Here is a 72,089-nt window from a genome sequence, read left to right as displayed (position 1 = left end):
AAGATCCTTATTTTTAAGCAAAATTTCGAAAAAAAGTAGGCCTTTAATTAGCGCAAAATCCGGTCAAAACTCTGTCCGTTTGTCAAGTCAAAATTCGGGCCACAAGCCCATTTCAAAACCTCACTTCGAGTCCACTCCTACAACTACACTACAGTTGACTAGGAACACATTTTCAAAGACCTTGTCTTTCTTCAAAACTCACTCAACACAAGTGGCACACACCCACTTCACGAGTCAAAGCTTTTCCTCTTTTAGCAAGTGTGATAGAATGGTCGATCGTGTTTTGATTCGTCGCCGATCTCTTATCCAGTTTCCAAGATGCCTGGGTCAAGTGATGAAACGAACCTCCAGCAAATTCAAGAAAGTAATGATCGAATCCTGACCGCGATAACCCAAATGCAAATCACTCAAGAACAAACCTATGACCGCCTTGAGCTTATCGAAGGCCGTATCTTTGATGTAGAGGGAAAGCTACCTCCCCCTAAAGGTGGAGTGCTACAATTTTCCGATGACGAGTCTAAAGATGAGAATCCTGTCCTAGGAACAACCGCAGCTGAGAAAAGACTCCAATACCTAGAGGAGCAATTGATGTACCTTAAGGGGGATGACATTTACAAGGAGAACAATCGTAAGTATGAAGCCGTCAATTCCAAATTGCCCACTAACTTTAGCATGACGGATATCCCTAAGTTTAAAGGACATGAGAACCCTTTGAACCACATCCGCGCCTTCAAGGACTACATGTCTATCAAAGGCATCAAACCCGAGATGTTCTTAAGGATCTTTCCTTCATCTCTTGACACCATCCCAAAGCAATGGTTCTACACTTTAGATCACAAAAAGGTCGCTACTTGGGAGGACGCCGCAATCGAGTTCTCGAAACAATACGCGGATAATGCCGAGATCCAAGTCAACATGCGCACTCTAGAGGTTCTTACCTAAAATGACAAAGAAGGATTCACCGACTTTCTAAGTAGGTGGAGGAAGACTAGTACCCAACTAGTTGAACGCCCGGATGAGGCTACTCTTGTGGAAAAGTTTGTGGACAATCTCAAGCCCATATATGCCAACCATTTGAGATATCAAAACATCAAGACCTTCAAGGACTTAACTGTACTAGGGACACGAATTGAAGACGACATCCGTAAAGGACTCTTGTCCAAAACGGTAGGTCGAGGATATCAAGGGTCCACGAGTCGTTCATACGGCTCTACTAGCAAGACCGACGAAGTTAACCTTCTCGAGCCATCCAAGAAAACTAGCCCACCAAGGAAGTTCACAAACCTTGGGGATACGTACTCCAACGCTCTAAAAAGACTAATGAAGCAAGGTAAACTCCAACCCATTGGGCCTACTCCCGAACCTGAAAGGAAGTCCAAATTCTGGGATGAAAACTCCTACCGTGAATACCATAGGGGCAAGGGGCATGACACGTAAAAATGCTACAAGTTAAAACACGTGCTTCAGGATATGATTGAAGATGGTCGACTTCCAATTCCACCAGGAGGTAAGCCCAACAACACTCAGAATCCTCTTGGAGTTCTAGTGATTACAAGTGACGAATCTACCTTAGATTGCTCACATCTCATTTCTCCCACCGAAAATGAAATTCATGCAATTGAGAAAGAAAGACTCTACTCTACCATCTCCCCTACCATCTCCGACTTCATCGCATGGGCAAGGAGCGTAGATAGACAAGTGTGGGAACTAGAAAACATGGTAACGACCTTACGCGATCCCAATGCAACGCCTAAAAAACGTGTACCATTGACCTTCTCTCAAAATGCCACTATGCAAGAAGTAGTCGCCGTGGTCGATAAGCTAGTCGATCAAATCATACAACTAGAAAGTGACATCATGAGGATGAAGGAACTAGCTGCAATCAATGGAGTTTGGGCCGATGACGATGAAGACGAATATCTCATTGAAAACTCCTTGGTCAAGGAAATAGTCCAAAATGGTGAAGACCAAGATGTGGATCACCTAACTCGTTCGGGTCGCCCATACCAAAGCACCACTCAAAACGGTCCAACCAATGTCATCACACCAAATGACAACGAAGACGACCCCACTGATCATTTGCTCAAGCAATTACGAAAACCAAGGCTGATCTTTCACCGCAACTAGTGGCAAGCTCATTTCCGCATCGCCAAGCTTTACTGCAAGCTTTGGCCAAATTGAATGTAGCGCATAACTCTACTCCCGAAGATGTAGTCAACTTGGTCTTCTAAGAATCACCGAAGCTAAGTAATCCTATTACTTTCTCAGATGAAGACTTGCCACCTTTTGGCGCTAGTCACAACCTTGCTCTATACATCACCGTCATTTGTCTAAAGAAGAATGTGCCAATGACTTTGGTAGATGATGGCTCCGCGGTCAACGTCATACCCCTCAAAACGGCATATAAACTAGGCCTGAAAGAGTCGGATTGGACTCCCACCAATCAAGGTGTACGTGCATATGACGGTACACGACGAAAAGTGGTTGGACTTGCTAGCCTAACCATAGCCACAGGACCAATCGAGCGAAAAGTCAACTTCCAAATAGTGGACATCGAAGCTTCATTCAACATACTTCTGGGAAGGCCTTGGATTCACGCTTCCAAAGCGGTAACATCCACCCTTCACCAAAAGATCAAGATCCCACTCAATGGCAAAGTTGTGACGATCACTTCGTCACCTATCAAGGCAATAATTGAGAAGCAATCAAACAATCAAGTCCTTGCGGATCCCATATACGAACTTGGGGGCTTCCAAAGTGTGAACGTTATAGAAAGTGAGTTGGCACCCTTGTACTATAATCCCTACTCCAACTTGGTGGTCAACCACATGCTCAAGAATCAGGGATACTTCCCTGGAATGCCTTTAAACCCAGTTCGGAAGAACACCTTTGCACCATACAAGAAAGGCAACTCGACAAGGATACCACTTGGGCTAGGATACAAACCCACAAACAAGAAGTTCTCGAAATGCTCGCTCAAGTCCAAAATCGCAAGTACGTAGGAGTCCAAATGAGGCCATATCTCCCCACCTTAAATGGATACTTCGTTCAAGAAGGAAGTTCAGAACTCTTTCATGGGTTTCCCGAACCTTGGCATTATCTTGAGAGGAAGTTAGCCGGAATCGAGATCTTTCACGATTGCTACTTCATTCCTCCCGAAACGGTTCCTACCGTCAAAACCCGTCAAGCACCTTGCTTCGACGAACAAGCCGTTAGTCTATTATTTGGAGAGGACCGATTCATTAGGGCCGCGCAGATGAGATCATTACTATGATACTTCAGACGATCGCTTCAACCCCACCGCATTGATCACGTAAATCGACACAAAGCGGCGAAAAGGATGGAGAAAATCTATCAAGTGGACCAACAACCAAGGAAGGCTCTTCAAGCTCACTACTCGGAGAAGGAGAGATGTTCAAAGGAGAACCAAGACGACGAGTTCGAGTCGGAGTCGGAATCGAGTCGAGTCGAGTCTAGAGAAGTCATTAGAGAGTCTACTCCCGTTGTCATCCCCACTCCCTTCGTTTCTCCTAGCCTAGCATCGAGTAGTCACGGTAGTTCGGGGAATGCCCCACCATTCTTGTTCCTTTACCGCCACCGACCATGGATCGGTTGGCTTCTTTGTTTCAACTTTACTCAAATCTTAATATGAATAAATCGGTTCTCCGCTTACTCTCTGTGTTCTTTCGAGTGCAATTCTGTTTATGATGATACTGAGGATGACCAAGACCCAGACTTGACCGAAATACCTCCCTACGTAGCCAAAGAAATATTACAGGAAGGGGAAGGGGGACCAGTAATAGAGGATACCGAACCCATCAACGTAGGAACCGAATTAGAACCCAAAGAACTTAGGATAGGGACTACCTTGAGCTCTACCGAAAGGGCCGATTTCATAGACCTCCTAAATGAATTCAAAGACGTTTTCGCTTGGTCCTACAAAGACATGCCAGGGATCGACAGGGATATCGCCGAACATAGGATTCCGATTAAGCCGGGTTTCAAACCTGTGAAACAGAAGCTTCAACGAATGAGAACAGAATGGGCTCTAAAGATTAAGGAAGAAGTTGATAAGCAATTCAAAGCCGGGTTCATCAAAGTTTCCGAGTACTCTGACTGGGTAGCTAACATAGTACCTGTGCCCAAAAAGGATGGGAGAATCCGTGTTTGTGTTGACTTCAGGGACTTAAACAAAGCAAGTCCGAAAGATGACTTCCCTCTACCTCACATTGACATATTGGTGGACAATACTGCAGACCACGCATTACTATCCTTCATGGATGGGTATGCGGGCTATAACCAAATCAAGATGGCCATGGAAGATATGCACAAGACCGCTTTCGTCACCCAATGGGGAACCTATTGCTATACAGTAATGCCATTCGGATTGATCAACGCCGGAGCTACATACCAACGCACCGCAACTACACTCCTACATGACATGATGCACAAAGAAGTTGAGGTATATGTAGATGATATGATCGTCAAATCCAAGGAAAGAGAGGGACACATTGCGAACCTTCGCAAGTTCTTCGCAAGGCTACGAAAGTACAACATGAGACTCAATCCTCAGAAATGCACATTTGGGGTAACATCCGGAAAACTCTTAGGATATGTCGTTAGCCAACGCGGTATAGAAATAGATCCCTCAAAAATCAAAGCTCTGATCGAAATGCCACAACCTCAAACAGAAAAAGAAGTCAGAGGATTCCTGGGAAAGGTACAATATATAAGTCGATTCATATCGAAACTTACCATGATTTGCGAGCCTATCTTCAAGAAACTCAAGAAAACAGACCACACCATGTGGGATGATGATTGTCAAAAGGCGTTTGACCGAATCAAGGAGATATTAGCTAAACCACCAGTGCTCATGCCGCCACAACGAGATCAACCTCTTGGTTTATATCTCACAAGAATCGAAACGCCATGGGTGCTATCTTTGGCTCAAACCGTAGGAAGTGAAGAAAGAGCTATTTACTATCTAAGTAAGAAGTTCTTGGAATATGAGTGCAAGTACTCGCAACTCGAAAAGACATGCCTCGCTCTTGTGTGGGCAACGAAGAAGCTACGTCACTACATGCTTAGCTACTCGATCAAGATATATTCCAAAATGGATCCAATCAAATACCTCTTCGAGAAACCCGTCCTCAACGGACGTCTTGCAAGGTGGACTCGATGCTCTCGAATTTGACCTTAAATATGTGCCACCGAAAGTCATAAAGGTCGCGCCGTCGCCGAATTCTTCGCAGAAAATCCTATCAACGACGCGCAAACCATAGACACTTGGTCATTTCCCGACGAGGATATACTCCAAACAGACGTAGACTCGTGGGATCTATACTTTGATGGAGCATCAAATTTAAGAGGATTCGGAATAGGAGTATTGCTCATTTCTCCCGAAGGTGAGCATACACCAATCGCTTGTCAAAACTCGACTTCGAGGTGACAAACAACGCCGCAGCAGTATGAGGCTTGTCTCATTGGACTTCAAGCAGCAGTAAGCTTAGGCATCAAAAACCTCCGGGTACATGGGGATTCATCACTGATCATAAATCAAGTTACAGGATCCTGGAAAATCCGAAGCGAGAGCCTCGCACCCTATCAAGCCAGGATAGACCAAGTGGCTCAATTCTTTGACCACGTAACCTACCTACACCTACCTCGGGAGGAAAATCAATTTGCAGACGCTCTTGCGAAACTCGCATCTTTGATAAATATGCCGGACCACATGGTAGAAATGCCTTTGTGTATTGAACGACGATCGAACCGCTTATGTCCATCAAATCACCGATGAAGAAGAAATCGCACAGGAACCCTGGTTCCAAGCGATCCTGAATTTCAAGCTTAACGGTACCTATCCACCAGATATGGACAAAAGGGGACAACGTGCTATACGCCTACTAGCTTCCCAATACATCCTAATGCAAGGAGAGTTATACAAAAGAACACCTCTTGGTGTAGTCCTACGTTGCCTTGATCATTCACAGGCACGAAAGGTGATGGAAGAAGTCCACGACGGAGAATGCGGTCCTCACATGAGTGGGCCCATGATGGCAAAGAAAATCACACGCTTAGGGTATTATTGGAGCACAATGGAATCTGATTGCATCAAATACGTGAGACACTGCCACAATTGCCAAATCTTCGGGAACGTACAACACGTCCCTCCTTCGTTGCTATACACGATGACATCTCCTTGGCCATTCTCCGCATGGGGAATTGACATAATCGGAAAGATAACCCCAGCCGAACAGAGGCCACTGTTTCATCCTAGTAGCAATTGACTATTTCACCAAGTGGGTAGAAGCGGCTTCCTACACTGCTCTTACGGCTAAAAATGTGGCAAAATTCATACAAAACAACATCATCTGTCGATATGGTTGCCCACATGAGATCATCAGCGATAATGGGTCACACTTCCAAGGTGAAACCGAGCAATTGCTAGCCAAATACAAGATTAAGCATCACCACTCTTCGCCCTACAGACCACAGACTAACGGCGCGGTAGAGGCGGCAAACAAAAACGTTGTCACAATTCTCAAGAAAATGACTGACAACTATAGAGATTGGCCAAGCAAGATACCCCTTGCTTTATGGGGGTATCGTACGTCAGTTAGGACGCCCACTGGGGCTACTCCTTTCTATTTGACCTACGGCATGGAGGCCGTACAACCAGTCGAGCTAGAAATACCGTCCTTGCGCATTCTACTCGAAAGTCAAATCCCTGAAGCCGATTGGAAAAGGGATAGATATGAAGAACTCATCCTCCTGGATGAACGTAGGCTACGCGCCTTGCATAATGTCCAAACATATCAAGCACGTATCAAACGAGCTTTCAACAAAAGAGTTAGGCCAAGAAACATCAAAGAAGGAGACTTAGTACTCAAATCGGTTAGAGCTCTTTTACCTGTCGACCCAAGGGGAAAATTCAAACCTAATTGGGCCGGACCATACCTAGTCAAATCCATACTCCCAGGCGGTGCGGTTAGAATCACAGACCTAGATGGGAATGAGTTTTCGAACCCCACAAACCTTGACCAACTGAAACGATACTATGCCTAGAATAGGACAAAAACGCGCCTCGCGTAAACCCATGTGTCGCTCTTGTGGCACTAAATAAACGGCCCCTGGCCAAGCTGAAATAAGCTAAGTGTCACTATGCTCTTGCATCTTGACAAGACTGTCATCCTCATATCACCAAATAAACTGAATTCGCACCTTGAGAACAAAAGCTCATGCTTATTTTCTATGTTCATTACAAGCTCTTGCTTCGAACAATTATTCTTTTACATTTACTCGAACTACGCGCAAGGGTTTGATTTCGCTTTTTAAGTGAATACGTAGGCAATCCTTCACCGGATTCAACCCAATATACCTAAAATGTAAATAGAAGGACATTTGCATTGCATTTGAAATTCGACAAGAATAATAAAAGAAAATCACAGCGGTTTCTTAACCATTCAACCTTTTTTATTCCATTCATTTTCTAATAATAATAATACGTTACATAATAAAAAATAGAATAGGCTAGGATTCTAAAAATCCCTCCTTTTTATTACAACAAATAATAATAATAATCAAATAATAAGTAAGGACTCGGGCTATTCCTCCATCTTCCCCTTGCCCTTGTCAGTCTTGTCATACTTCTTGTCACGACCTCGAGCTGGGCGCTCTTGCACCACTTCAGACCTAATCACCAACGGTCTTTCTCGAGGCCTGACTCTTCCATTCTTGCCAACCACCATTTCCGCAACAGAGTAGTCTTTGATTTCTTCAAGGATGAATGACCAAATCCAGCTTCTTCTTCTCCTTCGTCGATGCTTCTCCTTCTCTTTCTCTCCCTCGCGTACCTTGTAGTCGATGTGCTCGCGTTTCCTCGCCTCTCTCGCGTTCTTCCGAAGTTGCGCCTTTCTCCACCTCGATAGGAATCGACACCCACAAAGCATTGGCGGAGAAGCTCAAGAACCACGTGTTCCTTTGGGCCCATTTGATGGCCCACTCTCTTCGGCTCTCGGTGGTAAGCGCTACGGCGAGTCTGCGGAACGGTATCAAGCCTCGGATAGTCCGCTTCAGCCCAACCCGCCTCATCAATCTCTCCCGGAAAGATGCATACCATGAACTCTAATCCCGGAATGCGCACGGACCTAGTGGGATCCAAAGAAGACACTCCAGTAACAGACTTGAGATGCCACCACGGTACGACCCACCTAATCAACGGGCCATCATCATTCTTCAGCTTGTTCTCCCAATAGTCACAGACCCGGGTGAAGTCCACCATGTACAACCGCGTCCTCATCGCAATCATACGGGAATGATAGGAAAGTGCATGAACTGGGGGCTCGAGCAGTCGGAGCCGTTCCATAAGCCAAACCTACCAAGAGCAGGTATTAGACACCCAAAAAAAAAAAAAAAAAAAAAAAAAAAAAAAAAAAAAAAAAAAAAAAAAAAACGAAAAAGGAAAAAAAAAAGAAAGGAAAAAAAAGAAGAAGAAAAAAAAAAAAAAAAGGGTGTCTTTTACCTGTAAGATAACGGGACTCCCCAGAAATGGAAGATCGCGGTTGGATTTCCTATTATCCAAACCCAGGATAATCTCCCCTAAGCACAAGCAAGCTGGGCTCCTGCGCAGCTCCATTTGCTCGATAAGACCCAAAAGACGGGGATCACCTCGCAAATCTTCATCAACGTGTCCATGAAAGACATACACATGTAGCAAACAGAAGCCAAATGCTCTCCTCCTAGCAACATAAGAAACTGTGGGGTCACTCGTTGATGAATCGGTCTACAAAATCCAAAGATTCTCACGCCTTTCGGGGTAACCAAGCGATCCACCTCGAGTCTAGTCAATCCGAGCAAGTCTCTGAATTTGGTCTTATACCCTTGTGAAGTGGAAGGAATAGCGGGTAAGTGCTCGGGATCCCACCCACCAATAGCAGCAATTTCCTCCGGAAAAGGACAAATATCACCACCTGGGAACGCGAAAACATGACAATTTGGGTCCCAGTAGTCAAGGCAAGCATCCAAGAACGGTTTTACCACCTTAATGAGTTTCAAACTCAATAGAGACCCAAGGTTATGAGCACCCATATCGTGCTTCTCAACACTCGAAAATTCATTAGTCCATTCCTTCAAACGGATCTCCAAAGTATTCATGATGACAAATTTTCTCTTGAAAATTTATTTTGGGAGTTTTTATGAGATTAACGGAGAAAAGACGGAAGAATTATATGATTTAAAGCTTCGTCGACGCTTCTATTTATACTAATTGTTGTTTCCAAAAATCCGCCAGAAGAGACAAGCTTGGGAACAAAGTGCGCGCTCTCCGTGCCGCGCCTATTCAAAGGTACGCACTCATGCTTTGCGCCTCTTCCCCGACTAGATTTCTGTGATTTCCGTGTTTGGATCTTTCCTAATCCTATAACGAATAATTTCCTATTCCTACGGGATTTTATTTTGGTAAATATGAGCCGTTTACCATGTTTCATGTTTCCTAACTTCGCGGGCACGCATTTCGAGGCGACGTCGACACATTCGCCATTTTTATCACATTTAACTTTTCTTTTATTATTATTTTAATTTATTTATTTATTCTTAGGAAATAAATTTCATTTTAATTTCGTTTTTAGGAAATAATTTTCTTTTATTTTCATTTTTTCTAACAAATTTCAACATTTTCACTTCTACACTTACAGGTTTCTATTTTTTCTTTTTTTAGGGGGTAACCCTCCCTACCGTCCGGTCATTTCCGACAAAATTTTCGCTTTTTACATTTTTGCGTCCGTCCGGTCATTTCCGACAAAATTTTCGCTTTTTACATTTTTGCGTTTTTTTTTTTTTTGTCCTTTTGAGTCTTTTTTGCGCTAATTAAGACCATATGTGTATAAAATGCGTGATTTCCATGTAAATTTCGGCAGCATGACGGCGTAAACCGTTGTCTACCAAACCTGTTCAAGAACTAACCTGCAGGTACAAGCAACACAACCCAGCAGCAAAGACACTCAGGCCATCATATATACAAATGTACAAGCAAACTGGGGGCTTGCGCCCCAAACCAAATCCAAAGTCCAAGCAAACTGGGGGCTTGCGCCCCAAACAAGTCCAAAAACGTTCAAAATCAGATGTACAAGTCTACAAAACTATGCCGAACTACTGATGGACACCCTCCAACTCGGCGACCCTCGCCGTAAGAGCAGCAATCTCGGCGTCCCGAAACTCGAGCTCCCTCGACAAGCGAGCCGTCTCCTCCCGAGACTGGGCCAACTCTCGCTCCAGCTCGCGGTCGCCCTGTAAACAACAAATTGGCTCATGTCAATCAACTCAAACAAAACTGAAAATCAAAATCAATCAAAAGAAATCGAACGAGGTTCATACCTGACGACCTCGACCACCGACAAGTGCCTCGATGGCGGTAGCTCGTAGCCGGTTGGCCACCCTCCATAGTGCCACAAACCGGGATGGCGCGACCTGCATTTCAAAAGAAATTCTCAGTAAAGTGAACAAGGTCAATCAAATGTGTTCTTACACGAAAGGTATATAAGCTGGAGGCTCACCCTCCGAATTAGATGCTTGCCAATCTAGGCCAAAGATCCGTCACGCTACGTCAAAGTCACGCAACTCGGAGATCGTCGTCCTCCCGGTCGCGTCGGTGTACTCAAGAGTCTCGGGGTACACTGGGGGCTCGACGCCCGCCGCCTCGACCTCCTGCAAAGACAAATAGCTCTCATTAATCGATGATCTTTCATCATAACTCTCGAAATCAAATCAAGAAAAGTAAAGGATACTCACTACTACTGGCCAGTACGCCAACCTCCCGTAAAGGAATGCTGAGTAGTCCTCGCCAGGCAGAAGAAGGTCGTCGCCACGGCACCGCCCAGTCCGCCTCCCTCTCGCCTCGCAGGGCTCCCCGAACATCGTCCTCGGAGGGTCAATGGGAACCGTCAACGCGCCCGAGAGCACCGACGAGCCAAACGCTCGCCCGGATACCACACAGACCCATCGACGTCCACAACAGCAGCCGACTCGGGCTCCTAGGTCGAAGGACCTCAGCGACAAAAGGAGGCGCTCCAGCGTACTCCGCCCAAGGTCTGGGCACCCACTGCGACGATATAAAGGCAAAGATCATTCCTATGATCAAATAGAAGCAAAGTACAAGAGATGTACATACAAGTGGGATACTCACGCTGCTCAGCTGAAGGGCGTTCACATCCCGCCGATAGACATTGTGAGAAGAGCGCTTGCTCTTCGTCCTGCACATCACCCAATCCCTCACCACGGGATAGGCCTTCTCCAACGGCTCTGTCCTCTTGGGCGCGAAGCTCGGGAAGTAAGAATACACCCATGCCTATAAAACGAGATAATCAATAACGATCTTTCGTGATTCGATAAAGAAAAGAATTTATTTTGGTCTAAAGGAAGGTTCATACCTCCAACAGTAGTCCAGGTCCGACAGCGCCAGGAGAAGTCCCCTTCTCCATCAACTCCGGACGAACCATGGCCCTCATGAAGCGGATGAGGACCGCAAAACCAGCAGATGACCCGGTCCCAACGTCCTAGGGAACTCGGTCGAAAGGAAGGGAAGAAGCTTCGTCGATAGCCTCTCGCCCTTGTCTCCGAGGTAAATCGAAGACAAGAACCACCAAAGCCACGACGAGCTCTGCTCTCCAGACAGGAGGAGGAGCATCTCCCTCCCATCGATCGTCACCACTCCGGGTCTTCCCCGCAAAGTAGTCTCGGACGTAGGTACTGGGTACCAAGCCCGGCACTGCAACAGCCTTCGGCGATAAGTTCCAGCCGATCAACCTCCTCGCCTCGACCGAATCCACCCTCATAGCAGTCTCCGGCCACACCACCTCCTCGGTCCCCACACCTGACACTGAAATCATGCCGTAATCCTCCAGAGTAACTCCCACCTCGCCGAAAGGCAGGTGAAACGTGGAAGTCGTATCCCGGAATCGATCCAAGAAAGCGCGGACCAGGCTAAGGTTAGCCCGCAACTTCCTCTTCACGATATCCCTCCAGACCTGAACCAGAGGACCAAACGCTCCACGCTCGATCATGGCCCTCTCCTCCGCCGACAGCCGCTCGTAGTGCTCCGTCGCCGTCGTATAACCCGAGAACGACCTGATGTTCCCGGCCTCCTATTATGATTTGAAACAAAGCTATCTTTAGTTTTGAATGAAATTTGCAAGAAGTTTGGACAAAAAAAAAAAATGAAAGAGAATAGGTAATGAGTAGTGAATTCTTATTTACCAAACTCTTCACCGTCCTGTAGGACAGGTGACCCTCTGCAGCCCACACGAGGTGCCTACTCTCCCGTGTCTCGGCCACGCAGGGCTCCCACTCGGTGACGACCTCCGTGCTCGACGTTGGCCCGTCTCCTCGGCCTCCTCCTCCTCCTCGACGGCCTCCTCCTCGTGAGCCTCGCCTCCAGTGGCCATCACCGCATCGGTGAAAGCCTGCTCTAAAGCCTCCTCAACAACAGCAGCGTCTATCTCCATGGGAGTCCTCCCAGAAGTAGAAGCCTCATCACCTGCAACATTAAAGTAAATTTAGGCCGCGTCACTTGACGACGAGCCTTTGTTAAGGAGTTTTCGAGCCTCCGGAGCCCTGAAAACTGTCCTTTCTGGCCATCCTTGGCCATATTCCCGCCAACCCAGTCACTCGTGTGATAAATTGGGTCAAGTCAAGTCCAAGTCAAAGCCTAGTCCCGGTTCAAGTCAAAAATTCGGCAAAGATTTCGTTATAACAGCGATTATGCCCTAGAAAGGTGCCCTGAAAAAGTTGTCACAAACCAAAATTTCGAGATGACAAGAAATTTACCCATCATCTAGGGATCCCAAATATCAAATGTCGTCGCCAATGGACAATCCTAAGGCTATTTTCGAAGCAATTTACGGTTCAGCTGTAAAACCGTCTCAAAATTCGCTCAAGGGCTCAAAACTCGATGAAAATTCAAAGTAAATATATGGTTATGTTCCTAACATTGCCTACTATCCATTTATAGCATCAATTTGGCAAAGCAAATTCATTTGGGGGAAAAGCCCCAAATTTTCGATCAAAAGGGTCGAAAACCCTAATTCTCGCGGCTCAAAATTCGACAAATACGGATGATTAATGCAAGATTAAGACACATACCTCGATTAGTCATATTTAAAGCAAGCTTTTGAATCCAACCTCGACGGAAATGGTGAAGATTTGAGAGAGAAATTGAAGGAAATGAGTTTCGAAATAATGAAGAATAAACCTTCCGATTTCGCGTTTTTACGCGAAATTGCCAAATTGGGGAAAAGACGCAAAGCAGGCGCCGCCTTTTCCAAGAGACGCAGCTCTTGCTGCGCCTCTTCCTGGTGTTCCCTCCATACGAATTTTCAAAAATTCGTTATGAGTTCGTTATTAGTGGGCCCATCTTTGAGTGCGCCTCTTCTTCAACGCTATTATATTCTTTTGGTCCGTTTCGACGATTTTCTTTCGCTTCGGTCCGCATTTTTATCCAGCGCAGCAGTATTTTGCAGTATCGCTCAACTCATTCTACCCGGCGCAGTAGTATTTTGCAGTGCTGCTTACTCAAGATTTCTTTCACGACGATCAAGATGTTCCTAGTCGTCTGTCCCCGCGTTGAGTATTTTGCGATCGCTCACTCGAGATTCCTCTCACGACGATCAAGATGTTCCTAGTCGTCAATATTTCCCCAGCAAGAGTTCGCTTGAGACCAACGCAAGCGGGTTCCCCAGCCAGCTTTCTACCGACGTCCCGCCGCTTTCAATATTTCTTGTTTCCCCGCGAGTCCGACAGGTGTCGTTCTCCGTTTCCTATACCCCAAACCTTAATTACCTCTAGGTTGAACTCACATTTGACCTCCTTCCCGTCAATGCTTTCCTTTAGGGTCCCACACCCTAGCACCAATCCTTATATCTCTTTTAGGTCTTACCCTTAGCTCCCAAGCTCAAACCTTAGCTCCTATGCAAACTCCGGAAGCATCTCGAGAAGAAGTCTCAGGTATGGTCTCTTCTTATGGCTGGCGAGCCTCCTTACGTAGTCTAATGGACTTTAAACGACCCTCCCCGGAAGTCGACAGACTCTAAAATGTTCCCGACGATAGGTCCTTGGCTCAGACCCCTTGAACCGCCTCGCGTCGCCATAGTCGTCAGGTTGTAATCTTCGATTGACCTGATGGCTATACTTTGACTTTCGCCTTGTCCAAGCCTCGGTCAAAGTGGGGGCTCAGAGACACCTCGTTTCGCACCTCCCGCAAACCACCCGGTGATGATTGGGCCGCATGTTTGATTCGCGGAACGATTTGTGACAATTCGTAAGATTATCGTCAGGTGATTGCTCAAATATTAATGTCTACCTCTTAGTTGTCATCTACGTCCGGATACGGTCGTTTTGCGATAATTAATTAGAGTACATTCGAGTCCGGTCAAAAACCGTCTCCATTTTCTCGATAGCCGTTAAATCCCGAGTCGAATGTTCGAATGTTCCGATATTTCTATTCCATATTTCATAAATTTTATCTTTTGGCAAATAATATCCCGTAATATTCACAAGATAATCGAATTATTTCCGTCCTACCATAACTCAAACGCGGAAATCTTTCTTCAAAGGAGGAAACCTCCTCGGGAACAGACGCAGACAGTCTTTGCGCCTCTTCCAAGGGACGCAGTGGGCTCGCTGCGCCTCTTCCCAGGCCCTTCTTTGCATGATTTACGTATCTTTTTTATATCTTTCCGAGATTCACTTCCAAAGAGTCTCCGAAACCCTATTCCTTCACGTGATTAGTATAAATAGGAGCCTTCGCTCCTCATATTTCTCACGCGAGTGTCCGCCCTTCTCTTCTCCCTTTGCATTCTAGACTTCGTTCTTACTAATTGGCGCCTACGTGCTTGGACTTCCGACCACGTAAGCTCGGATCTTTCCGGGTACCAGCCTCTCCGTTGCATGACCGACCAATTTGACCAACTACACAATAATCAATCTTAATTAATCAATCGTTTTCCTCTTACGAGGGCACTCTCTTTGCATTCGCGTCGAGCATTCACTAATCGATATTCTTAGTTCATCTCGTTCCGTCAACATGTAAGTCTGAGGGTGTAATAATTCTCTTTATTTATTGTATTTTTATTTATCGTATCATCATTGTAAGGTTTATGTCGAAAACACCGTTAAAACCGATTTCTAAAACCGTGCTTTAAAACCTGTTTTTGCGGATTTCCAGTAGACCGACGTCGAGAAAAGACGCAAAGAATCGCTGCGCTCTTGAAGGAGCGCAGCCTGCTGCGCCTCTTCGTGAGGCTGCCGCAGTTCCTGCTTCTTTTCTTCTTCTTCGTCCTCTGTAATTCGTCTTTCTTATTTGTTTCCGTATGTTTCTCTTTAATTCGTTCATACAATCATCGTCAATAATTCACATGTATATAAATTCATCAGGTATTAATATGTTTTAATTGTCATAAATCCGACTTAAATCCCAAATAATCAATATTTACGGGTTTTCGTTATTAATATTCAAACCCGGATTTTAGAGATTCAATTTGTTCATATTGAGTTTCTGAGATTCGTCATCGATACATTTGCGTCCATATTCATTGTTAATTCGTCATGTTTAGTTTGTTCTATTCACCGATGTCACTAATTAATTATTCATTAACATCGCCCCTTCACATAATTAATCCGTTTGCATCCGCCTCATTCATGTTCTACTGTTTTTATGACTAATTCATATGCTAAATAATCTGTTAATCACTTTCATCCGAGTAAATATTTCAATCCATCATTAAATTCATCAATTCAAATTAACGATTTGCAGTTCCGGCTTCACAACCAGAACTCACCCTTGGAGCAACGACGCAAAGAATCGCTGCGCTCTTCCGAGGGCGCAGTCTCTGCTGCGCCTGTTCCAGGATGATTTCTGCCTCTGAACTCCTTTTCTGCCTTGACATAGTTTAATTAGTCTACGTATTAATTAACTAATATCCGTAATATCACCTTCTGATTTGTTCGTGATTTATTTCTTTTATTCCTTTTTCTCAAATCATCCGTTTTAAAGGTATTTTCGACATAAATCGCCTGTTCCTTTGTAATCAATGTAATTTTCATTGTTGTAGTTCATATTTATTGTATTCCCATTTATTGTTTGTATGCTTTCACATGTAAATGAGCATTAAATTCCAACTTCGACCCAATTGTATGCTAACTAATTGTCAACCGACCTAGTTAAATCTTCACATGCTAGGATTAAAACTTGGATGTTGCATTGCATGCATATAGCCTACGATATATCGAGTATAAATAACTTCCCTAATCATTAGTAGAGGCCGCTATCGAGGCGGGCGGGATTAGGTGTTCAATCAAAAGAGCTTCCTAATACGTACCCTCACCCCTTACTCCAGATCTCTGTGAGCACCCGTGTTCATTGGCATCCACGAGAGTCATTCTAGACATAGAATGCTAAGGGTAACGATTGCTTAGTGTTCATGTCACTACTTTGTGTCTTGACATGACACGAGGTATTCGAACGGTTCCAATTTCCCATAAAATTGGTGGCGACTCCATACAAAATGCAAACGCTTGTCTCCCGTTTCTCACCAAGCGCCCCCGTGGGCGGCCCGCTGTCCACACTTACCCTAATATAAGTTGTCTTTCACGAAAAGGTACGCTCGAGTTTGACTGTGCGAAAAGGTACGTAACCCATTATATATATTTTGGAAGTTAAAAGAATACAATTATCATCCCGACAAAAAAAAAACACAAAAAACATACGTATTGTAAAAGCAAAAGGGTTGATGTATCACTTTTATATACAGTTTTATGACTCCTTTCACGTTAGTTTTGATAAGGTTTTCGTGCTTATTATGTCATTTATATGCCTTTTATATTAGAATGTCGATACTGCCGCTACTTTATGTTTAAATGCAGAAATAACGCATTTACGAGGTGAAACAAGTGAAGATGAGCACTGCAGATATGGCATAGCGGGATACATGAGGCATTGCACGGGAAACGAGGAGAATTGAAGATAAGAAGTGAAGTTTAGTCAAAGACAAGCTGAGGAAGACTGAATCCTCGATCGAGTAGCATCAGGCTCGATCGAGGATCTTTTATATTATGCGCTTTTCCGAATTTTCCTAAAACACGTCTTATATGTATTATATATTCTAAACTCGTGAGAATTATTAGGTTACGCTTTTAGTATATTCTGAACTCGAAAACACTCTTAGTTTAGTCGGCTAGCATACATTGAGATTTACAATCTTTCCTCATTAATTGTTAAGGTACTTTAATCGTTCTTCGTTAATTATTAATCAAGTTTATGCTATTATTCCTTTGTTCTTGTTTTATGTCTCTAATTATGCTTTCATCAATGTTTATTGTTGTTAATCCTATTAGTATGAGTAGCTAAACCTTTCATCTAGGGTAAATGGATCTAGGTTGATTAGAATGGGGATTATGAATTGATTGTTAGTAATATAGTATAAACTATCGCTTGATTATTATTCTTATTCTAGTTATTTGATTTAAGGCCAGAATCGATAAATAGTGTAGCGAATTAATACTTTCACCGACTGGGTTAGGATTAATATAGGCTGCGATAATCAAATAGGTTGTGTTTAATTATAGCAATTGCTTGTTAAACTTAATCTAAAGGGCATAATAGAATTAATCAATCTTGTGACCTTAGATAGTTTGATTGACCTAATTGTTGATTAAGATACACCCCTGTATAATTGACCTAGTGAACCGGCGCCCTAGACTTCTTAATATTATTGTTTACAACCTTTATTTTACTTGCAATTAGTTGTTAGCAAACAAACAAAACCAAACCCCCAAGAAAATCGGTTACCTTTTAGACGATCTAAATATTAGCAAACTGAATATTACCGCCTCCTTGTGGATTCGATACTTGTCTTACCACTAGCTATTTTGTTAGTGCTGAGATAGGATTTCTTTGATTAAGGTGATACGACTTTAGCCTTATCAAGGGTGAAAGGCAGTTTCTTCCTCCATCATCAAGAAACATCAAAGGAAAAGGTTAAGGAAGAGAATCAATCGTCTTATACTTCCTATTATTGTATTGAGTGCGTCTGTAAGACATGGACCAAGGTTAATCCTTTATTCCATCTATTTATTGTGTTAGGTTTGAATTAATTCAAGTCTATAATGATTCTTGGGACTGATTTCATTATCGATTTCATAAAGTTTATCTTACAAGTCAATCATGTGAGTTGATTTTTCCTAGGAATTTTCATTGTTCATGTCAACCAAACAAGTACCAAGTATTCGTACTTAGATGTTAGGGATACCTCATTTAATTAGAGGTGAGAAAACATTTGAATCCAATAGGATATCAGATATTTAAATTATATAATTCGAGAGAAAATTTCTGAAAATAGTTTACACTACACCTCAAACTTGATGATATTTAAAGAGGGTCTCAATTTAACATTTAGAACATAACCTCTAAAATTCATTAGACCATGTTTATTTGTAGTTCCTGCAGCCCTGCTTAGCCCTAGTTCCTGGAATAAATATCAATTTATATTCCTAGACCTAGTTAGTGTTGGAGCTTGTGTCCTCCACAAATTAGTGTGATAACATTTGTAAATCTCTTACAGGTTCACAAGGGTAGACTTCGTATATTTAATCAGTTGATTAACGTTTACCTAATAACGGTTGGCTTGCTAGAAAGTTTGACGTTATTATCATACAGATGGCGGTGATCAACTGGTCCCTAAAGGTCACACCTATAGGATGTGTTTGAGAAATGTGGTTATAGAAATATAATCACATTGATGCCCAATATGACTAAATAGTTAGTCAATGTGTTGATGAGATAATTATTTAATGAAAATTAAATAATATTAGTTGAGACGAATTAACTGTCAATTCGTAAATTAAATATAATAAGTTATATTTAATTTAATATATGTAATGTTAGCTTGGACGAATTAATCTGTTAATTCGTAATTAAATGTAATCAGTTATATTTAATATCAACAAGATGAATGTGTCATAGTGGTAATAGTGAGGGTACACAAACCAAGAGGTCTTGGGTTCGATCCTCACTAGATGACAATTCAACACATTTTATATATTTTTGGAAAGACCAAAAATAAGGAAATTATACTCCTTATTCGGTCAGATGGGCCGAAATTGGGAGAGCTTTTTTCTTCCTAATTTTCGGTCAGTATAAGAAAGAAAGGGAGAGAATTATTCTACCCTAATTCTTTTTCTTGACCTAGCCTCCTCTCTCATCAGAAAAAACACAAAAACAACTAAATTTTACAGAAAATTTTAGATCGATTCTAGCATTATCATAGGGCATATCTCATATCGTCTTGGGTGCAACCAATAGGCGAATATCTATTTTGATATTGTTCTTAGGCCATTTTTGCTAGGACCGAAGGTTAATTCTGAATCCTTTATTTTGTTTATGTATTTTGTTTTATGACTATTGATCATCACTGTTAAAATCGTTATAATCCTTGCATAATAAGGGAAGTATACAGATTATTTCCTACAAGTGGTATCAGAGCATAGGCCACGGTTTTTAATTTTGATGATTTTCGTAAAATTGTATGTAAACAATGAGGAATTTCGGAAAGAGAAAAAAAAAATTTGTTTCGGCTGAAAATTTTTTGCCGTGAGGTAAAATTTTTTTTACCGTCTGTTTTTCTCGTTTTTTTTCCTCTTATTGTTGATGATTTATTTCCATTTGATTCATACAAATTATTGTTTTAATCAGTTAAGATGATAATAAAATGAATTTGTAGATACCTTGATTTAATTCGGATTAAATTAAATTGTTAATGGAATAGTCATGCCGATGATACAAGAATTTGTTTTTGCTATATAATTTTAGCATATAAGATTAATCATGTTCATTAATTCATTTGCTAAATCATGTTCTAAATAGCAACTGTAAACATTTTCTTCATCATTTTTATTTTAGGGCATTTTTGCCGCAAGAATTAAAGTGACGGCTGTTTTATTTTTTTTGCCGTTGAGTTTTTTTTTTTTTCTGTTCGGTTACTGTTCACCGTGAACAGTGTTCATAAAAAAAAAAAAAAAAAAAAAAAAAAAAAAAAAAAAAAAAGGTTTCGGTTTTTACAAGAAAAAACCCGAGTTTAAAACAAAACAAAACGTGCTGTTTTGTTTTGTTGTTTTGCCAAAAAGAAAAAAAGGATGGGCTGTTTTTTATTTCGGCCGTGAGCTGAAAAATAAAAAAAAATAAAAAAAAAAAAAATTCTGTTTTTTTTCTTGCCGAGACAAAATAAAAAAAATGGATTTTGTTTTTTTTTATTTTCGCCTATTAGTCATTGTGAAACGGTTCACAATTTAAAGATACCGAATTATTTTATAGCAGTTTAAAATTTTGACGGATAGAATTCATATTACAAGTTTAATATGGATTAAGAATGAAATTAATGTGATTAATTGAGGAATTGTCACTTAATTTAATTTAAATAGGTGGTTTGGATAAATTAATCAACATAATTAAGGAATTGTGTCATGTATGTTTAATTTATTTTAGTTGATGCTTTTTAATTTTGTTGAATGAATCGAATGAATGAATTTTATTTACGTATTTAATTTTGCAATCGGTTGTAAATTGTAATACTTAGTGTGGCCTTAGTCAAATTATGTTTTCGTAATGAAGGAAATATGATTTTTTATGTAATTATGAGATCTCGAATCTCCTTTATTTTAGTTTTGGGTTTTGAAATTAGATTGTAATAAATAGGTTTATTATGTAATTTTATTTATTGTAATTTCAAAGAAGACTAAAGATGGAGATTGGAGCTCACTCCCGCTACATGGATCAACATGGAACATCAAGACAAGCTTCTCGGGTCCAAGGATGGATTCCAAACTTGTATTTATTGTTCATTTTGATAGGATAGGCCACACTAGGACTTTTACTGTTTTTACGTTTTCATTCTTATTGCTTTTCATTCACATGTTAGTTTTATGCATCATATTCCGCCTAAAACCAAACCACCTACTACTAAAATGCATGAAAATTGACTCATATAGGTTGTATGTTAGTTTTCATGGACATGCAGATGTCACAGTCTTTAAGCTATCACCTTAGTTTATTCATTCTCGCATGCTAGATTATAGTTCACTTAAAATGAATTAAAATAAAGTTGATGGGATCTTCCTCTAAAACGGAAATTGAGATTAGTCTTTATAAGGGCAAACATCTATGAATCCCTTCTTCGTCGGTAGGCCTAATATGACCCCTTCTACGTTGGGTAAGTAGTTGCGTTGACTTAGTTTACCTCAACATCATAGTCCGAAGAGTTTCTCGTGATTATGATGGACTAAAGATAGTATTTACAGAAATTTATCGACCAAGAATTCTAACGGTAGAATTAGCTAAAAGGTTAGCTTATCAATTTACAGAGAATTGAGTCTTGGGATCATTTATATAATTCTTGAGGGAGGTCAATTGTATAATGTTTTGAGTCTTCGCGTTATGACATTAGTTCATTAGACTTAAAATCAAAATGATGCACATGCTTATTATTTTTATTTTTTCCGCAGTGTAGAACACGATTATTTTTGATAATACTGTTACAACAAATGGCTGGAAATAACGAAATCCCAATGCCGAGTGCCACACTTGATCGCGCGTCCTGGCTTAAAGCTTTCATGGACCAAATGAATCAGTCCACGCGACTGAAGAATGACGAGTCCAACTTTGCGGACTGGGAGGCGGCACTACGGAATGCTGCCATTGCTGACGGTAAGCTCAAATACTTAACTGAGCCAATACCGGTAAACCCAGGCCCCAATGCAGGAGTCAGCGAGTCACACGCTTATAATGACTTCGTTATGGAAGCGGGTGCGATAAAGAACGTACTCATCTTTGCAATGGAAACCAATTTGCAGAGACGCTTCATTGCCCAAGGTGCAAACAAGATTTTCACCACGCTCACTAACGAATTCTCAAAAGCACCGAGGATCGTTACTTATGAGCATACCTGTCGCTTCTTTGATGCGAAACTCCAAAAGGGCCAACCGGTTAGCCCACACATTCTTCACATGATTGAGAATGTCGAGAAGCTGGAGGAACTGAATTGTAGAATCAGTGAGAGCATTGTCATTGACCGAATGCTTCATTCTCTTCACGATGGTTTTGCCCTTTTTAGGGCGAACTACTATATGAATGACTTGAAAAAGAGTCCTCATGAGCTACACTCCCTTCTCGTACAGACCGAGAAGGATATGAAATTGAGTGGGAGCGTGAACCAGGATGTTCTCACGATTTACAAAGGTAAAGGTAAGGGCAAGGCTCATGGCGACCTAGCTGTAGGTAAGTCAAAGTTTAAAAAGCCAGGAAACGGTAAGAGTGCGCCTGGTGAGACTAGTGGCTCACAGGGCAAGGCAAAGAGCAAGGGCGGTGACATAGAGTGTCACCATTGTCACAAGACTGGACATTGGAGGAGGAACTGTCCCGTCTACCGTGAGGACATCAAAGCAGGCCGCGTCGTTCCTGTTGGTATGTCATCTTATATTCATATGATTGAGATTAACCATGCAAGTTTCGGAACTTGGGTACTAGATACTGGCTGTGGTTCTCATCTGTGTAATCATTTGCAGGGCCTAAAGAACATCATACCTCTCGAAAAAGGTGATGTGGACCTGCGATTCGGGAATGGAGCACGAGTTGCTGCTGCCTCGAAGGGAACATATGTAATTCAACTCCCTAGTGGTTTTGAGTTATTTTTAAATAACTGTTACTATGTACCCAGTTTATCTAAGAACATTATTTCTGTTTCCGTACTTGCTAAAGACGGTTTTACATTTTCAATAAAGGATAATAGTTGTATTTTCTCTTTTAATGAAATGATTTATGGCAAAGCAGTTTCCATGAATGGAATTTATATCTAAGATCAAACCACAGAAGTATTACACATGAATAATAAGAAATTAAAGGTTGGTGACAAAGATCAAACCTATCTATGGCATTGTCGAATGGGACACATAAATGAGAAACGCGTGAAGAAACTCGTCGATAATAGGACTATTCCCGCATTCGATTTTTCTACATATGGCACGTGTGAATCATGTCTCATTGGCAAGATGACTCGAATTTCCTTCAAAGGTGTTGGAATGCGCGCTAGTGACCTATTAGGACTCATACATACGGACGTGTGTGGACCTATGTCAATTACCGCTAGAGATGGCTATAGATATTTTATCACTTTCACGGACGATTTGAGTAGATACGGATATGTCTACTTAATGAAGCATAAAAGTGAGTCCTTTGAGAAATTCAAGGAATACCGAGAATAGGTACAACCAACTGGGTAGAAAGGTTAAAGCACTCCGTTCAGATCGGGGTGGCGAATATCTTTCAAATGAGTTTGATCAACACCTGAAAGACTGTGGAATCGTTTTGCAGTTAACTCCACCTAGAACACCTCAATTGAATGGTGTGTCCGAACGGAGAAATCGAACCTTACTTGATATGGTTCGATCCATGATGAGTCACACCGTAGTGCCGATTCATTATGGGGTTATCTTTGTTTTGTCACCGCTCTTATACTTAACCAAGTCCGTCTAAAGTCATCGACAAGACTCCATATGAAATGTGGAAGGGAACGGTCCCTAACTTGTCCTTTATTCGGGTTTGGGGCTGCGAGGCTTATGTCAAGTGGAGACACGAGGATAAGCTCGGCCCGCGATCGGTCAAGACATACTTTATAGGTTATCCAAAAGGAACATTTGGTCATTACTTCTATTCACCTACCGAACATCGAGTTTTTGTTGCGGCTAGTGCGACGTTCTTAGAGAAAGAATTTCTCGAGAACAAGACGAGTAATAGAACCTTCGAGCTGTCGGAGATTCCAGAACCAACAACCGAGGAACGGATGGAGGAAGTTGTTCCTCCAACTGATGATACGGTTAATATTCCTGAGGAACCTAGGAGGTCGGGTAGAGTCTCTCATCCTCCGGACAGATACATTGGCATGGTCGAGGAGAATGACGTTTTACTCCTAGAGAGTAATGAACCCGCTACCTATAAAGGTGCTATGACCTGTTCCGACTCAAAGCTATGGCTCGAAGCCATGCAATCCGAGATGGACTCCATGTATGAGAATGACGTATGGGATCTAGTTGATTTACCTAATAAGGTAAAACCTCTACAGTGCAAATGGCTTTACAAAATAAAGCGTTCTGTAGACGCGCAACCAGATACCTATAAGGCACGACTTGTGGCAAAAGGTTTCACTCAAGTGCACGGATTGCATTATGATGCGATTTTTGCACCTGTAGTCATGCTACGTTCCATTCGGATAATCTTAGCGATTGCCACATTTCATGATTATGAGATTTGGCAAATGGATGTGAAAACCGCCTTCTTAAACGGTTATTTGGAGGAAGAGTTGTACATGGTACAACCCGAAGGTTTCATAGATCCTGAGCATCCTAAGAAAGTATGCAAGCTTAAGCGTTCCATTTATGGACTTAAGCAAGCTTCTCGGAGTTGGAATCATCGTTTCGACCAAGTGATAAAAGAGTATGGTTTCACTCGATCGGTCGAAGAACCATGCTTATATATCAAGTCGAGTGGGAGCAAGATTGTATTCTTGATATTGTATGTCGATGACATACTCTTGATTGGGAATGACATTCCTCTCCTATCTTCGGTTAAAGAATGGTTGAAGAACCATTTCCAGATGAAAGATCTGGGTGAGGCACAACGCATTTTGGGAATCCGTATCTACCGAGATAGATCACGACGGACGTTATCACTTAGTCAGGAGTCTTATTTGGATAAGATTCTTGAGAAGTTCAGCATGACCAACTCCAAGAAGGGGAACCTTCCAATGACGTGTGGGATGCAGTTGAGCAAGCCTCAAGTCACCCACGACGCCTGAAGGGGTGGAACGCATGAATCGTGTTCCTTATGCATCAGCTATAGGATCAATCATGTATGCCATGATATGCACACGTCCAGACGTGGCACATGCATTGAGTATGACGAGTCGGTACCAAAAGAATCCAGGTACCTACGGAGGACTAAGGATTGGGTATTGACTTATGGAGGAGATACTAAGCTATGCGCAACCGTTCTGCAGATGCTAGCTTCCAAACGGATCTCGATCCGGTTCGTCTTCACTCTTAGTGTGTTGTAGCGATTCTACTACCAATCGTTGAATTATGATAAGCATGTAGGGCACGTCATTTCCATGGGAATTAAACGTGTTCCCGAGTTGTAGTACTTGATTATGGATTTGATACATTATCTTTTTCATATACTATTTATAACTTCATCGTTTTATATATAATATTTTGTTTTTCATGTGGATTGTTCGACAACATTGAACGCCACAAAGTGAACTGAATTACATTATATTTGTTTTGGTCCGTAATCGCCAATGTGAGCTGATAACTCCGGCTATTATATTGTGCAGTCGATTGATGGTGGGTTCAACGAGCCATAAGTCAAACGGTTGACTGATCGATCAAGATACGAGATTATGACGATACCTCGTAGGACAACTTTTTGTGACAACGTAATGGAGTCCTAAATGTTTAATAACATTCGGTGCCAGGTCGTGGATAGGACATCCATTGTGTTCCTAGAGTCGATTCTTTTGACTATCGTCTGTCTCTTGAGATTAAGGCAGTTTTTGGGTGACTTTGGTTTCTTTCTCACGGTCTGCCAGAATCGGAGGCCAAGTAGATTTTTTCTCGGGTCATTTCATACTTGTGCTTACATCTGCAGGATTCGAGTTGAGGAAAATATCCAACCCTTATCGGTATAGTTATTTCTCGGGGTCACTCGAAGAGTTGTAAATCGAAATGCATGGCCATGCTCGAATGATGATTCGTTTATCAGTTAAGTTACTCTCTAGTCGGGGAAACCACTCTTGATATTGATCGCTTGTAAAATACGACCTTTGTGAATACGGATTTGCAAATTGTTTTACATTGAGTGGGAGAAATTTTAGGATATGAGAATCGGTTATCGCACATACACTTGTGAGGACAAGTGGGAGTTTGTTGGAGCTTGTGTCCTCCACAAATTAGTGTGATAACATTTGTAAATCTCTTACAGGTTCACAAGGGTAGACTTCGTATATTTAATCAGTTGATTAACGTTTACCTAATAACGGTTGGCTTGCTAGAAAGTTTGACGTTATTATCATACAGATAGCGGTGATCAACTGGTCCCTAAAGGTCACACCTATAGGATGTGTTTGAGAAATGTGGTTATAGAAATATAATCACATTGATGCCCAATATGACTAAATAGTTAGTCAATGTGTTGATGAGATAATTATTTAATGAAAATTAAATAATATTAGTTGAGACAATTAATCACAATTCGTAAATTAAATATAATAAGTTATATTTAATTAAATATATGTAATGTTAGCTTGGACGAATTAATCTGTTAATTCGTAATTAAATGTAATCAGTTATATTTAATATCAGCAAAATGAATGTGTCATAGTGGTAATAGTGAGGGTACACAAACCAAGAGGTTTTGGGTTCGATCCTCACTAGATGACAATTCAACACATTTTATATATTTTTGGAAAGACCAAAAATAAGAAAATTATACTCCTTATTGGGTCAGATGGGCCGAAATTGGGAGAGCTTTTTTCTTCCTAATTTTCGGTCAGTATAAGAAAGAAAGGGAGAGAATTATTCTACCCTAATTCTTTTTCTTGACCTAGCCTCCTCTATCATCAGAAAAAACACAAAAACAACTAAATTTTACAGAAAATTTTAGATCGATTCTAGCATTATCATAGGGCATATCTCATATCGTCTTGGGTGCAACCAATAGGCGAATATCTATTTTGATATTGTTCTTAGGCCATTTTTGCTAGGACCGAAGGTTAATTCTGAATCCTTTATTTTGTTTATGTATTTTGTTTTATGACTATTGATCATCACTGTTAAAATCGTTATAATCCTTGCATAATAAGGGAAGTATACAGATTATTTCCCACGGTTAGAAGCCCAACTTGCTAATTTTTATGTTTTATCCCGCCCTACCTTAACCTAGTTCCTGCAAACCATGTTTTATGTTTATTTATTAATTTTTTTTTTTACTTTTGGTATACCCACAAAAATGTGAATACCAGAATAATTTAATTTTAACCAAATATCTTTTTTATTTACATTTATCAATAGAATGTAGTAAGCTTTAGATTTTTCTTTTTTTTGTTAGTTTCTCGACTTCTCGTATGTAAAAGGTATTTATTGATAAAATGAATAAAATTAAATAAGTTCTGAAATATATCAAATTTGGTCTCTAATTATAGAGAATAAAAATTGTGAAACACTTCTATACGTTTAATATTTTTTATAATACTAGTTGGTTGCACGGCGCGCGATGCGCACCGTCCCCCAAGTTATTTTAATCTTTTACGTTTCAAATGTATAGTAGCGAATCTTGATTTGGTTTTGTTTTCCATACATTTTGAGTAGCGATCGCAATGAAATTCTTGGTGTTATAATTTTTTGGATGTTCGGATCAACTGCACACAAAATCACATCCGTAAATATTTTGTATCTAACTTTGTTCAGAAATGAATATACGATCTGGTTCGGTTGTTTGTACATGTTGAGTGTCGATCATAATGAAACTCTTGTTATATTATTTTCATGTTTGAATCAATTGCAAATAAAATTATATCCATTCGTAAATAATTTGTATTTAACTTTGCTGAGAGCATGAATATCCGAATATAACTACACTTTTTGCTTCAATGGCTAATTGTTAAAGAACACAATTACATGGAATACACAAGACATTAGTATTATATTGTACTTTGCGAGTAACGTAAATATTACATCTCCTCATCCCCTTCCTCCTCATACTAATCGCTCTTCTCCCCTTAGCCCTCCTTACTCCTCTTCCTTCTCCTTTTCCCCAACCTTCATCACCTTTTACTTCGTCATCCTCTTTATCTCCCTCTTTTCTCTTCAACGCCGTCGTATCCTAAACAACCTTCTCTTCTTAAACCTCGTAGTCCTCCTTCCCTTTCCTCTTTCTCCTTCCATATACCTTATATGTTTCCCTATCCTCCCCGTATGTATTCTTTATTTCCCCTTCTACTCCACTTGCTCTCATATTACTTCTCCCATTTTTCCAAGTACTCCTCCATATCTTTCACTTTCTCATCCTCCTTCCTTCCTCTTTCCCTTTTCTCTTATCGTCCGCATCCTTTCATTTTCCCCTCTCTACCTCCTCTTCTTTACCCTTACTCTCTTTCTCGACCTTTCATCCATTTCCCCTTCCTCCTCCCTTATACCTTCCATTTCTCCTCCTCCTCCACTTGCTCTCATATTATTACTCCTCAAATTTTTCCTCGTACGACTCTTCCCTTTCCCTTCCTCTTATCGTTCATATTATTCCATTTCCCTCTCCTTGCCTCCTATTACTTCTTTTGTCCTCTTCGTCGACCTCCCTCCCTTTCCCCTTTCCCCATTTGTATTCTCTGACTTTCCCTTCTCCTTCTACTATTTGTCCTACTCCCCTTATCTCTTCCCCCTTCCCCTCATTCCCCAATCCCTTCCCCTCGTTCTCTTCCCTCCCTCTTTTTTTTCTCTTCATTCCTCAAGCCCTTCCCCTCATTCCTCAATCACTTCCCCTTCTCCTTCTACTAATTTAGTCGGTTATATTAGTAACATAATATGACGGGTTAAAATAACAAGTATAAACTCTAGTATCTGTATAAACTGACAAAACATACAAATTTCTTGAAATTGAATTGAAAACACTATGCAAGCATATGCGGCCTCAACCGATTCCACATTTAACTACAGTCCACCACCATGGGGTTCATCGTCTCCTCATTTTACCTCAAATATGCAACCAAGAGTAACATTTAAACCAAAACCCAAGTTATACACTTCCTACAAATCACACAACCATCGAAAAAATTGAGACTTATATAGAAGATGTGAAATAGTGTGACAAACTCTTTCCCATTAACAACTAAACTAAGAATTATAACTGCCCAATGATTACACAAGTAAACTGCCCAATGATTACACATTTAGCAACTAAAAATACACAAGTTAATGATCTCTTTATTAGCAGGATCTCAACTGATGTCTCCTGTTGCGACTTCTGTTACCCCTACCAGCACCAACTCTTCCTTCCGAACGCATCTCTGCTAAACCACGGAGTTCTTGAGGCATTCTAAGGAAGACAGACACCATTTTATGCCTCCAAATGCAACCCATCAAAAGATGACTAAAGCGTCAAATGGAAATTACAAATTACAATAGAAACTTACCAGCTTAAAAAGATATCTGCAAATATATCAGACCATGGACCCTTAATTGATGAAAGAAGCAACGGAATTGATTCTCTGCTACAGCTACTTACATTCTCATGAGATTGACAACAGTTTCCCCAAATGCTGAAAAGGACTTCAACCTCATTGTTGTCACTGCTCATGTGAAAACCGCCAAATATTTCATCTTCAACCACGAATCAAAAGCACTGCCAAAACAAAACAAAAAATTGCTAATATACATTGTCAGCATTTTATTTCTTAAAGTATTAAATTGAAGCTTCATTTTACACAATACAATACTTTCAGTAATCATAGCATTATATGGACTCTCACATGCACACATACAAAACGAGTAACAAAACAGTTTTCAAAATTATGAAGAGACAGTATAAAGAAGGCTAAACATCTCGAAATATTGTTCAAAGGTCAGTCATCCTTTTAGACCAGCCATCATTATCTTAAGATAAAAGAAGACGTCTTTTGAATGGACTTGGAAAGCGTCAAGGTATTGCTGAGGCTTAGAAGTTGAGGGGAACAAATCATGTAACACAACCTTTAGTTGATGCATACGGGAATGTTCTTTTTTCATTTATAAAGGCAAGTTTATTTCATTTATTTGTGGGAATGGAGAGGGTTCCAACCAGTGGTGGACCAAGGAGCAAAATATTTTCAATTCGAATGATCACCACGTAACCATTGAGTTTCGGTCAGTAATATATGTACTATAAGTGTAAATGGAAAAAAAATTTAGATTACACAACCATATAAAACTATTTCTCTTTATCAGCCGCGATGTTAACCATTCAAATTTTGCTAAGCATCGTACGTGGACCATGGCTAGAAACCAATTTATACTTCCAAGAGGAGTGATAATATCTCTGGTACGGCTCACAAACATTGGCTCAGCATGACTCCAGTTCGGAGTCGTGTTCGGGGAGGATCAAGAATGTACTTGGTTGAATACGAGACCATCGAATATAAGTTGTAATAAACTTTGATTCATTTAAAGTTAGACTCTTTTGACCAATTCACAAACATTTACTTGTTATTACTGAACTTCTACTGTCGTACTTCTCAGTACAAGAATATGAACAGTCTAACTACTGTGCGTTCTTTGACCCTTGCACACTCCCCTTATCCTCTCCCTCTCCCTCTCCCTTAGATATAAAGCCTCCCTCATTCAATCTCTAAAGAAACCTTCCTTCACTTCCTGCCATTCATTCCATTTTCCCTCATTTCCTCTTCCACACTCATATCCCCTTTACTAATTGTTCATTTCCTGCTCTTTTGTCTAACTATAAGTAAGTAAAATACCCATACCTCTGCAATATCACACCTTCGCCGACTTAGCAATTTTCATTCTCCACTGCTGAAAATACATAAAAGGGCGATTCAGCGAGAGAGTAAAATTACCAAGTATACCTACATAAGGCTAGCAATATTTGGGCACCAAAATTACCACGTTTACCTACATACTCCTCGGACACCAAACATATGGGCCTAAAGCCCTCAAACAACACCAAATCAAATCTGGGAAGGGCATTGTAACTTTGTAAGTTGTGTTCCAGTTTACTCAATATTCCCAAGGAGAATGGAGAGAACAACAAAGTCGCCAAAACATACAAATTTTTTTTCGATCATTTGTTAATTTAACACGATCTTGATAGTAATGTTTTGTGTCGGTTTAAGGGTGATTTTATCACCCTCGTGTCTTTTAATATGGGTCTTTTAGTATGCTTTTCCTAGCATTCGGCAATTGGGTATGATGTGGTAACTTGTGCACTTTACCTCGGTTGGACACTCGATCTTAATGCACGGAACCCGAGAGGCAATAGAGCACCTTTCAAAGGTCAAGACAAGGCACGAGAGGCTCACTTGTAACCCGAAAACCAGTTGGGAGAAGTAGGAGTGAAGAGGTCTAGCTCTTGGAAATTAGAAGTCCAAGAATGCGAGCCTGTGCGCAGCCTGCGCAAACAGGGTGCGCAGGTGCGCACGATTGCGCAGGCAAGAACAGTTTTTGCGCAGTCTGCGCAGCTCTGCTATACGGGTTTTCTAATCTTCTTTTTGGGCTTCTTAATTGGAAATCTTTCTAGGTTTTCGTGAAGCCTTATATATACCCAAGAGTTTGAAGACCTAAAGCATTCACCTACCATCCTATCATCTCATCTAATCTCATATTTAGGGTTCTAATCTTGTAATAATTTAGAAGACAATTTCCATTCAAAGTTGTAATCTTTCCTTAGTTGTTGGGTTTATGAAGACTATGGAAGACTAAATCCTTCCCTACTTGGTGTAATCCATCTCAAGCTTTCATCTTTATCATTGTATTGACTCCTTAATCTCTACTCTTTCATTTATTTCAATTTCTAAGTTTGAATGCCATGATGTATGTTTTGTTGTGAGAAGTAATTACCCTTGCCTCTTTAATGTTCATCTATTGCTTGTTTGTTGCAAAGTTCCTTGCTTTTGTGATAACTTGTTGAAGCATCTCATAATTATTGATATCTTAGTTTAAAGTATCAACCTTTGTGAGTAGAAATTGATTATATCATTGGGTTTGTTGGCTTAGACATATCTTTGTGATATCCCATTTACTTTCCTCTTGGTTTGCTCTTCATGCTCTTGGCTACAATTCCTACATGATTTAATGTTAGAATTTGTAGTTTAAGTAGGATTATCATTGTTGGCTTAGATAGTGGTAATCACTTGCTTGAGGATTGTTGTTGGGTAAATGAAATTGGAGAGAAAAGAGTCTTGCTTTGAGAAAAGTTGGAGCTTGTAGGATTATACCAAGTTCTTATCTCTTATAAGTGTTACTTGCAAACCAAGTGTTTGTTGCCTTGTTTCATAGGAAAAATCACATCTCTTTCATTTTGTTACTTGTTTTCTCCATGCCAATTCTCCATATATGTCTCTCTATTGTTGTTCATTGTTAATACTCATAGTTTGTGCATAGTCTTGTGCTTTGTTCATTTTCATTAGTCTAAATTCAAGTTTTTAGTCTTAAATCCCTTCTCTTGGGTTCGACCCTTACTTCCCTTTACTACTATTCTTAATTGCATAGTGTAGAGTTGAGTTTGGTTTATAAATTGTTAATTTGATAGGTTAATTCTAGCATTTAACAACCTAGTCTCATTTCCTATCAAATTTTGGCGCCGTTGCCGGGGAAGGGCAACATAGCTAAAGGCTTGATTGTTAATTACATGTTAGTTATTTTTCTTCTCTTTGTTTTTGAAAGTAAGTGGAAGTTCTAACTTGTGTGTGTAGTGCAAAGGTTTATGTTTAGTCCTCTACAAAATGGTGAATCAACTCCCGTTGAAAAGGACTCTTTTGGAGCATATTCGTGGTTATTTACCAATCCGTGGTACCAAAGAGCACAAAGGGAACATCGAGTAGAAGAAGCACCTTCGGAAGATCCTATTGAAGTAAATCCGATTGAAGTAGAGTATCCCCCTATGGCGAATGACACGAGAACCATCCGGGAGATAAGAGCAAGGAATTATGATGAACAACCTTTGTGCATCACCTACCCCCTTTAGGAGCCAATGCAAATTTCGAACTCAAAGGTTTCTTCATTCATAACTTGCCCAAGTTTCACGGCCATGCGGGAAATGATCCAAACCGTCACCTATCGGAATTTCACATGATGTGTGAAGGAGCCATTCCGAATGGAGTGACGGAGGACCAATTCAAACTTCGGGCCTTCCCTTTTCCTTGTTGGACGCGGCCAAAGATTGGATTTTCTATCTTACTCCGGGGTCCATAAGAACTGAGAAGGAAATGAAAGCGGCTTTCCTTGAGAAATACTATCCCGATTCACGCCACAACCGTGCAAAGAAGGCAATTACCATAATAGAGCAAGACAATGGGGAAACCATGTATGAATATTGGGAGAGATTTAAGAAGTTGGTGGCTCAATGCCCATACCATGGGTTGAGTGATGATGACCTTCATGTGAATTTTTATGAAGGGTTAGGCCAAGATGATCAAAGGATGGTCAATTCCGCTACCGGAGGAGGTTTGGAGAATTTTTCCATAGTGGATGCCAAGGAAATCATTGAGAGACTTGCCTCAACTACAAGGAATTATGGTAGAACTCAAAGGGGATCAAGAAATGCATCTTCAATGGGAACCTCCTCTTCATCTACTCAAAATCTTGAGCAAAGTGTGAATGACTTAACTCACCTAGTGAAGAATATGATGGTGAACAATCCAAACAAAGATGGAGGTCAAAGGAAACAAGTGGAATGCAACTATTGCCAAGGTCCTCATATGGAGGAAGCTTGCCCCATTATGATTGAAGAAGGAATTGGTGTGGAAAATGTAAGTGCAATGGGTTATGGGAATTACAATGCTAGGAATCCTTCCGGGGGAGGATACTACAATTATGACCCTAGTGGTAATACTTACAATGTTGGGAGTAGAGACAATGTTCGACTTGGTTGGGGTGGTGACACCTCAAAGAGATTTGTGAATGGCCTCAACCACTTGAGGGACCAAAATTCCCGACAACGTCAAGGTTCAAATTCTCAAGGAAATAGGAATGGGAATTTCAACAACCAAGGTAGAAACCAAAACCAAGGTCAATCATCCCAATTTGGCAATCAAGGTAACAACACCAATTCTCAAAAGGAACCAAGTGTTCAAGACTTGCTTAAGAACATTTTGCAAGAGCAAGTTAAAACAAACAAGCGGTTTGACAAGATTGAAGCCGACAAGGGTGTTAGTGATGCCAAGGTTGCCAACCTTGAGGTCCAACTTGGACAAATTGCCCAAGATCTTGCTAAGCAAAACCAAAGGAATTCTACTTCTATTACCTCCACTACATTTCCTCCTAGAGAGAATACTAGTGCTATGACATTGAGGAAGGGGAGAACTTTAGAATCCTCTCCCAAGAAGAAGAGAAGGGGCAAATCACAAGAAAGGGTTATTGAAATTGAAGAGCAAATTGAAGAAGAGCTTGTGGTTGAACAAGAGAAAGGGACATCTTCAAGAGCTAATGTGGAAAAGGAAAAGAGTCCTTTGAGCATTGACAAAGGAAAGATAGGAAGCACCAACACAAAGGATCAACTTGAAGAGATTGAAAAGGAATATGAACCGAAGGTACCATTTCCAAGTGCCCTCACAAATCCCAAGAAGTTTGATAAAGACTCCGATCTTTATGAAACTTTTAGGAAATGTGAGGTCAACATCCCTCTTTTTACTATCATTAAAACCGTCCCTAGGTATGCAAAGTTTCTCAAAGAACTTTGCACCCCTAAACGGAAGCCAAGGAAAGGAGTTGAAAGAGTCACGGTTAGTAGGCATGTCTCGGCAATTTTCAAACAAAATCTTCCCAAAAAGTGCGATGATTCGGGCATGCTAACTATACCGTGCTCAATTGGAGGCAAAGCTTTTGCTAGAGCCATGTTAGACTCGGGGTCCTCTATTAATGTCATGCCTTATTCCATTTATGAGACCTTAGAATTGCCTCCCTTGTCTAAGACCAATGTTGTGATACAATTGGCGGACCGCTCCATAATTCACCCCAAGGGTCTTGTAGAAGATGTGTTGGTAGAGGTGGATAAATTCATGTTTCCGGCCGATTTTTATGTTTTGGACATGGAACCGGATTCCAAGGCTACACCCCTTTTGTTAGGGAGGCCTTTCATGAGAACCTCCAAAACCAAACTTGACATGTATGATGGAAATTTGACCATGGAATTTGAAGGGAAAGTTTTGAAGTATAATGTGTATGAGACAATGAAAAAGACCTATGATTTGAGTTTTTGCTACTTTCTTGATAAAATTGAACCTTTGGCAAATCGAGTTTACCAATTGAGTCATAGGGACCCACTTGAGGTGGCCCTCACTAACAATGTCGAGAAGGAAGGGTTGCGGTTTTTGTTGTCTCATGATGTGCAGGAAAATATAGAGGCATTGGAGAAGGAAGAACCACTAGAAGAATCAAAGGAAGAAAAAGAAATGAAAGAAATTGAGGAGGAAATGCGCCTGCGCAAGCCCCAGGCGCAGCCTGCGCAATTCTCAGCTCACCAAAGTCTTGTTTTTCTTCTTATTCTTATGACTACCAATCCAAATTCCTTCCCCTATAAGCCTCCCTTGAAAGACCACTTCCCTCCATCATAAAGCCACCAACTCCAAATCTAAAACCACTCCCCGACCACTTGAAGTACGTCTTTCTTGGGGAAAACAACACTCTACCCCTCATAATTTCAAACCAACTTGAGGGTGATCAAGAAAGGAGATTGGTGGATGTATTGCACAAGTACAAGGAAGCTTTTGGGTGGAGCATTGCGGATCTAAAAGGGACAAGCCCAAGCGTTTGCATGCACAAGATCCGTTTGGAAGGGGAAGCAAAGCCGGTTCGGCAACCACAAAGAAGATTGAACCCACCAATGATGGAGGTGGTGAAGGAAGAGATCATCAAACTACTCCAAATGGGAATCATCTACCCCATTAGCGACTCTCAATGGGTAAGTCCCACTCAATGTGTACCTAAAAAGGGTGGTGTGACGGTAATCGAGGGCAAGGAAGGATCTTTAATTCCCACCCGGATTCAAACCGGGTGGAGAGTTTGCATCGATTATCGCCGCCAAAATGCCGTGACTTTCAAAGATCATTTTCCTCTACCCTTTCTAGACCAAATGCTAGAGAGGCTAGGGGGGAAGGAATTCTATTGTTTCTTGGACGGATATTCCGGATACTTTTAAATTCCCATACGTCCGGAGGATCAATCCAAGACAACATTCACATGCCCTTTTGGAACATATGCATACCGAAGGATGCCCTTCGGTTTGTGTAATGCTCCGGGTACATTTCAACGTTGCATGATGAGTCTTTTCTCGGATCTTGTAGAAAGAGTCTTAGAGGTCTTCATGGACGACTTCACCGTCCATGGAGATAATTTTGAAGCTTGCTTGGACCACCTAACTATGGTCCTATCACGATGCACGGAGTCACACCTTGTGTTGAATTCCAAAAAATGTCACTTTATGGTTAAAAGCGGCATCGTGTTAGGTCACATAGTCTCAAAGAGAGGGATTGAGATGGATGTGGCTAAGGTTGAAGTGATAAAAACCTTGCCCTATCCTACTAATACTCGGGAGATAAGGTCATTCCTTGGACACGCGGGCTTCTACCGTCGATTTATTAAGGATTTCTCCAAGATTGCTTACCCCTTGTGCAAGCTTTTGCACAAGGATGTGGAGTTTGTTTTTGATGATGCGTGTAGGTTGGCATTCGATTCGTTGAAGGAAAAGCTTGTGACGGCCCCGATAATTTAAGCTCCAAGATGGGACCTCCCTTTTGAAATCATGACCGATGCTAGTGATTATACCCTTGGCGCGGTTTTAGGTCAAAGGGACGGGAAGGTTGCTCATGTGATACAATATGCTTCTTCACTTTGGAATGATGCTCAACGGAACTACACTACCACGGAGAAGGAATTCTTAGCGGTGGTGTATGTTATTGAAAAGTTCCGGGCTTATCTCTTGGGTGCCAATGTCATCATTTATACCGACCACAAGTCTATAAGACAACTTGTTGACAATGAAGACACCAAAGCAAGGCTAATGAGATGGGTTCTTTTGTTGAGTGAGTTTGATATCGAGATCAAAGACAAGCAAGGGAGTGCTAATGTGGTGGCCGACCATTTAAGTCGTATTCACATCAATGAGGATCTAGTGAAGACCATGGGAGTAGTGGACGGTAGCTTACCACTTGAATCTCTATATTCTATGAAGGCCGTTGAGCCTTGGTATGCTAACCTTGTCAACTATATGGTAACAAAGAAATTTCCACCCTCACTCTCATCAAGTCAAAGGAATAGGATAAAGGCCGATTCTAGATTCTACATATGGGATGAGCCATACCTATGGAAGATGTGCCAAGATCAAGTCATTCGGCATTGTGTGCCGGATGTAGAGATTCCATCCATCCTCAAACATTGCCACGAGTACGCTTGTGGGGGTCACATTGGGCCTCATAGAACGGCACGGAAGATCCTAGAGTGCGGGTTCTATTGGCCCAAATTGTTCAAAGATGCTCATACTTTCGTCAATACTTGCGATACATGCCAACGTTTTGGCAACATCTCACGTAGAAACGAAATGTCCCAACAACCGATGCTTTATTTGGAAATTTTCAATGTTTGGGGAATAGACTTCATGGGACCATTCCCTAATTCTTATGGATACCTCTACATCCTCTTGGCGGTTGATTACGTGTCTAAGTGGGTGGAAGCCATTCCCACGAAATGTAATGATGCAATGACGGTGCAAGCATTTGTCAAGAGCAATATATTTTCAAGGTTCGGCTTCCCAAAGGCCATTGTTAGTGATAGGGGAACTCATTTTTGCAACAAGGTGATCTCAACCTTGCTTCAAAAATATGGTGTGCTTCACAAGGTTTCTACGGCCTATCACCCCCAAACAAACGGCCAAGCGGAAGTCTCTAACCGGGAGATTAAGCATATCTTGGAAAGAACGGTCAATCCCGACCGAAAATATTGGAGCAAGAGGCTTGAAGATGCTCTATGGGCTTATAGAACGGCTTACAAGACCCCAATCGACATGTCTCCATATAGGCTAATTTATGGGAAGGGATGCAACCTTCCCGTAGAAGTTGAACACAAAGCCTGTTGGGCCATCAAAGCTTTCAATCAAAATGTCAATGAGGCGGGATTGCACCGAAAGCTTCAAATTCAAGAATTGGAAGAGCTTAGGCACAATGCCTATGACAATGCTAGTATTTACAAGGAAAAGGCTCGGTCTTGGCATGACAAGATGGTAACAAGAAGGGTTTTTAAAGAGGGACAAGATGTGTTGGTTTTTCAAAGTTGTCTCAAGAATTTTCCCGGCAAGCTAAGGTCGAAGTGGTATGGGCCTTACAAAGTCAAGAAAGTCTTTCCACACGGAGCGGTGGAGGTGGAAGACCCGACTAGGGCTGTAAATGAATTGAGCCTGCTCGACAAGCCCTCGGGATCGGCTCGGTCAAAGCTCGGCTCGAGCTCGGTCAAACTGAGCTCGAGCTCGGGCTCGAACTAAGCTGAGCCCAAACCGAGCTGGCTCGAGAGCTCGTTTGAGCTCGTTATTTTTAAAATTACTTAATTTTTTCAATATATTTACTCAAATTGTATCAACTTTAAAGTAAATAAATTAAAATATTAGTTTATAAGATAAAATTACATAATAATTGTTCTTACTCCCTCCATTCAACTCCACACTACCATTATCTATTTTGCACACTATTCATAGTTAAACATTCAATTTCAATTTTCTCTCAATACATAAATGAAAATATATTCATGTGAGATCTTGTTTTATTCGTCGTTACGAGTACATTAAAAATATCTAACTTTTATATTTTTGAAAATACGTAGCTAACGATATTTAGCGCGTAAAAAATGCGTTGACAAACGTGAAAAAAGAAAGTGGTAGTGTGGAGTTGAATGGAGGGAGTATAAGCTAACAAAAAGATAATATTCTCGTTTGAATTTGAATTTTTAAATCAAAAATTACGTTATAATTAAAATAATGCTCGAAAAAATAGTATGCAAACAAAGTTCGGGCTCGGGTTCGGACTCGTAAAATATTATATGAGCCGATCCCGAGCCTTGATTTCAAGAGCTCGGTTCGGGCTCGAACTCGGATTTTATAATATGAGCCGAGCTCGATCATAGGTAAGCTCGAGCTCGGCTCGGCTCGGTTACACCCCTAGACCCGACCTCGGGAAAAGTGATAAAGGTCAATGGGCAAAGGTTGAAGCATTACTTCAAGGGAATCGAGTTGCAAGGTAAAGAGGATCTTCTTTTAGAAGATCCAATTTACAAAGATTAAATCTCCAACAATGACTATGTCGAGCCATCGACATTAAATAACGGCAAATTTGTAAATATTCTCTCCCAATTTAATTGCTTTCCTAGCGTAGTTTATTTCCGCAATTTATTTACTTGCATGTTAATTTCGTTTAATTAATTTAATTTGCATTGACATGTAAAAAGCACTTGAGGTTTGTTACATGATATAGTGATTTACAAGAACCTTCTTGGAAAGCGTGCCCAAGAGAAGATGAGAGTCGGGTTTAATAGGCAAGTTCATTGGAAGAAGCTTTGAAGAGGGATTAAGGAAAATTTGAGCCAAAAATTGGCTAAGAGTTGAATTTACAATTAAAAGAAGCAAGAGCAAAACTGCGAGGCCCAGCGCAGCCTACGTATAAGGCTTGCGCAGCTGCGCACGATTGCGCAGGCAACCCTTAATTTTGCGCAGCCTGCGCAGGTCTGTATTCTCGGTTATTTGTTTTTCCTAATCCCGTCTTTTGTTCATACTCTACCAATCCCTTCCTTAACAAAAACCCCAAATACCCCATCTCATTCATTCCAACACTCATCAAATCACCCTTTATCATCAACAAACCTCAACTTCTTCACCAAATTCTTCACCAAGTTCATCCTTACCTTCAAAAACACCTTCAAACATCCCCAATTTCTGACAAAAATCCCCGAATCTCCCAAGAACCCTAATTTTTCGAGGTTAATTTGAAGCTTTTTTCGAGTGGATTTCTGGGTTACAAAGGGATTTTTATGCAACATTCTTCTTCATTCAAGCAAGTTTGAGAATTTTCGGGAAGGTATAACAACTTTCTTCACTCTCTTTGTTTTCAATTGATTTAATTCAATTTACATTGTGTAGTTGAGTTGAATTCTTGCTTGTAATTGATTATTTGGGGATTGTTGGCAATCATTTTCTGTTAGGGAAGGCAAAATTCAACAAAATTACCTTAATCAATCAAGATTGTTCTAGTGCACATAAGGTGTTTGTTGAATTGCCCATTAGAAAAATTTTCAGATTTTTGGTTGTTTTAAGTGGTTGTTTTTGAAATTTTTGAAAGAAAGAAAGATGGTTTTTGGACTTGGAAAGGGAAAACCAAAGAAAAAGGGTGAGTCCTCAACCCAACCTCAACCCGATGCACCACCTAAGCCTCTTAAAGGGGATGAAGGGTTACCCTCGCAAACCAAGACTTTCTTCAAGTTCCTTGAGAGTAAACCCTTGCCGGTATCAAAATTCCTTCACCCGGGGACCTTGAGGGACATGGGTATCTATGACCAAACCCTTGCCTTCCTCACCAAGGTAGGACTAGAGAGGTACATGAACCTCCAACCACATACATACCCCGCCTATACCTTAGAGTTCCTTTCTACCATCCAAATCACGGGGGTAAGAGAGAGTGCTAGGGTGAGTTTTCGGTTGAACAAGATGTGGCACACTCTAACCTTTGAGAGGGTGAGTGAGATTTTGAGAATTACTAAACCACCTTCCTCCATCAACCCACAGGGAACGGCCTTGAACGACACTTGGTGTGCACTCACGGGAAAAACGCACATGACAAACAGTGACAAGATCTCCTCCATCACACCCCCCCCCCCATCCGGATTCTTACACGTATGATTTCGTGTTTCTTCTTTACGATGGGGGAACCTACAAAGCTAAATGAGGGGGTCCGTGAGTGCATTTGGGCGATGTTGCCCGAGGGGGGAGGGGGTTCCGGATTGGGCCAAGCTTTTTGTGGTTAGTGCATCAAAACAAAGAGAAAAGAAAGGGAGCATTAATTGTGGAGGTTTGGTCACTCTTTTTGTGGCTAGCTTGGTTGGTGCTATTCCGGATGAACAACCTCGAGTGTGGGGGAATAATCTTTACAATGAAGCAGGGTTGGTGGAGACCCATATGATGCATACCTTGGACACGGTCCCATGGAGTTGCCATTGGTTGGGGGAAGGGGGTGTCCAATATATGAAGCTACCAATGAATGGCCCCTTTCCAAGCGGACCAAGAGCCCGGGATTTCTTTTGCCCTCCCGAGGGCAACCTCCCCAACCCACCCCCACAAAGAATGCGTAAGAGAAGGGCCGTTGAACCATCCCATGGCCCCCAACAAATGGAAGAGAGAGAGGTTGAGATCATTGAGGGGGGATTTCATGATACCCCACATATTCCTTCGTCCTACAAACCGCCTCATGACACCCCTATGTATGAGGCCGGGGGTTCCTCCACTCCAACTTTGGAACCATGGCAACATCAAATGTTCAAATACTTTTGAGGACACCCGAGGGACTTTGCAAGAGATTAGTGGGCGGGTTGAGAGCTCCCATTCTTGGCAACAACAACAAGGGCCAAGATTGGAGAGTTTGGAACAATTCCGTAATGCGTTTGATGAGAACAAAAGGTTAGGAGATGAGGCCGAATTGGCCCAAAAAAGAATGCTTGAAGGGATTGCCAAAAGGCAAGAGGAGTCTTATGCGTGGCACCAACAAAGCGCCAAGGCTTGGGCGGAGAATCAAGCAATGTGGCAAAAGCAAAACGAGTGGCGTGAGCAAGTGAGGCACCAGTTTGGGGTGCAAAACGAAAGGCACCACCAATATCTTGAAGATTTTAACTATGATTCTCAAGCCCATGAAGACTCCTTTGGCCTCATTCAAGGCCTTTTTGGCATGACTCTCCACCAATATGAACCAAATTACCAACCCACCATTGATGAAGCTCAAGTTGATGAGGCCTACATGAGGGCCAAGAAAGAAAAAGAAAGAAGAGAGAAAAAGACACAACCGGGGGGCATATGAGCGAGGTGAAGGCTCGGGCCCCTCCAACCAAAACCCTTGAAGAACTTGGCACTCCTCCACATTGAGGACAATGTGAGATTTAAGTGTCGGGGAGTGTGAAATTGTAACATATGTAAATTGTCCCTCTTGTCAATGCAAAAAAAAAAAAAAAAAAAAAAAATTAAAAAAATTAAAAATTCCGGCTAGGTGAAAACTCACAAGGGTGGGCACCTAGGCAAGATTGGAAAAGGTGGCCGAGGACGGAATGAAAACCCGAAAGGGCATTCCGGACAAAATGAAGAATCGAGTTGCGAGCCACCGATAAGAGGAAAGGAAAAAGCTAAGGTGAAAACCCGAAAGGGCACCTTAGGCAAAATGAGGGATTTTCAAACAAAAAAATCGAAAAATTGAAAAATACAACACCAAAAAGATGGAGGGATAAGAAGGGAGCAATAAGGAGGGTCTTGGAAGGAGGTTAGATTTAGGATTTAATTTCTTTTTGAGTCGAAGAAAATTGTTTCAAATTGGTGGTTTTTCATGTTGGCTACTAGGTTGTTAATCTTTATTGGGAGTTTGGCCAACTTAGTAGCATAACTTGCATTCCTTGGAGTGATAAGGGGGTGATATAAGGGGAAGATGAATGATTTGGAGGATTGTGTAGGTCACTTTGCAATTGCCTTGGGATAAGGCAAGAGTGACCACTTCTACTTTGGTGATATAAGAAGGGTGGAGTTGCGTGATGAGTCGGAGTTAGTGGTGTGTCGTGTCCTTGTTTGAGGGAGACATAAGGCGGGGGAGTGAGTGAAGAGTTGTGTCAAATTTGAGTCAAGTTCTTTTCTTTTTCATTAAGTGGTTGTGTTTTGAGGGAGATATAAGAAGGAAGAGGAAAGGGAAGAGTGATCATTCACTCCTACACTCTCTTGTAGACTTCATGTTTGCTTGTTTCGGGTTTTGCTCGGGACTAGCAAAAGTCTAAGTGTGGGGGAGTTTGATAGTAATTTTTTGTGTCGGTCTAAGAGGGTGATTTTATCACCCTCGTGTCTTTTAATATGGGTCTTTTAGTATGCTTTTCCTAGCATTCGGCAATTGGGTATGATGTGGTAACTTGTGCACTTTACCTCGGTTGGACACTCGATCTTAATGCATGGAACCCGAGAGGCAATAGAGCACCTTTCAAAGGTCAAGACAAGGCACGAGAGGCTCACTTGTAACCCGAAAACTAGTTGGGAGAAGTAGGAGTGAAGATTAGAAGAAATGAAGGAATTTGAAGAGGTCTACCTCTTGGAAATTAGAAGTCCAAGAATGCGAGCCTGTGCGTAGCCTGCGCAAACAGGGTGCGCAGGTGCGCACGATTGCGCAAACAAGAACAGTTTTTGCGCAGGCTGCGCAGTCTGCGCAGCTCTGCTATACGGGTTTTCTAATCTTCTTTTTGGGCTTCTTAATTGGAAATCTTTCTAGGTTTTCGTGAAGCCTTATATATACCCAAGAGTTTGAAGACCTAAAGCATTCACCTACCATCCTATCATCTCATCTAATCTCATATTTAGGGTTCTAATCTTGTAATAATTTAGAAGACAATTTCCATTCAAAGTTGTAATCTTTCCTTAGTTGTTGGGTTTATGAAGACTATGGAAGACTAAATCCTTCCCTACTTGGTGTAATCCATCTCAAGCTTTCATCTTTATCATTGTATTGACTCCTTAATCTCTACTCTTTCATTTATTTCAATTTCTAAGTTTGAATGCCATGATGTATGTTTTGTTGTGAGAAGTAATTACCCTTGCCTCTTTAATGTTCATCTATTGCTTGTTTGTTGCAAAGTTCCTTACTTTTGTGATAACTTGTTGAAGCATCTCATAATTATTGATATCTTGGTTTAAAGTATCAACCTTTGTGAGTAGAAATTGATTATATCATTGGGTTTGTTGGCTTAGACATATCTTTGTGATATCCCATTTACTTTCCTCTTGGTTTGCTCTTCATGCTCTTGGCTACAATTCCTACATGGTTTAATGTTAGAATTTGTAGTTTAAGTAGGATTATCATTGTTGGCTTAGATAGTGGTAATCAATTGCTTGAGGATTGATGTTGGGTAAATGAAATTGGAGAGAAAAGAGTCTTGCTTTGAGAAAAGTTGGAGCTTGTAGGATTATACCAAGTTCTCATCTCTTATAATTGTTACTTGCATACCAAGTGTTTGTTGCCTTGTTTCATAGGAAAAATCACATCTCTTTCATTTTGTTACTTGTTTTCTCCATGCCAATTCTCCATATATGTCTCTCTATTGTTGTTCATTGTTAATACCCATAGTTTGTGCATAGTCTTGTGCTTTGTTCATTTTCATTGGTCTAAATTCAAGTTTTTAGTCTTAAATCCCTTCTCTTGGGTTCGACCCTTACTTCCCTTTACTACTATTCTTAATTGCATAGTGTAGAGTTGAGTTTGGTTTATAAATTGTTAATTTGATAGGTTAATTCTAGCATTTAACGACCTAGTCTCATTTCTTATCAATCTCCATCTATCTCCAATTTAGCTATAGATATTAAAACTGAACCTTGAGTATATAGACAATAAAAATGGCTTAAAAAATGCTCTAGATCTCTTTTTCTATTCAAGATAAAGAGATGATGCTATAGCTGAAAACTAAGGGTGATTATACTCTTTAAAAAGCAGCGATTAAATGTTCAGTATGTATGACAACATTGAGAAGGATGGTAGCTGCTGATTGATGACGGTGTTGTTATCATATGAGTAGATGCAATACCCTATGCCCGCCCAGAAAACAGTAACTCTGTACCTCTTAAGGAGCTGATGCTGCATGGTGGCACCTTGTTCAGCTGAAGGAAACATACATGAAATACCGGCGTCATCAAGAGGTCATCCTTGAAATGCTTGAACTCCAACCTCGCTAGATTATTTTTCCGCCACATTGCTCTATCACTTGGCAAATATCCTGATAAGAGCTCCATTTTCAATTTCATTGAGCACAAGATTAAGATAATTAATTACACATCACAAAATCCTAGGAAATTTAAATTATTGAAACTACCTTCCAAACAGCGGAGCGGCCATCAGGAACTCCCATGGCTGGTAACCTCCTTACTTCCTTCATATTCATCACTTTATTTGACACCTTTCTCAAACATCTACGTTAATTTTTTTCGTAGTCCATTCTACCAAAATTATTTGACATAAAGTGGTATATTTTCGTAGTCCATTCTAAAAAGATACAGGTTAAGTAATATGTATATTTGTCCCATCTGGAGCTTTGTTATCTCATCCTTCCGAAAATCGATCTCCTTCGCTTCCTCAACCTGTAAGCATTTCTCAGGTTAAAGCCGCGTTTTTAAATTATCAACTCATCCCTATTAGAGTTCCATGGAAAATAAAATTTTAGTAGAGCACCTCATCCAATTGCGGATTTCCAGCTAAAATAATGCCAACTGATTTCCATGCGTTCTGGTCCTCGACAGACTTCCTTTCATGCTGCATACAACAAAGCACGGCATATGAAGTATGGATACAGTGAGCATGAAATTTGCCGAACCTGTGAGCAGTTGGCATCCATCTCCTCTTCTTTCTGCTGACACAATTCATCCTACAGAAAAGGAATAGTTACATAAAATGATCAGAAATAGCAAACAAAACAGCAGTCACAAAGTGATACTTAAACCGTTAATTCATTCATTTTGCTCTCCAATTATGATTTCCTTAATGCACGTGGCTTTGTCCCAAATAATAGGTAAATACAAAGGGAGTATTTATGAGAACGATGACAAATATTATATAGGGATGTTGGCATGCTGTTCAGTAAGTGATGATCATTTCAACGTCCATCAAAGCACACTATAGAGTTGAGAGGAATGAACCTAGGTTGGCTTTGGAGACAGAAATGTAGCATATCCTCGCCTAAGCTTAATACCATTTTCTCCTAAATTAGCGATGCCAGAGAAGCCAGAAGCATCAACAGTCGGCCATGCCTCCCAAGTAGGATCCTCTCCAGTAAAGAGGGCATGAAGTCCCTGCATAGAGATGAACACACAAGGAAAAAAAATTACTATCAAGTTTAAGATACAAGATCTCTACTTCCGACAGTGTAATATCATACTTGTGTAGTTCCTTGTAAATCTACTCTAGCGGCAAAGAGTCCCTATGGTTGAAAAGTCCTCCGATGCCAACCCCAAAAAGTAACATCTATCATGTCAGTCCCGAAATTGTAATGTGAAATGCGTGTTCTAGGACTGTAGATGCAGCCAAAAATTCAAAGTAATCTTAAGTTAGACCTTAGCCTTATGTAACCATTTTTAAGTGATGAGAGTCGATGATCAATGTATTGACGAGTATTTGTCTCGATATACTCCATGCAATATACATACTCATACTCCCTTTGTTCTAATCATTTGTTTACCTCTTTTATTCTTTGTGAGAAGTATTATAAACAAAGGAAAACAAATAATTAAGACGGAGGGAGAGAGTACATTCATACTCTTGATCATGAGTACAGACATATAAATTCAAAAAATGGTTGAATAAAAGCTAAGTCATTTTAGACCAAAAACTTGACATTTTTTTTCATAAAATAGCCGTGTCCGACACTTGGATTCACACCCGTGTCCGACCCTTCAAGCCGAGTCAGAGTAACATAAGCTCACCCAAGTCTAAAAAGGCTCTCATCTCATTTCCCTGGCTAAAGGTTTAGGCGGAGCGTGTCTATCTTTTTTATTATCTTTATGCTACTCTTGTGTCACATGTTCATTGAATAGAAAAAGGCGCACCCAAGAGTAAAGAGCACAGCGGGAAATAATAGAAAATGTTCACCACAAAATCTGAAAACTATGATGATTCTAAGATGAAAATATGCAAATAATCAAACCTGAAGAGTTCTGTAAATTAATTTACTTGGTTACCAACATATATCTTGGAAATTTGTGTATTTTCTTCCCTAGTTTTCTACATATGTAATGTAATGTATGGACTTGAAAAAGTGTATTCCACACATTTACCTCTTTGATATACCGGATTATAATATGACTATGAGAGTCTGCGTTGGTTTAAGCTAATTAATTGGTCAGTTGAACGACTTTGTTGTGTTGTTGATTGAAGAATGTAGGTGGTTTCTGGTAAATTGCCAAGTGTTGTTGATCAAAGAATTGTAAGCTGACAGGCTTTGGTTTAGAAAATTTGGATACTTCTAATGCGTAGACTTTATGTTCTCCTATTCTGTAGAACTTTTCATGTCTATGTCCAATTCCTCCATTTCAGTTTTCATTTCTTTTTTCTTTTTTTTTCTTTTTTTCTTTTTTTCTTCAATTCAGATGACTCAGTTTTTTCTCATTAGCTAAAAATTGTTCTTCACCATAAACAGTGAAAACACCAAGAGTATCCTGATTGCTGATGCGTACTTTCCTCTGAAAAGCACCAAATTATCGAAGTATGCGCCTGACCTTCCCACAGTCTGCCCTAGAATACTCTTATCAGGACCAGCATGTAGCATTCATATCCATGCTTAATGTTTCATTTGCATACTCTCTCCCTTTCTGACTATCTCTAGCTTCCGTAGATATTGTCTCTCTCTCTCCCATAAACCCTTGCACCTAGCTCATCCCCTGCCTGACTTAATCTAAGCTTATATCTTAAAAAATAGTAAAATATAGTTTTACAGTCTCTGACGATTATCAACTTCCTGCCTTCTCTTTGCATTGAGCCAAGCATTTTCAGTGAACCAAATGCCAGTAAATTAAAGACATGTCCTAACCTCCCCAACCTACTCTTCGCATTGCCCACAGCCCTCCCCAAAAAAAATACTTAAAAAATCGGTAATTGCACTACCGACTCTCATTACCGCATTCCCCAATCTAAATATCAACAGTACCCAATTCAAGCAGAACTATAAAAGAATGCAAACTAACCATGCTAGAATGCCGCTGAACGGAACGAATCTGCCAATTTGAAACAGGCAATACCATCTTCCGCCGAATCAACTTCTCCCAAACCTATTTCATCAAATCAATGAAACAAGACCTTTAAAAATCATCAAAACCTTAACAGAAAGTCCAACAATAAGAAGCATGAAAAACAACATCATACTCTTCCATCTTAGCTTGGCCTGTTGCTCGGGTCCAAAACCAAAAATAAAAGAACGAAATAATAAACATTAAGGAGGATAAACGATAATAGAAATAAGCAGACAAATGAACACAACGAAGCGGTTGCGATAAGGAAGATACATTAGCAGAAGATACAGAATTCGAAGATCAATATAGTAATCCTAAACGGCAGAGAACCAAGATATGGCAAACCGAAATTCGAGGCACATACTAACCGAATGGCGACAGTAAAATACCGAGCTAGTACATATTCAACAATTGAGTTACATTTTAATGATGATTTGGCTTGTACGATCTTCGCGCGCTTTCAATTGACAGCAGTGCAATATGACCGCGTGGGGCATTAAAATGTGATGCACATCGAACATTTAAACTACCTTTTCGGATTTAAATTTTACCTAACTACCATACATACTAACCGATGGCGACGGCAAAACATTCAGCTAGTACATACTCAACAATTGAGTTACATTCGGCAATTCTTTTCAAATTTTCGAGCGACTAACATCTAAATATCCAGAATAATGAGCCAGGACCGACATTACGACGCATAACATCAAAAATTAGATAATTAAGAAAGAAAACAAGAATGAATATTACTGAAAGACTAATCTAATACCATCCCTAGTATCAACAGCAACAGGCATAAATTCGTCAAATCAATCTGGGTGTAGCAAGCCGTTGCCCTGCATTGTTCAAAGCGTCGCCAAGCTCGCTATAATTTTAGAGCTGCAAACGACAAAGAATAGAAGGTGATAAACCCACAAAGAAACAAAAGCCCTGATTTGTTGATGAAATGGGGGAAATTGAAAACTAAAGATGTTAGTGTTAATAGATTGAAGAAAGTATACAATTAGCTGAATTAAAACAAGCGAAACTGCATCAAACCAGTTATCGAAGTTCAAATTACTCAAATTAATTCTGAGGTAATTCAAGAAACCCTAACTAAACAATTACTATTAATGACACAAAATAAAAGTTAGGGTTACCAAAAAGATGAGAAATACAGACATACCTCCAACTAAAAGGTGAAGAGACATACCTCAAACGAAAACATGAGAAATACAGACATTAATTATGTCTTGTTGTTGGTAGTCTGAGAAGCAACGAAGAAGAACAAAGGTGATGGTGAAGGTAAATGCAGATAATGGACCGAGATGATAAAAGAGAAGTGTAGAAAGAACAAAATGAGTGGAGGAGAACAAGAGAAGAAAAGGAGTGGAGGAGAGCAAACTGAGGAGTGAATAGGAGACGTATTCATTGAGGCTTTTTATTTTATTGGACTGCCTGATTGAAGATGAGTGAAAAGGGCCTAAGAGAGATTGAGAGTAGTGGACTGTACAAGCCCGTCAAAATAGCAGCCCTGTATCATGAGTGTGATATGATCAGAGTTTTATCAATCCACTTAAATGCATTGGGCCGAATTAGCTCGCCAGCAGACACTCCAACCCACCCACCAAAATAGAAGGAAAACCGACCCATTGAAAAAAAATCTTAACTATTCATCCTACTATTCATTAGGAATAGTGCAAAGGCTTAACCACTTTTATATAAGGGGTGGATGTGAAACTAAATTTATATCACTTTTAAAATAACAAACTAAAATATTTAAGTTAAGCCAATCAAATGAAGCCAAGTGGCACTTTTTGAATGGTTTTTTAGAAAAGTAGTATTGTAAACATTGAATATAGATATGAGAGATATTAATAATTGCATTGATCGGAAACTTCAGTTACACCATACAAATTACAAGCTATATATACATGAGCATGCTATCGTATATACGGAAGGAAATATTAACAGCTAAAATATTTACACTTATATGGAAGGAAGCAACGGCTAGCTAACGGCTAGCAAGAGTAGTGGCTAATACCCCCCTCAAGTTGGAGCGTGAAGGTTCGAAACGCCCAACTTGGATAGAAGCGTTTCAACGGAAATACGGCCAAAAGCTTTGGTGAAAATATTGGCAAGTTGATGCTTTGTATGAACATATTTGGTCGTAATGGTGTCGTTGAGTATCTCGTCCCGTACGAAATGACAGTCAACCTCAATATGCTTTCTGCGTTCGTGAAAAACTGGATTTCGTGCAATATGAAGGGCTGATTGACTGTCGCAATGTAATTGAATGGGTTGCTCGTGAGATATACCAAGAAAACCAAGTAACCCTTTGAGCCATTTAAGTTCACACGTTGTATGGGCCATGGCACGATATTCGGCTTCAGCCGAGGAAAGAGAAATCGCTGCTTGCTTCTTTGTCTTCCATGAGATAGGAGATGATCCAAGGAAGACGATGTATGCGGAAATGGACCGTCGAGTATTGGGACAACTGGCATAATCGGCATCGCAATAGGCATTAAGGCGAAGGATGCTATCGGAACGAAGAAGAATACCTTGTCCGGGAGAATTCTTTATATATTTGACGACTTAGAGTGCGGCATTCCAATGGTCCTTCGTTGGGGCATGCATAAATTGGGCCAAGATATGAACTGAATATATGAGTTCTGGTCGTGTAATGGAAAGATAGACGAGGCGGCCCACAAGGCGGCGATATGGTTGTGGGTCGGATAAGGGATCTCCGGTGGATAAACCCAATTGATGGTTTGGCTCCATAATGTAATGAATGCGAGGTTTAGACCCAAGTAAACCGGCTTCAGTAAGGATGTCGAGAGCGTACTTTCGTTGGGAGATGAATATCCCAGTGTTGTTGCGAGCAATTTCGAGGCCTAGGAAGTATTTGAGGACCCCAAGATCTTTCATGTGAAAGCATGTGCTTAAGTAAGCCTTGAATTGAGCTATTAAGTTTGAATTGTTACCGCAAATTACCAAATCATCAACGTAAACAAGAACGTGTACCTCGGTGTCGGGTCGAGTAATGGAGAACAATGAGTGATCATATGGACATTGTTGGAATCCATATTTGATGAGTGCGGAAGCGAGCTTGGCATACCAACATCGAGGAGCTTGACGAAGCCCATATAGAGATTTGCGCAACCGACATACCTTTCCTTCAGCGGATGGGAGAAAGCCAGGTGGAGGTTTCATATATACTTCTTCATGGAGGTTGCCATGTAAGAAGGCATTATGGATATCCATTTGATGAAGGGCCCATTTCTTGGCAGCAGCAATAGCAAGTAATGTACGAACGGTGACGATTTTTATGGTAGGAGCAAACGTTTCATTATAATCCACGCCTTCAATTCGTCGATTACCCATGATAACTAATCGAGCCTTGTATCGTTCGATTGTGCCATCCGCATTATACTTTATTTTGTAAACCCATTTTGAACCGATGGCCTTTTTGTTCGGAGGAAGAGACTCAAGTGTCCACGTGTTGTTTTTCTCAAGAGCTTCAAGTTCGAGTTTCATAGCTTCGCGCCATTCGGGAACCTGCACGGCATCTTTAAATAAACTAGGCTCGTGATTTTTAGTCACGGCCGACAAGAAAACTTTGTGTTTAGGAGAAAATTTTGCATAATTGAGATAATGAGAAATCGGAAAAGCGGTACCTGAGGACGATGGTGATGCGGTGAGATAGTGCGACGAGGGGCGAGATTTTAGGAGCACATAATATTTCAGGTTGGAGTTCGGTATTTTTATTCCATGTCCCCGGCCCAAGTTTGTCAAGTCGGTATTTGTAGGTTGGTCAGTAGTTGGATTCGTGGGCTGGTCGCTGGGTGTGTTCGTGGGCTGGTCGGTTAGATGCTCATTTGATGGTTGTTGAGTAGTCGAGGGGTTAGGTGTGTCACGGGCTATGGTGGATGAGTCAGGATGCGGAGAGTGAAGGAGGATAGCATGGTCGATAGGCTTAAGTGTGTCGTTAAGAAAAGAGGTAGTATCAATATCGGTATCGTGAATGTTAAGATTTTTATAGGGAAATTCGGTTTCGACGAAAATCACGCCGCGTGACTCAAAGAAAGACCCGGTGTCCAAATCGTAAAGTCGCCAACCTTTTTTTCCAAACAGATATCCGATAAAAACACATTTACGACTTCTAGAAGCAAATTTATCATGTGATCGGTTTAAACTTTTGGCATAAGCGAAACAACCAAAAATGCGAATGCTGTCAAAAGGTGGTGGTTTAATGAAAAGCATTTCATAAGGAGTTTTTCCATTTAGAAGATGTGTCGGCGTGCGATTTATTAATTAAACCGCACTTAGGATACATTCTCCCAAAAAAAATATTGGTAAACTTGCTTGGAATAAAAATGCGCGAACGACATTTAAAATGTGACGGTGTTTACGTTCCACCCTTCCATTTTGTTGGGGAGTGTCGACATTAGAAGTTTGGAAAAGGAAACCATTTTCTTTAAAAAAGGGGATAAGAGGCCGAAATTCTGTACCATTGTCGCTTCGTACAATTTTGATTTTCTTTTCAAATTGACGCTCTATCATAGCAAAGAAATAAATTTAATAAAGTTTGTCTAGCATCGCTTTTATGACGTAAGAGATAAACCCATGTGGATCGTGAAAAGTCGTCAACAATAGTTAAAAAGTATTGAGACCCGCATGAGGCATTTGTCGGAATACGGGCCCCATAGGTCGCAATGTATAAGATCAAACGGAGAAATAGAATTACTAATGCTTGGATGAAAAGGTTCGCGAGTTTGTTTCGCACGAAGACAAATGTCACACGTTTTGCTATGAAAATTATCATTAGTTCGAGAATCTTTCTTATTGATAAAAGGTAAAAAACGTGAAATATTGGAAGAGGGGTGCCCAACCTGCGGTGCCAAAGCTCATCAGTTTCGGTAGAGCCTACCATACAAGCGTGGGCCTTGTCATCACGTATACTCTTAAGATAATAGAGCCCCTCGTGTTGCTCTCCCGCACCAATCACCGTCTTCGAATTGCGGTCCTGAATGAGAAAAGTTTGTGAGAAAGTTGGATCGTTAATGAGCCATCAAGTAATAAACTCGAAACTGAAATTAGATTGCAATTTAAATTGTCAGCATATAACACATTTTGAAGAATGAGACGAGACGATAATATAATATCACCACTTCGAGTTGCGATGGTGAGGTCACCATTTGGTAATCCGACAGACAACGGGTTAATGGTGCAAATATTCGAAAAATGGGATAAGCATCCCGACATGTGATGCGATGCCCCCGTGTCAATAATCCAAGAGATGGAGACATTACCGTTTAAATGTTCATTGATAGATGAATCAGACTTGCGTTTTTGCCAAAGACGAGTCAGGTCATCAAGTTCAGTTGGGGTCAAAGCGTTGAGATCGATCCTGTCAAAATTAGAAAAAGTAGAACCAGGGGTAGAAGCAACCTTACCAGCGTTTTGGCCAGAGGCCATGTGAGCACGCGGAGGGTGGCCAAAACCACAATTTCCACCACTCGATCGACCACGATTGTCAGGAACAACAACTGCCCTGTCAAAATTATAATAAGGAGCACGCCTGGACTGACCTCGTGCTCGTGGGTCCGGAACGATCGCAGTGTTTGACATGGCAGTAGTATTATTGCCAGGAAAGACGAATTGGGTGATGCTAGTGCAAGGATTTTCGACAGTAACAATCAAATCAGAGGTTTGGATTACGGGTTTCGCATCGTCGGAATTCGCCATAGTTATTGAAAATAAAAAAAAACGAAGAAACAGAGGAATATAATTTTCTGATTATAGGATTTTAGTAGCCTGATACCATATTGTAAACATTGAATATAGATATGAGAGATATTAATAATTGCATTGATCGAAAACTTCAGTTACACCATACAAATTACAAACTATATATACATGAGCATGCTATCGTATATACGGAAGGAAATATTAACAGCTATAATATTTACACTTATATGGAAGGAAGCAACGGCTAGCAAGAGTAGTGGCTAATAAATAGTGTAAAAGTTGCAAGTGGCAAGTAGAATCAGAGAGGATAGGAGTGGAACTGGTTGTGTTCCTAAACACATTCAAGATTTGACCAAAAAAAAAACACATTCAAGAAGGTCGAATGTAGAACGCCAGGAACGTCTTTGGTAGACCTTGGGCTGGATTTTTAATTTATTTTACTTTTTTTTTTAGGGGTATTTTACGTTTATTTTATTTATTAGTATTTGTCCTTATTGAAGACCTAGTTCCACCTAGCCCAACCAATAAACATAGCCTTAGTCATCTTTGAAATTAATTACCTTGTCGACATTACGATACGTGGAAGATTGCAATTTAAGTATATGACCACCTAAATAATTACTCAATAAAAGTAGTTCTCTGTTAACAAGAAAATAATGTTGTAAATGACAATTTGTCTATTATTAACGATATCCGTCCCATAAAAAGAATTGTAAGACCTCAGAGTCAGTCAGCGAGAGATGAATGGATGATCATATTACAATATTACAACCAACAAGCATAACAATTGTCGAAAAAAAAAAACCAACAAGCATATTGGACAAACAATAGGTCTTGGTATAGACGGGTGGGGCGAACAGACGGGTAAAGATCTCTAATAAAATGGGTAGGGGGGACAAGGTGGGGCATCCTCCATGTGCTTCCCACTTTATGGCAAATGGGTATTTTGTGAGAGAAAATGGTATCCGTCTATACGTATAGACGGATAGTGTCCGTCTATAATGAGATTTTGTGTTGGACAAATAATGAAAACGATAGGCAAGTTTCCAAAAAGTAGAGTACATGCTTTATTATATATAAAGGTAGTGTACAATTGATTTAAGTCATACAGCTAACAAAAACATGTATCCGTGTGATTGACTTTTTTTTTATGATGTCATCCTCTAACTTTTCCAATAAATAAATAGCGGACATTATCTAAATAATACAAATTGTATAATAATGTCCATTTTTGGAGTAATATATGGCGTGCCCGTAACATTTGTATCAGCATCAAAGCAAATTAATCAATCAATCAACCAATAATCGGTGCTTGACGCTTGAAGCTGTTATCATGGTTTGATTACTTGGGATTGTGCTCCTTTTTACTACCTTGGCGCATAAATTGGACTCAAAATTACCATGCTGGTTTCTAAGAAACTTGTTTACAATTTTATACGCTGGTTTTGTTATCAGTCTATCCCAAGCTTCGTCAGCTGCTACTTTATCAGTCATCTTATCAAATACCTCAGTTGCATCAACCCGGTTCAACTCCCATCCTTTCACATCCTTGAGCCGGTATATTTTCTCCAATTGCCGGTTTGCTAATACACACGTGTTCTCTTTTATCTCATTTATTGCAACTTGGAGCTCTTGGACCTGACCAGATCGAAAATACTTGTCTAACTCGGAAACACCAATGGCCCGACGGATCCCTCGGGTGTAATCGGTATTAGTCGGGTCAAACATTTCCCGCACTTCTTGGACTAGTCCAGATTCGACCATTTTGTCGACCCTATGTGATACGAAATCACGTAACACGGGAACGGACACGTCCACCCAAAGAAAACAACATTCATACTTGGAATTAAACCCGAAAATCGGGTCGGTCATCAAGGATTCAATGTATGTATTGGATCCCCCAACAATGATTGGGAGCTTGTCTTTTTTAAGAATAGATTCGACCGCATGTGTAGCCATGAGACAAAAATCCCTAGTGGTGAAATCAATATTATTAGGTTGTAATATGCCTAACAAGTGGTGAGGAATCCCACATTGTTCTTCCATAGTCACCTTGTTTGTCACTATGTCTAAACCCTTATAAGCTTGGATTTTATCCGAGTTGATGATCTCGGCTGAGAACCGGGTAGCCAGGTCGATTGATAGTCGGGACTTTCCAGTCCCGGTTGCGCCCATTATGAACACTACCTTGTCTCTTGGCTTTTGCCAAGGCTTGATTACTTCCATGTTCAACAATGCTGGCGATGGAATTCTGAGTAATTGTTCTGCTTGTTTCCACATTTGCATGGGATTTCTCATGCCTACTTATAACCTATCGAACAATTATAACCAAAAACGATATAAATACATGCGTGGATTGTTAAAATTTGAATTCATAAAATATAAACATACTCACTCCGTCCCGGTCATTTGTTTACCTTATGATTTTAGCACAAAGACCAAGGAAAAAGGAGTGCCCTAATTATTGGATGACAAATAGACCAAATTAAGTGTGGATGATATATTACCCATCAAAAACATTTCTAAAATATAAACGTAAACATTAACTGAGACACCATAATCAAATGAAATAGGTAAACAATTTGACCAGGACGGACGGAGTACTTAGCATTGGAATAAATACACACTTAAGTAGTTAAGCATGTGTACATGCATGTACGTAAAAACTAACCTTGTTTTCCGACTGAACTCTGAAGTGATATCTTCTAGCAAAGACTCTTTGAAGAGACGCAATTTCCGTCTTCAATGATAATTTGTGATATAATAGAAGAAACAGGTAAGTTTACGGTACACAAAACGTGTAATTGAAAGTGTAAGACGTTTGTTTATGTTTGGAATAATGGATGTGCATGTTTAAGCTTTCATGGCATGTGTATATATATAATGGAAATGACGAAAGACGATAAAGAAAATGCTTGAAGGCACAGCTCATAGTGATTGACGGTGTGTCCTCTCGCCATCATCGTGGGTCTCTCTCTACTTCTACTTTGCATGGACTTCCTTTTATTTTAGTGGATAGTGGTCAACCCATGTTGCTGTTTTTTTAGGTTTATATTCCACGACAAAACTTTTTATGGCTTATAACTTCACTTTTAAAAAAAAATTATTTACTTCTCAATCGAATCAAAAATTGAAGAAAATATCTGGATACAAGTGACAAAAAACAAAGAATATATATGTTGACTTTTAAAGTGATACGTCAGGAATTTTTTTTAATGAAAGATAAGCTAGAGGTTAATTAGTTAGAAATAAATTAGTTTAAAATGTATCCATTTAAATCAATTTTTTTATTACTACTGTTATTATTATGTTAGGTCCTAACTAAAATAGCAACACTTCAAGCTATTTTTCTGAGCTACCATAATTAATAAGAAATTGCTAGTAATTACTACATACAACACTTGAAATTATTTTTCTTAGCTAACATAATTAGTATATTAAAGAAATCCCCCATACTACTAATTATTTTTCTTAGCTACCATAATTAGTATATTCAAAAAATCACCCTTATATTATTACTAAGAGAATAAAAATTTTTAGTAGTTTTCCCGCCTAAAAGAATAACTCTTGAATGGGCCTAATTAATTGGATACTCACTAGGAGTGAGATTAGGAATCCCCTATTTACTAAATGAATAGGCGGAACTCCAATTTTTCCCGCCTAAATCATATTTCCTAGAATAGTGCTTGTTATTTTTAGCATATGTTATAGGTGTGGACATGATAAGTTATAAATAGATATAATCTTTTGTATTTAAATATTTATAACATTTAATATTTCACATTCTCCACAAATTTATCTCCGATCTTTTAGGATAAGAATTTTTCTTTAAAGAACTTACTAGTTTTAAACCGGTGCAAAATTACACGGGTATGTATTTAGTCGCTATGGTTGTTTTTTTACTTAATATTTTTATTTATATTTCAATTGTACTTATATTAAGCATGTAAATACGTGATGTACATGATTAATATTTACTCGGGGTTTAAGTACATGTTCAAATGCAACGGTTTGACATGAAAAACTGAAATTTAATGTTCTAAATGTAATGTGGAAATATATAGAAATTTACAACCCGAATAACGAAAAACAATTTGATAATCTACTTTAACATACGTAAATTATTCTAAAAATTACAACCCGAATAACGAAAAACAATTTGATAATCTACTTTAACATACGTAAATTATTCTAAAAATTGGAAAATTTTATGATAGACTACATTAGTAGTCGTATTAGATCAAACATAAACTTTTTTTAGTCGTCAATTTTTTGAAACATTTATAAATAGATCCCGAACATGCATGAAAGAGTGAGACGAATTTAAATAATGGACCCAATATTTGATATTAGCCCGGTCCGAAATCAATAACTTAAAAACTGTAATAACAAAAATGGACTCGATATTTGATAATAACCCGGCCCACAAAGGTTATATATATTGGACTCGATAACATGAGATGTTGGATTCGATATTACTTATAACTCGGGCCCAAAAACATGACCGACCCTAACAATACCCAGTATATAACCCTCCCTCTCCCCAAACCCTAATCATATCTACCTTCATACCGCCTCCTTCTTTTCTCGTCCTCTCTCTCTCTCTCTATCTGCCGCTCCCTCTCTAAAATACACTGTAATCTTCAGAAAACCATAATTGTATCTCTGGTTTATTCAATCTCTAAATCCCAAACTATCATCTCCCTCATCAAATCTGTCATTACCATCTCAAATCATTCCTCTCATCATCATCATCATCATCATCATCATCATCATCATCATCAAATATGGAGATCTCTATCATATTACGATGCTTGGATTAAGACTCTACTTCACCAAGATTACGTTTCCTTTGTTTGGTAAGTTTTCGTTTACTCTCATTTTTTTCTTTTTTCATTATGTAAATCAATTTCAAAATGAAGACTTTATAATTAATCTCAAATCTGTTTTTTTCAGAGATGAAGATGAACTGGTGAAGAGGATGTTTGATGAAGATGAACTGGGAAGGACATGTGCAAGGCAATCGACATTGAGACCGACGATACAATCTTAAACTCCATTTTTTTATACTAATTTACAAATTTCTACAAACATGTTTAGTCGAATTTATTGCCTATTTCAATTAGTGACTGAAATTCTATTTGTAGTTGGTAAAACCATGGATCTAACATGTTTAGTCGAATTTATTGCATGTTTCAATTACATATAATTGCAAGTACGAATTGAAAAAATAAAGCTACTGTAAATAGCTTTTTTTTCAGAGTCATACAAATTTTTTGTTCAGAAAAAAGTAGATCTACACTTGTTAGTTTAAAATAATATTAGAAGAATGTAAAAATCAGAGATTTGTCACTTGCATGTGGAAAATTATTAAGTGAAAATCTATTTCGAGTTAGTAAAAACATGGATCTATAATTGTGAATTAAAAAGTTGTATTTATCTTGTTGAAATGCATGGATCTATGGTTTTAAACGTCAAAAATTATTTTTTATGATATTTGGGCTATTTTTTAAACTCATGTGGGAATTTCTTATGTTTAATGGTGTTTATACTTAAATAAACCTAGATCAATTGATTAAAATAACATACTGTGACATTGATCCTAATTTGGTACGTATTTTAGTGGTTTCAATGATTGAATCTGACTAATTGGTGATTTTTCCTGCATAAATCAATCATTCAATCTTTTTTTAGTGATATTTGGACTATTTCATAAACTCATGTCTGAATTTCTTATGTTTAATGGTGTTTTTAGTTAAATAACCCTAGATCAATTGATTAAAATAACATACTGTGATATTGATCCTAATTTGGGACATTATATTTTATGATATTTGGACTATTTTTTAAACTCATCTCGGAATTTCTTATGTTTAATGGTATTTTTACTTAAATAACCCTAGAACAATTGATTAAAATAACATACTGTGATTTTGATCCTAATTTGGGACGTATTTTAGTGCTTTCAATGATTGAATCTGATGAATTGATGATTTTTCCTGTATAAATCAATCATTCAATATTATCTAAAATTTTAAGCCTTTCTTTAACCATTTTTATTCAATTATTGTTCAAAGTTCATGACATTTTTTACTATTTAAATTGCATATTTAGTTTTTTACCAAATTAATAGAAAATTCTGAAAAATGTTTTCGCGACGCGAATTGCGGATTTTTTACTATTTAAATTGCGTATTTAGTTTTTACTAAATTAATAGAACATTCTGGAAAATATTTTCCCAATGCAAATTAAAAACCGTTTACGATAAAGACGAAAACTGTTTGAGTCTGACGTAACCCAAGTCTTATTTAACGTAACCCAACACAATTACTTTGACCTGACCCACCCAATTCCAGTCTGGCCTAACCCATCCAAAATTGGGTTTGAACTGAACAACCCAATTTGCTTATGACCATACCCAAACTGAATCAACCCCAACTGGATTGGCATGACCCAACTCAACCTGGATCACACCTAACCTGACCCAACCCGAAATGGGTTTACATAACCCAACCTGACTTGACCCGACCCAACATTAGTTGACCTGACCCAACCCAACCTATCCTGGGTTGACCTAACCTGACTTAACCCATGTCATTTCAACCTGACCCAACCCACTTGGATTGACCCAACCTAGCTTGTACTAACCTGACCCAACCAAACCTGGCCCTATATAGACACTATCACACTTGTATTTCACTTGACTCAATCAAAATTTAAGAACTAAGTTTTGAGATTTATCTACTTATTCAATTTTGAATTGTTAGCATTAAGGTAATACTATGAAATTAGACTAACAATTGTTATTCAATTATATGCAGATCGTTTATGGACATGTTCAAATATTAAAAGTTAAGTATCCTTTGTAATTTACATTTTCTAATATACATTTTCCACATAAATCAAACATAATCCTAAAATTTCTTTACTTTCAGGTTTCATATTCAGGTTTTTAATTTTCCTCAATGGCACTATCGAATCTGTCAAATGAACTTAATTAAAGCTAAGTCTTTCTTCTTTATTTCTTTGAGAACTCTATTATGCTGATTATTTTCTTGTACTAATTTGTTATTTCTTTTCATTTCTGACTTATTGACTATGGTGAAGTACATCCTCATTATGAGATTTACAACAACACTACACTATTAGAAGATTAGTCATTTATTTATATTCAACTTTAAAATATCTTAAAAACATAAGCAATTTGATTAAACTCAAATTAAGAAAAAACAAACATACTGTTCTCTTGCTGTCTTCCATGTTTTATCTTCTTCCTAGATCGTGATGAACCTCCACCTTCCATGATCATAATCTTGATGTCACCCTTCTTTGACCCTTTCTGATTTCACCCTTTATGATTTTACCCTTATTTAACCCTTTCTGTTGTGCACTGATCTAATCTGGATTTCACCCTTTCTTGAATCTTCTTTCACCCTTTCTGATTTCACTCTTCAATGAACTAAACAGTTGATAACTTAAATTTTAAATGTGGTAATAGAGTTAGTATGAATATGTTGTGTTGCTAAATTAAAATGAAAGATAGGAAAAATGAAAGTGAATAGAATGTGTGAAGAAGGTGCTACAGGTTTTATTAATTGCTGCAGTTAACCCGTAACTGTCCCATTATCCCTCCACAGTGTCTCTGATAAACTGCTTCTTCGATGGTTGTGCAGATATTATTAATATATTCTGATTTATTAATGTCGGCTTTTTATTGATCGATGTTTTGTAGATTGCACGGGTGAAGCGTATTAAACATGACGATATTAATTTAGCCTTAAATCATTTGTCGAAGTAGAAATTATTCGGTAGCCTATCATTGCCACCTACCATTTTCGGTGTGCGCGGCTGATAGTTAAGTTGCCCAGTTTTATATTCCAAGTAAATACTCCGTCATAATTGATTTTTTAAACAAAAATTTTTGTACCATGTAGTTTTAAAAAATTATGTTGTGATGTTGTTGCTGCATGGTACAATAATATTAACCAAAATACATGAATATTTTATACTCCAAGTAAATACTCCGTCAAGATTTATTTTTTAAACAAAAATTATTGTACCATGTAGTTTTAAAAAATTATGTATGTAAATCATTTGCATTTTATGTTCGATCCCGTATATAAATGTAATTCCTTCTTGAAATTATGTAATTTTATTATTATAATTTTGTTTTAAAAATTATGTAATTCAATTTCATTTACTCGCATTTGTAATTCTTTTTTTTTTTGTTTTTTTGATGACGAGGGGGTTGAGTCCTCCCAAGGCCCATGCATTCCCGCACCACCACATGGACCATGTAAGCCACCCCTTTCGGGGGCTGCAGTGGCCAAGTGATCATCGCCCCAGCTGGTAGTCGAACCTGAGACCTCTCAACTCCTGCATTTCTGCAAGCTTCAAGGTTTAACCCAGCTACCACTGGACTAACACCACTTGGTTGACGCATTTGTAATTCATTCTGCATATATGTTATTAATTTTATTTACACGGAATGTATAAAATTATTTCATAATATTAATTCATAGAACTTTTTCATAATATTATTTCATAGAATTTGTTGTAAGACGGAATTTATTGCATGTTTGAAAAAACAGAAATCTGAAGAAATAAATACATTGCACACTCATGGGTCCCACCATAACATGAATTTCCAAAAAAAAAAACATGCATTAATGACGTGGCGCGCTGAGGATTGAGTACTGTCTTTTGTATTAATATAGATAAGATTGATAAAAATTTATTAAATTTTTATGATAAGAATTTGCGACTAAAAAATATGGTATTAGTAAATATTTGTAAATTAACATCATTAATTTCTCGGTAAAAAAACAAAAAAAATTCAAAAAAATTACTCATTTTATTATTACTTACGATTTTTTTTTTATTTCTCTATAAAATACATTAAGGAGAAACATGAAAAATAAATGAATAGTCAATTTAAATTCTATAAATAATACACTAAAAAATAAAATTCTATAAATACCGTGCATATATTACATTCTTACACGAGGTCTATATTAGTAACTCTATAAATAACGCGCATTCATTGCGCGAGATCTAAACTAGTGGGATATTAACAACCTATACTACATTGGATTTCAATTATCACGTTAAATATGTGTCAGAATTATATATGGAAACAATAACAAATTTATATTCATTTATATTTTACCTATGTTACAAAAAACAATCACTATCCCTAATTTATTATGCAATCATTCTCATAAATGTTATTCTTCATCAATTACACTCTAAAATTACGTAAATCTGTTTCATATGCAATCTTTACCATAATTATTGTTCATCACTTAGATTCTAAAATTACGTAAATCCGATTCTTATATTATCTTTCATCATTAGACAGTTACACTCTAAATATGGTATATTTTTTAAAAGACGTAGCAATTTTTATGTATTTTTTTATCAGAAATAAAAAAAATATTAGTTTAATTATTTGTAAATCGTCTTTTTAAATACATGGTATACTGTTTTTACCTGTTTTTGTTATAAAGTTAATACGCGTTTTCATTAGATTTTGCATCACTTATTAGTTGTATTTTAATGTCATAAATAGTTTCCATACAATAATATAGCATTATAAAGTTATTTTTTATAGTAAAGTAAAAATAGTTGACAAAAATAACTTAACTTAAAGTGTCTTTTGATGATACTAAACTTTCGTTTTCTACCTCTTACTAAGAGTATATTAGTACATTATAACATTAAACTACAAGTCTGCAAGTACAGTTAATTTATGCAACTAATTTAATGAGAATATATTTTTATAAAACAAAACTAAAAACTACCGTGCTACTAACTGAAATGAACTAACTTTTTTTTATAAACACAATTAATTAATACTCCGTAGTGAAACAAATTTAGGATTAACTATTAAAGGTCATCACTTAACTATACTTTCTTGTCCAAAAATTCACAAAGCTCATCAGTTACTTGCCTTTTTCTTTGTGAAATATGAGTATTATATATTATCAAAAAGTCCACATAATTACAAGGCTATGTGTAGTATTAGCATAAGCACTTAATACTAGACTTACAAACTGATCATTGTACTAGCACATGATTAAGGACATTGCATCTCTCCCATTTCTTAAGGCGTACACTATCGCTACTAGTAACTGGCAGGGTGATTTTCGATCTGATCCTTCTTCTAGCCTCATCTTTGATCTAGCAACAATACAGCTAGGTCTGAGGATGACTGAATTGATTCTAGCATTATTCCTCTGAATCCATATATGATAATAACAAGCATTCCATATCAGAATATGGGCATTCTGTTTTAGACCTGCTATTTTGTTCTAGTATTCCCTGGAAGCATATTGTTATGGACCTAAAATCCACGCCATTTCTCGATGAATAGCATCACCTATTTGCTGTTGTTGCATGAACCTGAAGAAAATGTGATCAAGTGTTTCAGTTTCATTGTCACATATGGTGCATCTATCATTAGTACAACAACCAAATTGCATCAGCTTGGCTATCACATTCAGATCCTTGTTCATGATTATCCAAGTGAGCATACCATGTTTAGAAGTGTTCCAACTGTTCCAGACTAAATGCACCCAATCCTGCTTGGGCTGTTTCAATCTTACCCAATCATAACCACTTCTTATGGAGTATGTGAATCCCCGCGTTATAACGGAATATTAAACGAGCAAAATGCAGTAGAATACACGAGTTTTTGAAACCTTTTTAGATAAAGAACACGCGGGTCCATTATCCCAAGCAAACGAATTCAAAACGATAGCAAACTTAGAATATTACAAACCATAAGTCTAGTTAGTAAGGGGAAACATTCCCACAAATTACATATTTAAAGGTGAGTTTAAAATGAAAGGTTTGTCGATAAAATACACTCTCTAGCTCACACAAGTCTTCACCCCAAGTAGCACCAACTATCACCTGTCAGGCTGTCATTCACGAAAACATGAATGCCACAGTCAGAGGGGAGTAACTCAAGGTTCTCCCAGCCATATTATATCAAAACGGACATACATAAGAACATAATTAAAACAAAGCATAATGAATATAAGATATAATTGACTTGCATAAGAAAACAAGAATGAAAATAGATCATACATATTAACATGAGCAAGAGAGGCCATGTAAGGATAATAAGTGAACATATCTTAAGCATACATAAGCTTAGAATGATAAAAGAATATAGACATGACTTAGTTATCACGACAACGGATTCAAAAGGCAAATGACTGATGTGACTCTTATTTGCGCACATTTAGCCCCTAATTGAGCCTATTTTGCATACTATTATAACATTTCATGGTCATTTTATCCGTCAAATGCTTTCTATTTCGCTTTCCTAGTGCATTTTGTATGTTTTATAGGAAAGAAGATAATGAGGCGGAATTCCCGTCTCCCCGTGCATACTTGGAAGCTTGTCGATGATATTGGATGGACTAGTATGAAAGAGGAGGCAAGAACGACGACCAACAAAGCAAGGAGTATGCAAAGTCTAAAGGACGTGAAGCAAGGACCACTCTGAGCAACAATCCGAGCGGCTTAGGCAGAAGACGCGCATCTCCTCCTCCCATGATCCGAGCATCCCGTGCAGAAGACGCTCGTCTCCCTCCCCTTACAATCCGAGCGTCTCCCCTCCTGGGCCGAGTGTCTCGTGACAGCACTAGCGTAATATGCTCATCTCCTCGCAAGACTTGCATTTCCCTAGTTTAAAACCTAGCATTGTTATTTACTAATCTATCCTTACGTAACCTAATGATGTACTACTATATATACCCCATTTGTAATAATGAAAAAAGGAGGAAGGAGGCCACTTAGATAACCATTAGAATAGGAGTAGATTAGGATAGTTTAATCTCAACCATTCCACATTAATCTTTCCTTAATCATTGTTCAAGTATTGTTATTATTGGGTAATTGAAGATTATTGGGTTATTATTGGAGAATTGACAACTCTCCATCAATCAAGTTCTCTTCTTTTATTCTTTGCTTTATTATTTGGAATCATCTTCATAGGTATAACTCCCTTTTACTCTTGTTTAATTATTGTTAATCACTTTCATTTATTCATCATGTTTTGCTTTGTTAATATGATTGACAACCTTATTAGCATGTTGAACTTGATAATGAGTGAGTAGTCTTTTAGCTAGGATTAATGGGCAATTAGGGGAAACAAACATGGGGAATGATTCATGCTTAATCTAATATGTTTTCATAATTAAATTGCTTGCTTGTTGTGATTTTAACTTATGCACATGTTATGTTTGATGAAATGCGAGCCTATGAATCCTTGCATTTTTACCCATCACCTATCTCTTCAATGAGGCTTGTAAGACATAAACCAACTCGAGCCTCATTAGACCATGCATAAAGTTGAATAGGAGGAGACTAAGTCGACTTGTAGGTGTTGTACAATCTAATCGATTCGGCTCCGGGACCTAAATCTTCCTAGGGATTGTAAGATATACACTAACTCGATCCCATCACAACAATAATTGCTTGCTTATAACTTGAGAATATGTTCGTATGATCAACTCCCATGAGTCCCCTAGGAACCCATGATATCCTAGAACTTTTAATCATTTGTTTACATCCTTCCTTTTATTGCTTGTTTTACTTTATTGCTTGCATTAGTTTAGACTCACCAACTACAAACCCAAATCAGTTGTGACACTAGCATAAATTGAGATAGATAGACTTAGAACCCAAAGCACACCGTTCCATGGATCGACCTCGACTTAACCACTAACTAGTTCTTTGTTGAGAATATAAATGTGTTTGATTGGAAGACACGACGACAACTTCCATCAAAATGGCGCCGTTGCCGGGGATGGTATTATGTGATTAAGTTCTTACTTGTTTGTCTATTTTTATTTGTGCTTTAACCTTGAGGAACTTGTTCCTCAAGGTTCGTTTTTACCGTTTTATTGTAGTTTCCATGTTTGTAGTTGTATCTTTATCTTGGCTATAATGATGACCCAAGACTTGGTACATGGAGTATGTGGTGGATCTTTTGAGTATGACTACGATGGGTATGGGGAGTTTGAGGAGCAAGTCAACACAAACCTACCTTACTACTCATACAATGAAAATCCTAACTACACCCCAAATTTTCCCACCAAAATCACCACATCCAATATCCACAACAACCACCCACCCAAAACTCACTTTACAACCAATTCCAAATGCCACAATACAACCACTTTCACACCCACCCACAACAAGAAGATGAGCATGAATTTGACATTCAAAGTATGGTTCTCCAAATGATGGAAGACCAACAAAATTTATTCAAACAAGTGCTAGAGGAGAGCCAAAATAGGGACAATGTTCTTCAAGGCATTGTTACCCAAGGTGAGGAGTTGGAGATTCAAATTGGCCAAATAAAAGAAGCCCAAATAACTACTACTCACCATTCTTTATACATTAATCATGAATGCGAGTTTGAAGAATTCACCTTTGATGAGAAGTGGGAAGAGCCAATCTCCTTGAGCTCTTGTGAGTATGAAAGTATGGTATTTGATGAGGAAGATATGAGGTTGAGTAAGCCAAATACTCTTAGCCTTTGTGAGTATGAGAGTGTGTCCTTTGATGTGAATATTGAGATGGTGGAGGACGAATTAATGAAGAAGAATGAAGCCCCCATTTATGATCCTTATGGAGATAGCGATGATGACAAGCCTATGGAAGGAGCTTATGCGGAATATGTGTATTGCAAGGACTTATGGAATGAAAAAGAGGAATGGAGTTGTGATATTGCCTCACTTGAGGACCCCAACCTTGAGAAGTTTGAGGTATGCTTCCATGAGGAAGATGAATGTCTCTTTCCTATTGACCATGAAGACCTTTTCGCATCCACCATGGAACCTATGCTTGTTGGAGATGATATGGTGGACCTTCTCCAAAAGGTAAAAACATCATATAAAGGGTACTTGGTGGAAAAGCTCAAGAACAAACTTGCAAATGAACTTGCTTGTGGAAATTTGGCACCCACAACATCAATTCCTAAGGTATCCGATCATCAATGTTATGAGAATTCTCCTTCTATTCGTGAAGGATTGATAAATCCAAATGCTATCATCATCACCAAAATTGAAGGAGAAGGTCGTGAGTGGAAGCCTCCAGATGAAAATGAGCCGTACTTCATTCCTCATGTTGACAAGAATCATGGGCTTACTGATTTCAAACATTGCAAATATTCAAGTGCCAAGAGAAAGGTGAAAGAAAATGAATGACAAATCTCCTTGGTCAAGCTTTATTTTGAAGTTAAGCAAACCATGCTTATGCTTATTTGGGGCTTGTTCACAAGCCTTTGATCTTCTTCTAAGAGCCTTGAGGTCTATGGACAAAGAATCTCAACAAATTGAACTAGTTTGGTGGAGTCCTATCTTAAACCACCATTTGTAAAATATTCCTTCCCATAATCTTTGCATTGTATAATATTGTATATAATTTAGCATTTCTTATATTTCCTTACATGAGAGTAGAGAGAGAGGGTTTCTTACCCATTTATTGAGCATATTTTCAGAAAAAGATAAGAAGGAATCACAAAAGGGTACAAGGGAAACAAATTCAAAAGGAAAGAACAAGGGATTGATAAAAACGGCACGAGACGCTCGTCCCGAGGGCAGGACACTCGTCCTGAGCCTCGCCAGGAGCATAAATCGGCACTGACCTGCAATCCGCTCGGATTTCCCAGGAGACGCTCGTCCCATAAGGAAGACGCTCGTCTCTCCTACAAGACGCTCGTCTTGAGCATAGTCTTGAAAACAAATCTGCGCTGGATAAGAATCCGCTCGGATTCATCAGGATCCGCTCGACCCAGATGAGACGCTCGTCTTAAACAGGATACGCTTGTCCCAAGCTGGTCTCAAAACTTCCAAGATCCCTGACTAAGAATCCGCTCGTCCTCTCAGCAAGACGCTCGGATTGCTCAACAAAGTTGCTCGTCCCGTGCTGAAGACGCTCGGATCTGCTCTTATTTTTGCTGAAACCTCGTGGAATCCGCCCGAGCCCAGCCCTAACCTGCTCGACTTCCACCCCTTTACCTTTATAAACACCCCCACCATCCCTTATTTTCCTTACCTTATCTACTCAAAATATCACAACATCATCTCTCCAAAATCCCCATCACAAAAATCAACCCAAAACCCTAACTTTTCAACTAAAAATGATGAACCTAAAGGGAAAAGGCAAGAAATCATCCGAGTCCGCACCTAAGAAGCGCAAGGGAACTTCTTCATCCACTACTAGGGAGACAAGGGGTCATCACAATGTAATGATAGGAGGTGTGGAGCAACTCGAGTTTTTCCCCGAGGTAATCTTTACTTGCAATGATCACCGCCAAAAATTCGTTCATCTGCTAGGTGAGCATTACGAACCCACTCAGTTCATTGATACCAATGTTTTAGAGGTCCTAGGTATACGGTATCAAACTGAAATGTTCTTTGATGGTATGGGTCTCGGAAAACTATTCTATGCCCATGAGGAGACCTATCTTAGCCTTACCCTCGAGTTTCTATGTAGTCTTCGCATTGTCAGAAATACTCAAAGAACTGTTGCTATGGAATTCCGACTTTGCAACCAAGACCATAGGTTAACTCTGGACCAGTTTGCAAACATTTTTGGTCTTATAGTGCCAAATGACAACGCCGATAAGCCCTCCGACTTCAATGTTAACCACATTTGGAGAGCTATCTCCGGGAGGGACCTCATTCACTTGAAGCAATGCTATACCTTTGCAATTCAATATCCGGTGATTCGGATCACTGAGCGCTTTATAGCCGGCACTATCAATGGGAGATTTGAACAAGATAGGTGCACTCTCCTTGACTTAACCTTCTTAGAGTCTTATTTGAATGTTCAAGGGACAAGGCCTTACAATTTTAACGCGCCCCTTGAGATGTGTTAGATTCATTAATCTCATTAATTTACATATTCAAATATGTGACATTTAATTTAGTCATAAAATTAAATCTAGATCTTATGCATGCAAACATAAAACAAATTAGAGAAGAAATCACCACTTCTTACATTTGTGTTTCGGATTTTTGGGCACCAACAAGATCTCCTTCTTATTAGGTCTTGAGCTTTCCAATAATGGATGAACAAGATTCAAGTTTAGAATCTCTCCCAAGGAATTATACCCAAGGAATACCCTTAATAGATTTTATTAACATAAGACTAGTATTAATAAAATCCTTCCTTAAAATGACACAAATAAATTGTTATTTTGCTCTTGAAATTTCGGTTCAAGAGGGAGTAATGTGTGAGTTTATTTTGCTCTTAAGCTTCTTCTCAAAAACTAGAGAGAACAAAAATATTTTAGACTAGAATGAATAATAAATCAAAGAAGAGAAAACTCTTTCCTTTTCTTATGGGTGGCCGAAAAAATAATGGCCTTGGGTAGTATGCCCAATGCTTTTCATTTTTGCTCTTCACAAGAGGCTAGGCATGCAACCCTAGGGTTATCATTGTGCTTGTTAAATAATATATAAATTAAACAACACAAACCCTTAATACCCCTCCTAATTTCGGTTACCATGTAAAATGGTGGTCCATTTTATTTTTGTCATTTGTCAATTGTGACATGTTACATGACATGTTACATTATAATGCATTTTTAACATATTAAAAATCATCATATTAATAAAATATGTCACATACAAAAATAACTAGTAAATTAAAAATTACTTGTACCAAAATGGGTCATATGATTATAAATCACATCTACATGTGGTTATAATAAATTATTAATTCTATTTTTAATTGTTTCATAAACAATAAATTAATCTAAGTAATAAAACAATTCGATTACTTAGACCGAATCTTATTTAATCAAATTACAATAAGAGACGTAATTTTACTCACAAAATCACTCGTCAATTTTAAGGAATTTAATTAACCCGTATCGGCATACGATTAATTAAATAATCAATTAAGAGTATTTCCCTATAGGTATGACCTAAGGGGATCAACTGATCACCACCGTCGCACGACAGTAATGTCAAACTCTAGTCAGCCAATCATTACCGATATGTGTGGACCAGTTGACTATAAAATATTACATCCCACATGTATTCTTAAAAATGAGATTTAAACATGTGATCATTATGATCGACAGTTCTGATCGCATTATTGTCGGAGGACACTTATTCCAACAATCTCCCACTTGTCCTCGACAAGTGTGCGTCACCAATTCTCTTATCCTATTACTATCTCCCACTCAATGCAAGGTGTCTTTCAGGTCGTACTTGCAAGTGATCATATCGAGAGTGGTTTTCTCGATCTGGAGAATAACTGATTGACCGGAATTATCTACCATAGATACTTTCCGAGCGTAGCCACGCATTTCCAGTTCATTACTCCTCGAGTGGCCCTGAGATATTGTTTTAACCCTGACAAGGGGTGGACAATTCCTATCGCAATTATTCCCTTCGACTAGCCACAACCATCATAACCCAAAATATGCCCATTTGACCCCATTTACGAAGGTCGTAGTAACATAAATCAAAGCTAATCTGAAACTGTGCCATCTTAGGCGAACAGTCTTTAGTCAAAAGAATCGACTCATTAGAATACTATAGTAGCTCTCGCCACGACCAGGCTATATAAATTTGCCAGAACTCTATAAGTCATCCTTTGCCCGACAAAGTGTTCCTAACACTCTGCCTATGTGATCGACTAGTCATCTCACATGACTGTATGGCACTGAACTTGCCATCAATCGCATCACACTCTAGTCACTTCGAGACGTCACCTCATACAAGTGACTATGGGCAAATACCATGTTAATCCGGGTTCACTTTAACGGGGTTCAACATTGTCATACAACCCGTTTGGATGTAACAAAGTACAAGAAAAGAGTTTTTAAAGTAAAAACTCGAACGACAAATGCGATTAGCACATATGAATAGTCAATGCCTGATTACTATTTCATATTCTATAATCTAATTTGATCTTGTATGTAGTTGTTCATTTCAATTCAATTGAAATGACATGACTCATCATGTTAAGCCTATGAATAGGCATTGTAAGTAGGTCTTAGCAACTCCCTGCTCAACCTTGCTACATACTTGTTTTCCTTTCGTAATGTATAGATTTGCATTACAAAACTTTCTGAGTACGTGTCTAGATCCAATCTAGACATAGGCTTTCTTGCCTTAAAATAGCTCCCACTATTTTCACAGTGTCCGGGACTCATTCTTCTTGCACATCCCATGATTGCAAGTGTACTCAATTTCCGTTGTAAATATTTCTCATTGTTCTTTATTGCCTAGAACGATTCTAGAAAATCTATTTCTTAAATAACATAGCCACAATGGTATCTTAACCATCCTGATGTGTTTTGATTATGGTTTTGTCGGAAACCATGCGCAATCTCAATTGTCAATTGTCATTTGTGTAACACCCATACACAAAATTGCATCAAAAACACTTTGCATTACATCCTTAATGCTTCTGTAAGCACTTAAGGGTAATCTTTATGGCTTACTTGGTTCATGCTTAATCTAATATGTTTTCATAATTAAATTGCTTGCTT

At 39.2% G+C, this 72,089-nt stretch overlaps 2 protein-coding genes across 9 annotated transcripts; both read right to left on the bottom strand.

Moving 5' to 3' along the window:
* Window positions 1-28,905: 28,905 nt before the first annotated feature.
* LOC141647749 (uncharacterized) lies at window positions 28,906-49,217 on the bottom strand. Of its 8 annotated transcripts, none has more exons than XM_074456061.1 (10): window positions 49,017-49,217; window positions 47,955-48,703; window positions 47,777-47,860; window positions 45,737-45,889; window positions 45,273-45,465; window positions 44,917-45,181; window positions 44,665-44,820; window positions 30,597-30,645; window positions 29,274-29,482; window positions 28,906-29,176 (listed from the first exon to the last, which is right to left on the bottom strand). In XM_074456061.1, the coding sequence occupies exons 4-6, from the start codon at window positions 45,790-45,792 to the stop codon at window positions 45,050-45,052; spliced, it is 381 nt and encodes a 126-aa protein (XP_074312162.1). In that variant the 5' UTR covers window positions 45,793-45,889; window positions 47,777-47,860; window positions 47,955-48,703; window positions 49,017-49,217; the 3' UTR covers window positions 28,906-29,176; window positions 29,274-29,482; window positions 30,597-30,645; window positions 44,665-44,820; window positions 44,917-45,049. The 8 variants fall into 8 exon arrangements, with proteins under 8 accessions (XP_074312162.1, XP_074312165.1, XP_074312163.1 ...); XM_074456064.1 differs by having other exon boundaries at window positions 48,575-48,703; XM_074456062.1 differs by having other exon boundaries at window positions 48,594-48,703.
* Window positions 49,218-54,673: 5,456 nt separating this feature from the next.
* LOC141646162 (adenylate isopentenyltransferase 3, chloroplastic-like) lies at window positions 54,674-56,513 on the bottom strand. The gene is made up of 2 exons (XM_074454177.1): window positions 56,226-56,513; window positions 54,674-55,865 (listed from the first exon to the last, which is right to left on the bottom strand). Exon 2 carries the CDS (start codon window positions 55,850-55,852, stop codon window positions 54,845-54,847), a length of 1,008 nt encoding a protein of 335 aa, XP_074310278.1. The 5' UTR covers window positions 55,853-55,865; window positions 56,226-56,513; the 3' UTR covers window positions 54,674-54,844.
* Window positions 56,514-72,089: the final 15,576 nt, after the last annotated feature.

Source organism: Silene latifolia, chromosome 3, assembly GCF_048544455.1.
Source record: "Silene latifolia isolate original U9 population chromosome 3, ASM4854445v1, whole genome shotgun sequence".
Classification (NCBI taxonomy): domain Eukaryota; kingdom Viridiplantae; phylum Streptophyta; class Magnoliopsida; order Caryophyllales; family Caryophyllaceae; genus Silene; species Silene latifolia.
The sequence above is the reverse complement of the archived record's forward strand: the minus strand, read 5'-3'. Positions and strand labels throughout refer to the sequence as shown.

Bases quoted from the DNA above. Each gene is read 5' to 3' on its own strand.
- LOC141647749 (XM_074456066.1), bottom strand. From the start codon at position 45,792: ATGGTATTAAGCTTAGGCGAGGATATGCTACATTTCTGTCTCCAAAGC. The intron at 45,466-45,736 runs GTTCATTCCTCT...CCTTTTCTGTAG, and splicing joins TGTCTCCAAAGCCAACCTAG to GATGAATTGTGTCAGCAGAA. The intron at 45,182-45,272 runs GTGCTCTACTAA...AAATGCTTACAG, and splicing joins GAAATCCGCAATTGGATGAG to GTTGAGGAAGCGAAGGAGAT.
- LOC141646162 (XM_074454177.1), bottom strand. From the start codon at position 55,852: ATGAGAAATCCCATGCAAATGTGGAAACAAGCAGAACAATTACTCAGA.